Source organism: Homarus americanus, unplaced genomic scaffold (assembly GCF_018991925.1).
Source record: "Homarus americanus isolate GMGI-L3 unplaced genomic scaffold, GMGI_Hamer_2.0 scaffold45737, whole genome shotgun sequence".
Lineage (NCBI taxonomy): Eukaryota > Metazoa > Arthropoda > Malacostraca > Decapoda > Nephropidae > Homarus > Homarus americanus.
In genome coordinates, this window is record NW_024718828.1 from 645,725 (window position 1) to 717,813 (window position 72,089).

General features: G+C 42.6%; 1 protein-coding gene and 1 non-coding gene across 2 annotated transcripts; both read right to left on the reverse strand.

Moving 5' to 3' along the window:
• Positions 1-5,073: 5,073 nt before the first annotated feature.
• Positions 5,074-32,974, reverse strand: LOC121859832 (merozoite surface protein CMZ-8-like). The gene is made up of 2 exons (XM_042356796.1): positions 32,862-32,974; positions 5,074-5,419 (listed from the first exon to the last, which is right to left on the reverse strand). The coding sequence occupies exons 1-2, from the start codon at positions 32,972-32,974 to the stop codon at positions 5,074-5,076; spliced, it is 459 nt and encodes a 152-aa protein (XP_042212730.1).
• Positions 32,975-41,522: 8,548 nt separating this feature from the next.
• Positions 41,523-41,595, reverse strand: Trnam-cau. Its single transcript has one exon. It is a non-coding gene; the product is annotated as a tRNA-Met (tRNA).
• Positions 41,596-72,089: the final 30,494 nt, after the last annotated feature.

Consider the following 72,089-nt stretch of genomic DNA (forward strand, 5'->3'; position numbering starts at 1 on the left):
GCTTCAGTTATGTACACATACTCGCACTAGTTGTGAAAACATACAGGTGTGTGTGTTTTGTGCACAGTTACATCCGTCAGGTACACACACATATGCAGCAGTCATGTACACACACACACACACACACACACACACACACACCGCCATGCACACACAATCAACAGATTTCATGCACACACAACTCCGGCAATCATGTAAACACAAAACTCTGCCGGACCGCCGACACAACAACATGTTTCCCTGTTTGGTAGCTTGTAAACACTGCCATCCTTGTCACAGCCGCCAGAGTAAACAAACCCTGTTGAATTTTAACTCAGAATTTGCCTTTGAGTGCCTTGATGGGTGTAAGTGCATGTGCTGAGCGCGTTTGAATAGTGTTTCTGAGTGTTGACCAAGTTCCGGGGTACAGCGGTGGGAGATACAGAAGGGAACTTTGTATTATTCGTCGATATTCAGATTTTATGAATTTGGTTTCGTGTGTGTGTGTGTGTGTGTGTGTGTGTGTGTGTGTGTGTGTGTGTGTGTGTGTGTCAGGCGTTATTCAAGGGGCAGGGGGGGGATGCACTTAAGGCTGGACTATCCCTCGTGGTGAGAGTGTGTGGCGTAACTCAGTTTTATGGGAGCTTGTGGCCTGGGTTCTAACTGTACGTATACTGTATATAAAACTGGCCATGTAATATGCTAGGTGAACTCCTTATATGTAAATACTGTATACCTGTATAGCCTTACTTATGACCTGAGTGCTTTTGACTTCTAAATCCACGGAAACACATGCACTCACGGGCGCATACACTTGCACACCTAAAAGATGCACTTAGGAGACACACGCTTAAGGAACTAGTTATGATATGCTCTTAGGAAGAAATGGTTATAGCGAGACACTTATGTTTAGGTAGATATATGTTAAGGTAGACTTATGTATGAAGGTGAGGAGAGACATTCTTAAGAGGTGGTGAAATGGTTCAAGAAAAGAGGTGCAATTTAAAGTATCACCTGTAAAACCACCGAAGACACTGACAGGTAGCTAGGGAGACACGGTCATATTTCTATTAAAAAAAAGAGAAAAAGGTCAGGGTTTTTTTTTACTCTCTCTCTCTCTCTCTCTCTCTCTCTCTCTCTCTCTCTCTCTCTCTCTCTCTCTCTCTCACACCAGCCGAGAACATGCGGCGGTTGTTATAATGGCTGAACAACCTCGCAAAGTCAAAATCGTCAGAATGAATTCCAAGTTTGACACAAATATTCCCGCTGCCGGATGGGTGGTGGCGTTCAGAGGCTTTTACAGTAATGGACCTACACGCTGAACCTCTGATACATGGAGCCTTTAAGTCTTAGTTTATTTAGGCCGATTCTAATTTATAAGAGAAGGAAGATTCTAATAATGTTGGTGGAGCTGTTTGGTTTGGTGTGTGTGTGTGTGTGTGTGTGTGTGTGTGTGTGTGTGTGTGTGTGTGTGTGTGTGTGTGTGTGTAAAGAATATGGACTTGTGTTATTTTTTGTATTTGTAGTAGAATAGAGGTAAGTTTTGTTATGGGTTTGTGGGAGTATTTTGTCTTATATGTATATCTACTGTACTCAGTGTCCAGATGTTTGTTTGTCTTGGTGTGTTATTGTCGTGTTTGTTGTTGTTTTCGTTGTTGTTTTCGTTGTTTTTATCTTTGTTCTCCTCACTGTTGTCGTCATCATTGTTTTGGATTCTTTTCATTGACGTCATCGTTGTTGTCTCCGTCATCGTTGTCTTCCTTGTCGTCGCCATCATAATCATCATCATCAGCGAACGAGGTACTTACAGTAGATAGGAACTGAGGGAATGAGTAACCTTGACCCTTTGACATACAGTAGATGTCGAGGTCAGGGATAATTTTGGCAACAGGCACAAAGTTGGTGTCAGCACGGTACAGCTCACATTGTTTTATCTCACGAAAAGTTGGGTGTGGGGTGAAAAGGCCTCAAGGTTTGAAGTTGGTGGGAATAGTGCCAAAGTGAATTGAATGTTGCAATTTTTTTTTTTAGGCTTTCATTTTTTTTTTACTGTTTTTTCACTTATACTTTTTTCCTGCATCCATTATATAGATTTTCATTTTTATTTGTTTAATGTTGACACCTAGATCTGGTGCTTAAAGACCTCCTGTTCCTTTAAGGCCTCTAAGCCTTTAAGACCATAATCCTTTAAGACCCCCTAGCCCTTTAAAACCCCTTGTCCTTTAAGTCCCGAAACGGTTTAAGATTTCTTAAAGTCGCCTAGACCTTTAAGACCTTTAGTTCTTAAAGACCCCTAGCCATTATAAAATTCCCTACCCTACCTCACCCCTTTAAAACCCATAGCCCTTTAAAAGATCTATCCCTTTAAGACTTCTATCCCTTAGATACCTATATATATATATTACAAACTCGTTACTATAAAACGCTCGCCAAATAACACTCGCCAAATTATATTCGCTAAACAGTAGTAAATTATATGATCTATACCCAGAATTTATGAATAATTATTGTATGTTAGTCTGTCACATAAATTCTAGAGGAATTGAAATGAAAGTAATTTAGAGATTATATTTTGTCATGTCGCTTGTAATGATATTAATAAATGTTTTTCATTAAATTACTCAATACACTAATAACTTTCAGTGTTTTATTTGACTTAATAACACACACACACACACACACACACACACACACACACACACACACACACATTAATGTACTTTACCGCGTATATTAGTATTGAAGTGCTTCCCATCGACAGTTCTAATGTAACCCTTCAGATTGGTTTTCCGAAGAGGAATAAGGTGTGTCGAGCTCGGATCATAGATGGGGTTAGGTTAGGTTAGGTTCGGTCGTAACCTAACTGAGGGCTTCAGAACGACTGTAGCCGACCCAAGTAATTTTAACACAACTGTTACTTCTCAAAGATTATTACGTAAAGTTTTCCTAACCCGAGGATGTTAGAACGCAGCTAATTGATTCACTGAAGCTACGGCTCAGTCATGGTATTGATTGTACCAAAGAAATTGCACTTTAGCTCTTTCTTGAATAGATGCCTTCTCGTAGCCCCGTCAGGAGAAAATAACATTTACCACACGATTGATGAGGACAAGTCCACTGTACTGCCATGAGGACAAGTCAACTGTCCGACCATCACAACACGTCAAGTTCTTTTTAGGATCACCTGAAAAATAAGTGCTGTAAATACTGCCGGTCGTGTGTTCTCTACCCATAAAATCCGGATTCATATTACAGAGTGAATCCTTTACTAAAAACGAATCCGTGGTGTCTGTAGTTAGAATCAGGTACTATCGTGGTTAAATAGAGAGGAAAAAAAGTGGGGGGAGCCTAATAATGTGAGAGAGAGAGAGAGATAGATAGATAGATAGATAGATAGAGAGAGAGAGAGAGAGAGAGAGAGAGAGAGAGAGATAAAGCTGGATCTCTTGTTTCCCTGTCAGAACCTACTTCAAATTATATCTCGTTGTTTTAAACCTGACGATCACTGGTTGACTGTGTAAAAATGCTTGGACCTTGGGAACAACCCCTCGTTTCAATGTTGAGAGAGAGAGAGAGAGAGAGAGAGAGAGAGAGAGAGTCTGTTAGCCTACGTCGACGCCCTGTAACAGTGAAGGCCTTTGTTTACATGCTCGTGTAAACAGCCTCTCAGACATAAAGCAGAGGAGTGATTGAACATTTGTCTCCCAGTTAGCGAGGGCACACAACCTCTTGGCACGCACCTGCCTGCCTCCTTGATTAATAGTCGTTAGGGATCATGTGAAGATTAGGCAGCCCAGCTTATTTCACCTGATGATTAAACACCCTAATGCTATATTGTTAGGTTAGGTTAGTCTTTATCCATCAGGTGACATAATTCGTTTACCTAATCTTCATGTGACCCGTTGTTACTTCAGATGACGGTAGAGTATAGGCCTACCCACGCAGTCCCCTTGTGTGGTCGGGGTTAGTGTTAAGTGTGTTGTATCCGCAGCGCCTCTGATGGGTTGTCAGACAGGCCCTTGGGTGCGTTCAGTGACCTTTAACCCAGAGGCAGAGTTTAATAACCACAAATATATTAATAGTGAAACAACATTGAGGTCTCAATCTGGGTGAGAACTCTCTCTCTCTCTCTCTTTTAGGAGACCAAAAGACAAACAACCATTAACAAAGTTCTTAATGGAAGCTGTGGAAAATTTCCCTACGTGACGTCATTTCAGGAATTCGATTATAACGTGACTGCCCGGCGATAAATTTCCCCGGAAATGAATCATGTTTGACTCATCAAGGCGCGAGGTGTGGCGGGGAGGGGGGAGAGAGGGGTCGGGTAGAAGCTGGGGAGTTGGGGAGCGAGGGGAAGGTGACTGGGGAGCGAGTGGGGAGGGGAGTGTAATTGTATGAATGGGGAGGGGGGACTGGGGAGCAAGTGGGGAGGGACTGGGAAGCGAGTGGGGAGAGAGTGCAGGGGAGAGAGAGAGGGCGGGCGATAGTGATGTTCCAATATAGTTTTTTCTTTCAAAGGACGTCGTGAAAGTTCATTAAACATGGTTGAAAGCTTCTCATTGTTTCATTTAAATTAAGCTTTCACGTGTCCATCCACCTCAGGTGCTGCTGTGAAAATACTCTCTCTCTCTCTCTCTCTTCACTTTATTACGTCGGGGGAAATCATCAAAACAAGAAATATGATCAACAGTATATCTCTGTTGGTAGACCCTGTGTGTGTGTGTGTGTGTGTGTGTGTGTGTGTGTGTGTGTGTGTGTGTGTGTGTGTGTGTGTGTGTGTGTGTGTGTGTTTTATGCCGCTCTAAGGGGTTGCCATCAAAGTGCAGATGGCCTGTAAGTGAGAAGTAATGAATAGATAAGTGCCCTACAAGTAGAACACGGTGAACTAGGAGTAGAACACGGTGAACTAGGAGTAGAACACGGTGAACTAGGAGTAGAACACGGTGAACTAGGAGTAGAACACGGTGAACTAGGAGTAGAACACGGATCAGAGTAGGAAACACTAGAGTAGAACATGGTAAAATTAGGAGAATGTTGTGTACTAGAGTAGAACACGGTACTTAGAGTAGAATGTGAACTAGAGTAGAACACGTACTAGGAGTAGTTTACTAGAGGTAAACATGTACTAGGAGTAGAACACGGTGAACTAGGAGTAGAACACGGTGAACTAGGAGTAGAACACGGTGCACTAGGAGTAGAACACGGTGAACTAGGAGTAGAACACGGTGCACTAGGAGTAGAACACGGTGCACTAGGAGTAGAACACGGTGAACTAGGAGTAGAACACGGTGAACTAGGAGTAGAACACGGTGCACTAGGAGTAGAACACGGTGAACTAGGAGTAGAACACGGTGAACTAGGAGTAGAACACGGTGCACTAGGAGTATAACACGGTGAACTAGGAGTAGAACACGGTGAACTAGGAGTAGAACACGGTGAACTAGGAGTAGAACACGGTGTAAAAAAGACAAGGTAGCGAGTCATTGGTTGGGATCATCACAGGGCTTAAGGGATTAACTCCTAGTCGATCACGGATTCCCAACAGCTGTATCCCGTCCAAATTACATGTGACGTTACAGCATTCTAGCTTTTTCTCGGTCGTAAATGGGACGAATTTTGTCCTCGTTGTACGCTTTGGTTGGGAGGAGAGATTACTTACTTGTTTTATTACCCACACATGATGCTTAAGGGAAGTAGATGGGGGTAAGATGTACGCTAGTGGTTTAGTATGACTCTTCCCCTCAGTACACTAATGCTAGAGGGTAATGCCACGCGAGGGTTTGCATTCTTAGTGTGTGTATGTGTGTGTTAACGTACCGTATCTTATTAAGGTAGGGTTTCGGTGTAAATATAGTGTCATTACCGATAATATTGTTTGGGTTATAACTTTAGTCAGCCATTTAAATGCGTTCTTAAACCTATAAGTTACGAGTAAAATCTTAACCTAAGTTTTTTTTTTTAAGACTCCTTCCCTGGCCGGCAGTTTACGTGCTCTTACTGAGTGAGTAATGCAGAGGTGATGAGGCGAAATATAGCTTTATAATAATTGTCTGTCATTTAATCACTCCTTGCATGTGACCACTCCTTGTTTCCCTGTCTGTTTATTCAATTGTCCATCCTCTAAGTTTCCATCTGTCTAAATTCGTTGTAGTATTTGGGTTTGTACTCCTGTGCGTTAGTGTGTTTATGTATGTCTTTTACACACACACACACACACACACACACACACACACTTTTTATAATATCCTTATCTTCATAAACTTTTTTTTTGGGGGCGAGGAAGGGACCGAGGTTGAGAATGACGTGGCGGCGAGGCCATTATTCGCCTTATAGTCCAAGTTAATTCATCTTCCTTGGACAAATCTTTGTTAAGTGGGTCTTAAAATCTCGGGTCTTGATGGGACAGTGAGCATTTACCTCTCTGGTGATGAGTCTTTGGAGAACTTAAGTTTAATATTAAGTGTTTATGATAATTACCTTCCTTCCTCTTTCCTCCTATTTTCCTATTCTCCTGCCCCTTCCCCTGCACCCTCCCCTTTCCCTTCCCCCCTCCACCCTCCCCTTTCCCTTCCCCCCTTCACCACCTAGTATCTTCCTCCCCTTTCTCAACCCATCCAGATAAGGAGTGTGAGGTACTTTTGAATCATTTGGTCTGTTGTAGGTTAGGTTAAGTTAGTGTTTGACGAAGTACAAGTGGCCTGATGAGCTTAATAGGACTTTAATAAACACAAGGAAGAGCCCCAAGTCGTTACCATATTTGCTATTGTGTGACCAAAATGTTACAAGTCTTATGTTGTTATTATCACTAACACGTTATTATGGCCTCACGTAACAATAGTCTTGCTGTGTGTGTTTTCCTGTACCGTTGTGTGCGTTCAGGACGATATTAATTTAACAAGTGTGACTATCGCTAGAAGAGAGAGAGAGAGAGAGAGAGAGAGAGAGAGAGAGAGAGAGAGAGATATTGCAGTGTGTCATTATGTTTGTTTCCTTGTTCTTCGTGTGTCGTTATTCCCGGTGTGTTCTTGTTCTCTTATGTGTTCTCCAGGACGTCACGAGTCATAATATTGCTGGTTTTTTTGTGATGATTCCACCAAGAAAGCGACTGTGCTGTTTTTCCTTGTGCATCTTTCAGCCGCTTTTGGCCGCCTGACTGGCCAAGTGGAGCACTGTGACACTTCCTTCCTCTTATACTGTACAGCGAGTGTAGGACGCAGGCGAGCATAGAGGAGGAGCCAGATATCAGACTCTTGAAGGACACGGCGCCCGGGATAGATAAAGGCTCGGCTATGTGTCGTATTGTAGCTTCTTGACCGAGTTACCGCACGTGAAGACGATCACTGTCATTGGTTATGGTGGTATTATTTTATTTTATTAATACAGAAATGAAAGTACAGTACAGAGACACTTGCTTGGGATAAGTATACGTTAATCTGTCCTGGTTTCTGCTACATAAAGAAAAGAAAAAAGTATTCTATTCACGTGGAAGATGTGACGGTAACAGTAAATTATCGGAACAATCTGAAGAGCTCATTAGATTTCGAGATAAAATAGTAAGAAATATATGTTAATAGTGTGTTGTGTGTATACAGATGTTGTTAATAATGTTGTGTGTATAGATGACGTTTATAGGGTGTTATGTGTGTATAGTAGGTTAGGTTAGGTTAGGTGTGTGTGTGTGTGTGTGTGTGTGTGTGTGTGTTGAGTTTCTATACAACTTCATTTGTGTCTCCGAGTTCCCCCGCCTTACTTTTATCTCTGGTTTATCCTTTCCCTTTCAACTTCTCTTCACTTCAAACTCTCGCCTCCTTTCTTCTTCTAACCCTCACCCCTTACTCCTAAAGCCCTCTCCCCACCTCCTCTCTACCTGTCACCTCTCCTCATTCAATTTACCTTTCATCCTACCTCGTTCTACATTCTTCACCTATTCCTCCTCCTCTCTCCTTTCTCTCCCTCCACGCCCTTCTCTCCTCCCTCGTGATCTCACCCCCATCACGCCTCACCCCCAACACACCTGCCTCCCCCGTACTCCCCCATGCTCTCCTCCCTACATTCCCCCCCCCCCACGTATCCCCCTCCCACATGTCCCCCACGTACTCCTCACATGCCTCCCCCTCCCCACACATGCCCCCACTCCCCTTATTCCCTTCCCTCTAGTCAAGCGTCTCGCCCCCACCACCCACACCCCTCCTATCACCCTTCTTCTCTCCCCTCAAACACGCTCCCCTCATCCTAATCCTCACGCGTGGGCGTGGGAGTAGGCGTGTCTGACGGTGTAATCTCTGGACGCAGTGTCAGCAGCCGGCAGCCAGAGGACGTAAGCATGACCGAAGGACATGGAAAGGCCACCGCCGCTACTACTACCACCACTACTACTACCGCCACCACCATTACTACTACCACCACTACTACTACTACTACTACTACTACTACTACTACTTTTTTTTTTTAACGTGGCCTCCAGCCTCCCCCAATAGCCACACCTTCGCCACCATTTATTTACCTTAATATTAAATATCCTAATACATAAGAAACTATCCTATCTGTGTTAAATTAGTTGAGCCGCAGATCCATGCGGCATTCAGTGACTGTAGCCTCATAGTTGATATCTGCAGCAGTTGTCGGAGTAGGGGCAGAAGCTCTCGTTCCCCTGAGGCAGAGCAAAGCCGATCGAAGGAGAGAGAAGGACAGTCGACATCTCATCCAGGCTGTGACATAACTTCTGGGCTGCTGCTTCTGTTCGGAGATCAGCTCCGCGAGTCTGGCGTAGAAACATCTTGCACTTGGGCCCATCCCACCCGAGGTTGTGAACACTAGAGGAGTGAAGCTGCCTTGATCAACATTTTGTATTCTCTCCCCATATGCCCTTCTCTTGTCGTTCTCGTTCCTCCTATGCGCAGCATCGAGAGCTAGGTTACGGTGACAAACGGCCATGGGATCAAAAATCCTGATGTCGAAGAAAGCTCGCTGTCCCCGCGTCCAGAATCCTCGAGCACTGACGTCCACACGGGCTTCGTTAGAAGTGTTTGAAGTCCTATGTTGGAAGATCTCGCCATCCAGTGGAAGGAGGGTCGGTTCTACCATGACGTCCCGGCAGATTTCCTTCAACATATTTGCTGTGAGATCCCTTACCTCGTCATGCCTCATGCATATGAAGCCCCCCTTCTTGCAAACCATGGCGTGATCGCCATCATAGGAATAGCCACACACGCATTGGGAGGGCAAACCATCTACTGGCCAACCGTACCTTAGAGCAATGGCATCTGTAAATTCTTGTTTGTTAAGGCTGAAACCATTTGCCCTTATCGGTAACGTAGTTAGCCAGTTCGAGGCGCCCACCTCCTGCGCTATAGCTACTTTTTTTGTCAAATTTTCTGGAACCAGCAGCAAAAGTTGCTGCAACATGTCATTTTGGCAGTGCTGCCGATCTGTTGTAATGGACCACCACCACCACTACTACCACTACTACTACCACCGCCACCACTACCACCGCCACCAATACCACCACCGCCACCACCACTACTACCACCGCTACCACCATCACTACTGCCACCACCACTACTACCACCGCCACCACTACCACCACCGCCACTACTACTACCACCACTACTACCATCGCCACCACTACTACTAATACCACCTCCTCCTCCTCCTCTTCCTCTCGCCACATACCGAGCTCATACGCTGTTGTTGTATTTCTAGGTCATTGTGTAAAGACAGCTAAAATATAATTGGCTTAAAAAAATCAAGCAAAGAAAAAAAAAAAAAACGTCCATAAGTCAGGTCAGGAAAGGCGTATGTTGGCAGAACAATGCACGACTAAAATATAATTTGTAAGAGAATTGAATTTTATGAAGAAATGTTTTAGGGGGAAATGTTTGTTGTGTTTATATTCTCGCCCCTCACTTTCCTCCCCCCTTCTTTCTCCCAACCTTTCCTCCCCTTCCCCCTTTCTCCCAACCATTCCTCCCCTTCCCCCTTTCTCCCAACCACTCCTCCCCTCCCCCCTTCTTTTAACCACGCCTCCCCTTCTCTCAACCATTCCTCCCCCCTCTCCTTTCTCTCAACCATTCCTCCCTTCCCCTTTCCCCAACCCTCCTCCTTCCTGAGCTTCAGCCTCTCCACCCCCCCCCCCTTGAGTGTAAGCTTACAGTCCCTCAACTGGCTGTATCGAATCCTATTATTTACAGCAAGAACTCCCTCACCCTCCTCACCCCATTTCCCTAATCCCCTCCTCTCCCCCCTCCCCTCACCTCCTCCCCTCAAACTCTGTCAAGAAATAACCTCTATTTAGAAAAGGAGATTTGTTCCCCCAAATAAATTTTTATTTTTATGTATTTTTTATTTTTTTTTCAGGCACGCAAAAGTACTGCTGTAGGATGTTGGTTTTTGTCCTTTTTTCTGGTGCCCAAAAAAGCATATATATATATATATTTTTTTTTTACCGAATGCCTAAGTGTCGGACGTTTAGCTTTATATTTTTGCGTCCTGAAAAAAAAAATGTCTGTTTTAGGTTTTTTTTTCTCGTCTAAAATATATGTCGGTTTTGGGGAGCTATTCACACACAGTCTGTTCTCATCGTATTTTCCCCTCATGGAGAAATAAATGTATATTGAAAATTCAGATTCGACAGTTGCCGCTCCCGACCTGTAAGTGTTGTGGAGGTTGTGTTGGGTGGGTGGCCGTCGTGGAGGTTGTGTTGGGTGGGCGGCCGTCGTGGAGGTTGTGTTGGGTGGGTGGCCGTCTTGGTGGTTGTGTTGGGTGGGCGGCCGTCGTGGTTGTGTTGGGTGGGTGTCGTGTTGTGTTGGGTGGGTGGCCGTCGTGGAGGTTGTGTTGGGTGGGCGGCCGTCGTGGTAGTTGTGTTGGGTGGGTGGCCGTCGTCGTGGTAGTTGTGTTGGGTGGGTGGCCGTCGTGGTTGTGTTGGGTGGGTGGCCGTCGTGGAGGTTGTGTTGGGTGGGTGGCCGTCTTGGTGGGTGTGTTGGGTGGGCGGCCGTCTTGGTGGTTGTGTTGGGTGGGTGGCCGTCGTGGAGGTTCAGTTAAGTTGCAAAATTTTAGTAGAACACATAAAAAACTCGTGAAAAGGCGAAATTTAGCCAGTCAAAAAAAATGGTTATAAAATATCACTCGAACCGTAATATTTCGTAAACTGCCAAAATTTTCTCCCTAACCACGAATGTTTAGTGAAGCAGTTCGTGGAGTGACCATCACCACAATCGGTTAGGTTAGGTTAGTACACGTGGTCAACACCCAATACTAACTCTGTACGAAACATTTCCCCGAGAATTCTGGCTCAGGTTTGGCTATCACATAAACTGAAGCAGTCGCCAGTTACTTGTCGTAGAGGAAAGGGAAGGAAAGGTGTGTGTGTGTACGCGCGTGTGTGTAAAGAGCCGAGATTCTCCTCTCCTGGTAGCGTGTACACCAAGGAAGGGGAATTACATGTAAGAAAACGGAAAAGGAATTAAATAATAGAGGGATAGGAAGAGATAGGGATAATAGAAGTATGAAAATAAAGATTGTAGATAACTATCGACGTAAAGGAAGATTAAGGATGTAAGGAAACAGTCACAGATTGAAGAGAATTAGAAGTAAAGGATAATAAAGTAGAGATGAAAACAGTTAAATTAGACATGGAGGGTAATAAAAGAGGAACAGTATAAGGAAAATTAGCAAAATAAATGGAGGAGATGAGAACACGAAATATATCCCACCAAAATATTACATTGAGTTTTATAATTTAATTTGTTTTGATGTTTATAGGTGGTAAATAAACTAAGATAAATGTGCCGTTTGGTTTATATCTAAAGAAAAGGAGATAAATCTACCTCACTTCCTTCCCTCTTGGATAACTGTTGTCGGATTAATGGATGAACACGACCACTCAAGACTGTAAAAGTAAAAATGTTTGGAGGTGATGTAATTGGAATTGTATATTTATCTTTTGTTGTGAGTGATTGATTTCTAGATTAAGTGGATCTTGATTTTCTAGCAAGATATATATCCGTTTGCGATAGACTTGTGTTAATAAATATCTTCGTTGTATTTTGCCTTGGTCGTTGATGTCACTAAACCTCGAGATATTGTTGTATGGAAGGAGTAGAGCAGTGAAGTGTGTTGTCCTGTCACTGTGTGTGTTGGTGGTGTGTTTTCCAGGATTTAGGTAAACTATAATTGGTCGAAGTCTCTGTTTCCGTTAACTATTGTGTTCCATCATTGCTGTCTGTCTTACGATACAAATGACATGACTCGCTGAAGGTCATAACGAACTCTCTATATTTTTTTGAATTGTAGTGGGAGATAATGATGCGTTTCTCTTCTTGATAAAGTTGTTGTTCAGTGTGTGTGTGTGTCAGTCAGTCAGTCACATAGGTCTATTAGTAATACATACGAGGACCGTCATATTGAGTTACAACTTAAAATAATAAACAGTGTACATGTTCTGTTTCTTGATGCTCGAGTTTTACTGAATTTAGTAATATTGGCTTTGGTAGGTAAGGGATTTCTCGTTCATGTTATATTACTAACTAGTGCATGGCCAGGCAACTTTCTCCCATTCTTAATTCATGGAAAGTCTGTAGAAAGTGAGGTGCATGCAACAGAGGGTATTGCAAAATGTTGAATTCACTTTGCAAGGGGGACATTTATTACTTCCTGGTTGAGACACGAGTTGAGAAGTGTGTTTTATTTTTTCTCAATGTTTTGCTGCAATTGCTCGACCTGTAGTTACCTGTAATCAAAGAGAATTGTTAAGGGATAGAATCTTTATGTAAAAATCGATTTGTGCTGAAATTCTGCATGATTGAGTTATGTTTTGGGATTATTGCAACTGAACAAAGATCTCAGTGTATTTCTGACGATTTATTTCAATAATTCGGTTTGTTGTTCACGTAGGAGCAATCATGTAGTTATCAATCTACAAACGAATATCATCAGTTAGCCACAAATTTAACTATCTAGCCTAACCTAACCTAACCAAACCTAATCTGAGTGAAAAGATAATTTTTTTGCATAAATTTGTATCGTTCATTTGTTTTTTTTAACACATTGAAAATAGTTAATCGTGAAGTTAATATCTCCATAGGGTAGCTGGAGGTAACTCGTTATTAAGTTAACCAGTCCTCAAGTCAGTTGGATTAATCCTACTCTGGGTTAACTTGTGTTAACTCTCCTCTAAGTTAACCTATCCTTGGTTTAACTAGATTATTTCGTGTCTTAAAGCTAACTCATCTCGGGATTATATCGACTCCGGGTAGACCATGTTAACTCTTCTCTGGGTTAACACGGTTTAACTTGACAAAGATTAATTGGACTCTTAACATGCGCCATCTCCGGGGGATAACCGTGTTAACTCTGGGGTGAAACGCATGACGCTCGGTGCCGTGATTTAAAGCGCTCATCCCCCATCTGTAAAACGGAGGGAAGCGTCGGGTTAATCTTTTCAACACTTGTTTTATTGTCCTCTGGCGAAGCATTAAAAGATAGATCACTGGCCAGGGGGAGAGAGTGAGAGACGAGAGAGAGGCGGGAAGGAGAATGGCAAAAAGAGAAGTGTGTCAAGGAGAGAGAGAGAGAGAGAGAGAGAGAGAGAGAGAGAGAGAGAGAGGTGTTGGTGAGCAAGGAGAAATGAAGAAAGAGTGAGTGAGAAGATAGACAGACGGTCAGATATTTAGACACTGATTGAGGGAGAGTGTATATATATATATATATATATATATATATATATATATATATATATATATATATATATATATATATATATATATATATATATATATATATATATATATATATATATATATATATATATATATATATATATATATATATATATATACAGAAAGAGAGAAAGTCTCTCTCTCTCTCTCTCTCTCTCTCGTTAAATGCTCTTGAAATTTCGATATCGGCAGGAGAAGGGAAGCTCTTCGTCCACGTTGTAAGGGTCAATATTCCAACAGCATCTGGCCCGGGGCGACAATACGCCTTGTCAGGAGAGCAAGAGCTGTATTCCTCCCCCACGTCTCGACAATATAATAATACCTTTCCTTTCCTCAGTAAATAAATGGGTGTGAATAGGGGAAAATATGGAGTCGTGTATAATCTCTAGTTTTAACGCCATTAGGTTAGGTTATAATACAAGAATATTCAAGTCAGAGAATTACTTACCCGAAGCTAATATTGTAAATGTACTAAATGTGATTTTTATTCAAGTCTTCGCTATATATCAACAATGGTTCAAGTTCAAGTATATTCAAGAACCTAAGCATGCTCAGTACAGTTAATGATGTATGATTGGATATGTTCAAGAGCCCGTGTATACCCAGTACCTGCATTAGCACATATTGACGTACTTTAGAGAGTCGGTAAATGTCCAGTACCTGTATTGAAAACATCACCAGGTACATTGAAGATCCGGGGTATACTTAGCACCTGTATAAGAAGCGTATACAGGTAGTGCCAAGACCATATACGCACCTAATACCTGTCAACAAGGAAACAAAAGAAAGTCGACTGTCTAGTGGTGAAGAAGATTGACTAATTAATGTGAGAGTGTGAACCCAGAAGTTACATACCTCCTCTAGTCTTGTCATCCATCACCTCTGCTGCCGGAAAACGACTCCTTTATGAATCGGGAATCGGAACAAGTCGGTGGGGGGTTGTGAGGTGTGGTGTTAAGGCAGCCGATGGAGTATGTCTTGCCTTCCAGTGTGCTGTGTCTTTGGTGAAGGGGGAGATTCTGGAAAGATTTTGAGCGTTGCTGTGAGGGTTTTCATTCAGCTGGGTTTCTTAACTCATATGTGAGGGTACAGGAGTGTGAATTATTTGCTGTGATTGTTGGCTTCAGCTGTGAGGATCCTGAAGGGGGTGAATTTTTAGCTGTGAGGGTAGAAAAGGTGCGATTTTTTAGCTGTAAGGGTAGAAACGGTACGATTTTTTTAGCTCTGAGGGTAGAAAAGGTGTGAATTTTTAGCTGTGACTATAAGATCAGCTGTGAAGATCCAAAAAGCGTGGATGTTTTAGCTGTGATTACAGAACCAACTATGAGGATCCAGAAAGCGTGATATTTTTTGCTGTGACGGCAGGATCAGCTTATGAGGATACAACAGGTACGTGTCCACCTCTGTATAGCCAGGATCACCTCTGTTGATATTATTGGGCTATGTTAGGGGTGGGTAGGTTGAGGGAGTAATACTCTCTCTCTCTCTCTCTCTCTCTCTCTCTCTCTCTCTCTCTCTCTCTCTCTCTCTCTCTCTCTCTCTCTCTCTCTCTCTCTCTCTCTCTCTCTCTCTCTCTCTCTCTCTCTCTCAACTGGAAAAAAACAATATTGTCTTTTCTCATTATGCTGGAAAATTAGTTAAACCCAGAGACTAAAAGCTGTCGTGTTTTTCTCCTCTGAACTTTGAATTTCTTTAAGTCTGACTGACAAGGCTGTCTTGCTTACTCTGGTCGAGGTCTTATGAGACGCCTGTGTGCTGTGCTAATTGTCACAACACTTAACCAGAGCAGAATTTATGGCTTTGTTACGTTGACCTTTGACTTCTGTGAGATTCTAGGTAAAGGATGCCTTGATGATGATGATGAAAGTATAGTGACATTGAAGGGGAGTCCTCGTCGCCCCCATCCTCTTACCTTCTTCTCAGTTTTCTTCCTCCCCTAGTTTCTTCTTCCATTTCTCTCCCCTTCCCTTTCCATAAGTTTTATTTCTCTCTCCTCTCCCTCTCCTAAGTTCTCCTCTTTATCCTCCCTCCATCCCTCATAATTTCTGCTTCTACTTTCACCTACACTTCTACCTCTCCCCCTTTCTCTCTCACTTTTCTCTTCCTTTCTACTTTTCCTTCTTTATTCTCTTCCCCTCTCCTAAGTTTTCATCATTCTCTCCCTTTTCCTTCTTCACTCTCTCCTTTCCCCATTCAGTCCCACTCTCCACTTTCTTCCCAGTCACCCGTCACCCCCCACTCCTTTCTCTGCCCCCCCCTTTCCCTCCCAGGAGAAAGCGAGAGAACTCTGTATCTAAGTTTAGGGAGGCAACGTCACATTGTGCAGACTTTATGCCCTTGTGTGCCAGTATGGGAAGCCGTCCATTGTTTATTGTGCGTTATATGTGCCACCTCCCCTCCCCAAACACCCTTCCAACTCCTCCCCCACCCACCACCTCTCCCTCCCCAAACACCCTTCCAACTCCTCCCCCCACCCAACACCACCTCTCCCTCCCCAAACACCTTCCAACTCCTCCCCACCCAACACCACCTCTCCCTCCCCAAACACCCTTCCAACTCCTCCCCCCACCCAACACCACCTCCCCCTCCCAAACACCCTTCCAACTCCTCCCCACCCAACACCACCTCTCCTCCCCAAACACCCTTCCAACTCCTCCCCCACACAACACCACCTCTCCCTCCCAAACACCCTTCAACTCCTTCCCCCACCCACACCACCTCTCCCTCCCCCAAACACCCTTCCAACTCCTCCCCCACCCAACACCACCTCTCCCCCCCCCAAACACCCTTCCAACTCCTCCCCCCACCCAACACCACCTCTCCCTCCCCAAACACCCTTCCAACTCCTCCCCCCCACCCAACACCACCTCTCCCCTCCCCAAACACCCTTCCAACATCTCCCTCCTCTCTCCTAATACCTCCTCCTCCTTCCCCAAACACCCCCCCATCACCTCCTCCCACACAACCCCCAAAAAACACACATACACGCACTCTTCTCCAAACAACCACCCTTTACACTTACTCCCCTAACACACACACACACACACCAACATTTCCCAACACACACACACACACACACACACACACACACCCTAAACATTTCCCAACACACACACACACACACACACACACACCCTAAACATTTCCCAACACACCCACACCCACACCCACACACACACACACACACACACACACACACACACACCTCTGACTTAGTGTCCGCCGAAAATATACTGTATCCACATGGTTTTTTCTTTATAAATCGTCGTAAGATATAGAAGGAAGAGGGAGCATCCATTTCCTTCTAAGACTTTGCGTGGCGTAAGGCTCCTCGTGGGTAGAACTGATGTTTGTAAACAATTAGATAGAAAGTCAACCAGTCCGTTCGAGGGTAAAGCTGAATGTATTGGGTCACCGTCAACCTGTGTCTTGTTGGGTCTCTTCTAACCTAACCTAACCTAACCTAACCTAACCTAACCTAACCTAACCTAACCTAACCTTCAGCCATTTATAAGTTTGTTTTCTATTTTTTTAAGTACTGTTGTGTAGCTTTTGTATTTTCCTTGTATTTGTTTTTATCTTTTTGCGTGAATTTTGGAGTTACTCTTTGTTTATTTTTATGCTGTTTTCTTTGTTCTTTGTTATTTAGTGATTCTTTCATTAAATTATATATATATTTTATGTCATTGTTTTATGGACTACTTTCTTTATACTTGATATGATGCTATGTAGTTATGTGGGGGGGGGGGGTTGTTATTAGTTTTGTATGTACTTTCTTAGATTTTCCCTCATATTGTATTGTTTACTTTCTTAGATTTTTCCTTGTTTTATTATTTGTGTTTACTTCCTTGATTGTCCTTATTGTATTAGTTTTATGTTTATTTTCCATTATTTCACTATTTTTTTCCTATACTCCGTTATTTGTCGTGTTGTTGTGGCGTCAGTCCGGCTGTTTGTCATGTAGGAATCGCTGCCGCCACCGGATTCCTGCCGCTGTATTTTCTGTCACTGGGTCCGGACTCTGTGTTCCTCCCTCTCCAGCCCCCTCTCTCACCCCACCCTCTCCCCACCCTCGCCTCCACCTTACCCTTTCCCTACACCCCCACCCAACCAACCGCTCACCACCTTTCTCATTTATTTATTTATTTATTTATTTATTTATTTGGATGTTTTTTGTTGAATTAGTTTATGTATCAATGATTTGTATATTGTTAAGTATGTATACTGATGTATTATATATTATTACTTGGCCTCCTGTCAGAAGATGTTTTGTTATAATAAAAAAAAATAGCAGCAACAACAAAAACGACGACAACATTGAAGTAAAATGGAAATATTAATATAATAACGACAACGACAACACAAGAGAGACTCTACTATAGACACACCAGACCCTCATCATAAACCTGAAAATGAACCCATTTATTTTCACTTCACGTTAAGTGTCTTTCATACAGAACCCAATAGTAGTTTCAGTCATGCCGCGGAGCTGTAGACTTTCTTTTACTCTTTCTATTGTGAAAATAAAAAAATAGAAATAAGGGTAATATACTTTTCTGTCAAAATCCTGAACCCAATTTTCCCATGACGCGAATTTTTGACTGTGTGTGTGTGTGTGTGTGTGTGTGCGCGCGCGTGCGTGCGCGTGCGTGCGTGCGTGTGTGTGTGTGTGTGTGTGTGTGTGTGTGTGTGTGTGTGTGTGTGATTTAAATACGGACTCAATAATTTCATAGTTTAAGCAGCGTGGGACTATTATTTTATTTTACAACATGCTATACTAAGGCACAAAATTTTACTTAATGTTACAACTTAATTTAGAAATACAGCGAGCGCTTATAGCCTGGGGGGTAATATGTTGTATAATGTTAAAATACTGCCACCTAGTATATTTAACACGCTCCATTAATACAGTGAGCTGCCATATTGTATTATCCTCCACTCCAATATGTTAAAAGGGCCGTAATGGGAACCTCATAATAAATACAGCTATCGACGATATTGTATTTCATTGTATTGCATTAGCGAGATATTGTATTACATTGTATTAAAATTTACCCATGCCTGTTATTGTAACTAGTCAAATACAGCGAGCGGCTATATTGTATTACAGTATTGTTATTTGAGAGGGATATTGTATTAAACTGTATTATGTTGAAAAAAATACACCTGGCTGTAAGAGGAGGATCATAAATACAGCGACTGGCCATATTGTATTAAACTGTATTGTGTTATGTAAGGTCACAAATTGGACACAGATCCCCCGTTGTATCCCTACAGTGTGTGTGAGGGTGACTGATGACCGCCGCGTGTAATGAATGAGGGTGGTCGCTGTTATCGCCTGATGGATATTATCAATAAAAATCACTATATTCACGGCTATAAAGTTGACGGAAATGGTATCAACATGATGCTAATTGGTGATATATGCTGGTGGTGGTGATGATGGTGATAATGGTGGTGGTGATGATAATGGTGGTGGTGGTGGTGATGATAATGGTGAGTGTATGTGTGTGTTGATTGTATGATGATTGTGTGACGATGACAATATGATGGTGATGATGATGATGATGGTGCTGATGATGATGGTGGTGGTGATGATAATGGTGGTGATGATGATAATGGTGGTGGTGATGATAATGGTGGTGGTGATGATAATGGTGGTGGTGATGATAATGGTGGTGGTGATGATGATAATGGTGGTGATGATGATAATGGTGGTGATGATGATAATGGTGGTGATGATGGTGGTGGTGATGGTGATGGTGATGATAATGGTGGTGGTGATGGTGATGATGGTGTATTGATGACTGTGGCGCTACATGATGGTAGTATTTTGTGTATATATATATATATACTTGTATTTTTACCTGTGGTTGTGTATATATACCTGTATTTATGTGTTTGTAGTGTTTATAAGTGGTTGTGCTTGCATATGTATCCAGTGCTTGCATATGTATCCAGTGCTTGTTTAGACACACACTCAAAAAAGTATCTTCACGGAGCGGGTCGATGAATTTCAGAATGAACACTGTGACTCCTGCTGCCTCGGTAGGGTTGTCAAAATCCTTCGTCCTTGTGTCGTAATATGTAGTAGGTCTCTTTGTGTATGACCCTGTACTTGTACCTACACCTGTACTTGTATATCTACCTGTTCTAGTATTGTTGTTTCTGAAGTAATTGATTGAGAAACTCACTAGGGATTTTCGTCTAGAGTATTTCCACTCCCCCCTAAATATGACGTTTTTTTCTTTTTACAATTTCTCCCCCACCCGGCTATTCCATTTACCATCCTGGGGGAAAAATAAAATATCTATGGCCACTGTATATTATGGCCTAATTTTCTGGTAAAGAAATTCGCCCTATCGAATAGAGGTTTCCGGGGATAATTTGCTGTGCTGTTTCCCCTGCGTTCTACTTTCTTTTCTATAATATTTCCCTCCTTACGAGCAATTTTTTCCCTGCTCCATGGATTTCTCTGCCTTTATACTTTGTTTATTTAACTTTCCTTGCCAGATTTTTCCGGTCTTCTTACTGACTTTTCCATAATTTTCTTTATTTTGTTTATAACCAGTTCCGAAAAATTTCCCTATTGTTTCCTGCCTTCTGAGTTCCCTAAATTAATCTACTGTCTAATACCTCCTCAAATTTTCCCCAGTTTCCCCTACATAACTCTTTCTTTCCTTCTACTTTCCCATTCTTTAACCCATTATCTGTCCTTTTACACCCCAATTTTTTCCCCACTCCCAAAATTTTCCCCCATTCTCTCCCACAATTTTCGCTTCATTTAACCCCCAATTTCAACATGGACTTGAATGATTGGTTCCACACTATTAACATTCCTATTTCATCCTCCAGTTTATCACTTCTCTCCCCAAGTCCCTTAGGTCAGTTTATCTGCACCTCTTACCCAGTGGCCACAACATTTCGTACCCAAACCTTTCCTTCCTCTTCCCCAAATTCCCCAGCGTTCTCCTCTGTTCCCAGCCTCTCCCCTCATGACAGGAACACGATAGGGAATCCTTAACATTATTTACAGAAGAGAAAACTTTTATAAGCATTTTTAGCTGAGGTGGCCAACTCAATGAATGCCTTTTCATGACGGACTTGAGAGAAAAATTTTCCTTGAGTTCCTGGCTCACTAATTCCATTGGGCTCTCACTGCACCTCCGGCCCACTTATTCCATTGGGCTCTCACTGTGCCTCAGGCCCGCTTATACCATGGGCTCCTCACTGCACCCCCGGCCCGCTTAACACCATGGGCTCCTCACTGCACCCCCGGCCCGCTTAACACCATGGGCTCCTCACTGCACCCCCTGCCTGCTTAACACCATGGGCTCCTCACTGCACCCCCGGCCCGCTTAACACCGTGGGCTCCTCACTGCACCCCTGGTTTCTGTGCTAGAGATCACTCCATCTTTCTTCTCGTTTAGTAAAGTAATTATTCCTATTCACTGCATCAGTTTCAAGTCACAGTATAAAGGACTAATTTTCGAAACATTGTGTTAAGGTTTGTCGTACAGAGGTAATTAAACGTGTATGGGGTTGCTGTCTTATATTCTGTTATATTTAGAAAATAATCATACATACATACATACATACATACATACATACTGTACATTCATACATACATACATACATACATACATACATACATACATACTGAAACGACCAGTTCCCAATGGCTCTTAAATTTACAACCCTCGGGACAAGTATTATCCTTGAATAAAGGGAACATATTACCCCAGACTTATTACATCTGCTGCCATCTTTATTCTCTGTTTTACAAGGATAAATATTCCTAGGGAAGTATTATATCCTCGGTACTCTTTTCATGTTAATTTGTACTCGTAGAAAGATGAGTATTTCCTGCATATATATATGGACTAAATGAGATGGGAAATATTCCTCCCAAATATTATACCTTCCACGTTCTAATCAGGTTCTAATGACGGGCGAAGTATTTCTTTGTATTAGTTTAGTCGTAATATTAACTTCGGGTTGAAAAGTAAGATGAGAAATATTCCCCGGGAAATATTACATATCCTTATTATCATCTTGAGGCGCTAGAGACGTGCCGGGAATATTTTAGTGGGAGAGAAATATTGTAGAGAATTTCAATTATGTAGAGAGGCTGATGGGCGTCCAAGTCTCTTATGTTATGAAGACCTTCTTAGGCTAGACGCATTTAATTTATATATACTGCTGAGCTTGTTTCTACCCCACTCACCCCTCTAGCTTTACTCGGTTAATTTTTGAAGTGCTGTTTCCTCGTCCCATCCCCTCAGTTAGTTTTTAAAGTGCTGTGTTCCTTTCCCTCTTCTTCATAGTTATGGTTAACTTATTTAAAAACTATTGTGCCTATTCACCCTCTCTCCCCCTTTAACAGGATTTAACTAATTTAGAAAAGGTGAGCCCAACTAATTTAGAAAATGATTCACTATCTCCCCACCCCCAAATTTCCCTCTGGATAAGCTCGACTAATTTATAAGCCTGGATAAATACGACTCTTCATTTGATATATTATAGTTGATAAGGCTCAACTCATCTAAGAAACTCTTGTGAATGGGCGCAGAAGTACGTGATTAGTTGTGTTTGACGTGAGTGATATGGGAAAAGTCCCGTGTCTTTGTCAGCCTATCCTGCTAAACCTGTTACAACGCAACTTGTACTCTCTCTCTCTCTCTCTCTCTCTCTCTCTCTCTCTCTCTCTCTCTCTCTCTCTCTCTCTCTCTCTCTCTCTCTCTCTCTCTCTCTCTCTCTCTTCTACTACTACTACTACTACTACTACTACTACTACTATTACCACTACTACTACTACTTTTTTTTTTTTAACGTGGCCTCCAGCCTCCCCCAATAGCCACACCTTCGCCGCCATTTATTTACCTTAATATTAAATATCCTAATACATAAGAAGCTATCCTAACTGTGTTAGATTAGTTGAGCCGCAGATCTATGCGGCATTCAGTGACTGTAGCCTCATAGTCAATATCTGCAGCAGTTGTCGGCGTAGGGGCAGAAGCTCTCGTTCCCCTGAGGCAGAGCAAAGCCGACCGAAGGAGAGAGAAGGACAGTCGACATCTCATCCAGGCTGTAACATAACTTCTGGGCTGCTGCTTCTGTTCGGAGATCAACTCCGCGAGTCTGGCGTAGAAACATCTTGCACTTGGGCCCATCCCACCAGAGGTTGTGAACACTAGAGGAGTGAAGCTGCCTTGATCAACATTTTGAATTCTCTCCCCATATGCCCGTCTCTTGTCGTTCTCGTTCCTCCTATGTGCAGCATCGAGAGCTACAGTAGGTTACGGTGACAAGCGGCCATGGGATCAAAAATCCTGATGTCGAAGAAAGCTCGCTGTCCCCGCGTCCAGAATCCTCGAGCACTGACTACTACTACTACTACTACTTTGCTGTCACTCGGAATCAAGTATGACGATCATCCAGCTATGATACAATGATATGAGTTATTAGGAATGTCACCTAGGTTGGTGAGTTTTGAGGTGACTAAAGAGGCCGATATGGGACCCGCAGGATCGTCCACATTCGTTGCACATGTGGAGGGCTGCATCTTGCGCGGGAGGGGCTGTGGCAGCGTCTTCCCCGCCTCAGCGCTTATCTGCCTCAATTTGCAGTCGGATTAACTCGAAAGTATTGACACCTTCTCGTGTGGTGCTTCTCCAAGCGTTACGATGTGGAGTAATCGACTCCCAGGTGAGGGGGTCGATTTGGCACTTTTTCAGGTTTGTCTTAAGACTCTCCTTATACCTTTTCAATTGCCCGCAAGGTATTGGTGATAGTGAGGTTGTGTGCAGCACACTTGCTGAGGAGGAGTAGGCCGTTGGCATTACACTTACCTAGTACATTTCTCCCTATGGTTCCCTGCCAAATACTAGCATCTCTGCCAACACTGGCATTGAACTCGCCAAGGAGCACAACCTTGTCTTCTCTGGGGATAGAGGTTAGCACTCTGTCAAAGTCGGCGTAAAAGGCCTCCTTGATGTCATCCTCTGCATCCAATGTTGGGGCGTATGCACTGATGGAAAAGGCATGACGTGAGTGATTCAATGGGACTCGAAGCGTCATGAGGCGCTCATTGATCCCAATAGGCATTTCAGTTAGCCTGTGTAGGATGCGTTGGCGGATGGCAAAGCCAACTCCATAAATGCGGTTTCTCTCCACAGCAGGATTATCCTTCCAGAAGAAGGTATAGCTAGACCCCTGTTCTGTGAGCTGGCCCTCATCTGGGATCCGGGACTCACTGAACCAGTGGTGCAAGTGTTGCAACGACTGGGGAGAGGGAGAGTTCCAATGGACTGCCGATCGCCCAGTTTGTTGGGTTTTGCCTTAGTAGCCTGTCCATCAGGCATTGCCTTCGTCCGCCGGTGTAGTCGTTGGGTTTCCATGGTGGTCACCTCTTCCACCTACACCACCTTTGGGGTCTTGTTGGAGCTCTGTAAGCATGTCTGCCTTATGTGGGGCTCCACCGCAGATTTTTCGTTCGGGGTTTACTCCCGTAGCCTTATACCTACCAAGGTTAATCCGCAAGGCAGCGGGGCAATGGCTGGTAGGCGCCAGAACGTGTCTACATGCCAGTGGGCCTATGCGCCGTCCCTTTGGGGCCCACTGCTACTCCGAGATCCCCTGCTGTTCTAGCCTGGGCCCACGAGGCACCCAGTTACCGTGTGTTGCCGCGAGGAGGCACAGCAGGAGTCTTGATGGTGAAGAGGCTGTGTACTGGCAGGGGAAGACTTATGCAAGTTGCTTCCCTGTTCGCCACGAGGCTAGCCAGCGGCGGCAGGTGAAAGCGAGAGGGAGCAAGCAGTGCTTGCTCCTTAACACTAACATAGTGCTGCCATGCTAGACGCATTTGACCACCCTGTGTGCGACACACACACACACACACACGCGCACGCATACACACACACACACACACATTAAACTTAAGAGAATGTCACTGAAGCATCAGGGCTCATACCCTGCAAATCACATTACGGCCACTTGGACCATGCTAATGCTCAAGATCAAATCAAGATGTGTTAAGTCTTGCGCGCTTGTGCTTGGTGTGTGTCTGTGTGCACGTGTGTGTTTGTGCGTGTGTGTGTGTGTAGGTGAGAGAGTGCGACTGTGTGTGTGATATTTGCTTTGTGTGAGGGAAAGTGAGAAAAACAGAGAGAGTGCATGGAAATGAGATAAATGTATACTGTATGTGATACGTATTTCATGTGAGAGAGAGAGAGAGAGAGAGAGAGAGAGAGAGAGAGAGAGAGAATATAAAACAGCGTGATATATGCTTCGCGTGTGTAGTATGGAGGGAGAAAGTGAGAGAAGAGAAATTGCGCTTAGAATGCAATATTTGACTAAATTTGCATGTGTGTGTGTGTTTATGTATGAGAGAGAGAGTATATTGTGAGATATACTGATGTACTCTGCCTTTCTCCTTAAATAGGTCATTGTGTCATAACCATTACATATTCAGAAGCTTCGACTCAATTGTATTAAGATAACCATTCCATATTTTCTGAGTACAGTCATGAAAAAAAAAAATTCTTATATACGTCTGGTTGAAACTATACTGAAGTGAGGTACATTACTATAGTGGTTATCTCTGGGTATAGTCTAAATTGTGGCGTGTACAGGGAGTTTTGCCCGTTGCTGTACATCCAGACAATTTACAATATTGACAGTGGAAGATTAACGAGGATCTCATTTTGACAGACCCCCGCAAGCTTATGCAAAGTCGCTACATGATAATTTGACTTGTATATTGCAAGTGTCAGGGGGGAAAGGGTGTGTATTGTATTCATAATAATTCCGCGTTGATATCTAGACTACACGAATTTCCCTGATACTGAGATATCCGAAGTTGCTTATTAATTACACCATCTTATCTTATTAATTACGCTATTTTATCTTCCATCAGTAATTATAATGTGACCCAGATAGGTAATTAAGCTTACAGAGTTCTTTAGTGGCATAATCATGGACTCAGGCTCGACTGTGTTATACATAGTATCACGTTCAGCCGCACATGGTTGAGGGGTATTAATTAGCTGGTGTGATGCCGGGGCAGACACACAGCACGTAGCTCCGTGTCCTCTGTATGGCTTAAGGTATTAAAACAGGTGTTGGCTACATAACACTCATACTTTACCTTACTTACCATTGCTGTTAATTCATCAGTTTAACATTTGTATTAGTATAATGTGAGGATGCGAGCTGTATGTGTAGGTGTGTATATCTGTGTATGTTTGAATTATTATTGCATTTACCTGTATTGCTGGACATTTGCATCATGCATCATTACTTCACTCTAATATATTAATTTTTTTACCTGATATTCTATGTATATATTACATAGAAGCATATGCAACATATTAAGAATAACTCTTAAGATTATTTAAATTCACCTAAAAAATTATATATACACGTAAAAAATGTAAAATAAAATAGAACGATACTAGGAAGCCGTTCTGGGTAAATTGCTCGTATGAATATGTAAATTTATTTTTAGCGAAAAATTTTGGCCAAAAATCCGCTCTTCTGTTCTGGCGTGAATAAGAATGTAATTTTAGTTTGCGGCCACAACACGTTCATACCTCAGAGACACACGGGTACAGACACTCAGTGAAGTAGATACGAACACCTACTTTCAACACCTAATTACTCACACCTACACTCGCATATACACTACCTATACACACCCTCAGTATTTCCTTAATAACTGACACACTCCACAGCATCCCCATCTTTAACACTCAAAATCAGCCACCTCAACACTCCCCACACCACCCAAAATCTAAACATCACACTACACGCCCACCACCCCACCCACTAACTCCCCACCCTCAGCTACCCCTTATCCACGACAAAAAAAATTCCACCCAAATTCTCAACACCCACCCAATCCACTACCCTCCATCTACAACACACCCACCACCCTCAACACCCCACCACCCTCCACCCACAACACTTCACCACCCTCCACCCACAACACTTCACCACCCTCCACCCACAACACCTCACCACCCTCCACCCACAACACCTCACCACCCTCCACCCACAACACCTCACTACCCTCCACCCACAACACCTCACCACCCTCCACCCACAACACCTCAACCATGTATATATCAACGCCATAGAAAAAACAACACAACAACAAAAAAATTAAATAATTCTCCAGTTAATATAATATTCATGTGTTCCTTACAGTAGTAAATTTGGTTACGGGTTCTCCCCAGAGAGAACTTCTCCCGGCGTCTCCTCACAGCTGTTTAATTAATACTGAGAGACGCTGAGGCTTGCGGCTTATACTTGTCACTTGAGTAGAGTTTCTCTCTTGTGCGTCTTGGCTTGACTGTCTCGTGTTCACTGTTGTGGAGAGAGAGAGAGAGAGAGAGAGAGAGAGAGAGAGAGAGAGAGACTCTAAAATGTTACCTTTATGTATTTCAGGTAAGTGGATGAGGAACAGTGACAGACGTACACAAAGGTAACGTGGCTGAGGAGCTTGAATTGCGGTAAGGAAGTGTTGTGAACTTGAAGTGATTTTTATAATTACTTTTAGTCAATGAAACTTTTAATATCACTTTATGGTTAAATGTAAATTCTTGGTTGTGTTAGTCACCTCATTGGTCGCCTTTCCTGACTGACTGACTGAATGTTTTATCAATGTTAAGGAAAATTCTTCAAACCCGTCTCATTTTACTGCCAGACGCACTACCAGCTACACGTTAACGCAGCTTTGATTCTTTTGTATGCAAGTTGGGATGCATGTAGCGATGTTATTGCACAATTCTCTAGACAGCTGGTACGAGTCTTGTCAATATTACTATCACCATCACCACTATATCACCATTAAAACTACCGTCACCATTATTAGTATTACCCCTTATCACCATCATCCAAAGCCACCACACTCACTGCCATTAATTGCTATCCATCATTAATTACCACCCACTATTATCTCCCATCACATGGCCTCGTGAGCACTATACCACCACCACCTACAACTAAAAACAACTACCATCCTTCACCACCACTATCTACCACTATTAACAACTACCATCGTTCGCCACCACTATCACCCACCATCCATCACTACGCCACCAAACTCAAACCACTCTCTACGCACTCCAAACAAACACCAAAGTTTAAACAAACACCAGATTCCAAACACCTCCACACCCTCTTGCAACGAATCATAGCTGGGTTCTCCTCACTAGACCCAGAGTCGAGAATTCTCCAAGACTCTTACGTTATTTTAGATTTTCGCTTAAGTGGGGGATAAGATAAAGCCTCTCGTTAAGGTAGAATCTCACCGCAATTCCGATGTTTATTGCACCCTTCGTCTGTAAAAAAAGGCCAGTTTAGGTGTACAGTAGTCTCGCATCTCCAGCTGAGAAGATGTTTTAACTTACGAGCGATTGAGAATTCGTAGCCTGGTGAGCGCGCCAGTCGGTTCTTGTTTAGCTTTGCGCGCCAGTGGTAATGAATTTGGCGGGAGATTACGAGGGCCGTTGATTGGACGGTTCGAATTTCCCGCGCTTCCTGAACATCTGGAGGGAAAATTCTTCGGCATCAACAGTGAGACTCCAGAAGGAATTACTTTCACCCGCCATTGATCAGCACCCATGCCACTGTTGACGCTGTTGCTGTTGTTTTAGTAAGTTGATAGAATTCGAGTTTCCACGTATTGTACTAGTGAACTTGATCCTGTATCAGTACCGTGACCGAGGGAGAAGGAAGGTCGCTATTGATTGTGGGGTTACGGGGTCAAGGTCGTTGCTACTACTGCTGCTGCTGTTGTGTGTGTGTGTGTGTGTGTGTGTGTGTGTGTGTGTGTGTGGCATAGCTATCAGTTTGACCGTCTGCCTTGATGTGTCTGTGTGTGCCATTCTGTCTCTCTGTCGGTCTGTCTTCCTGTATGTCAGTTTGTCCTTCAAGAAGTTTGTATAATTGACTCTTGTTAAACTTCCCAGGAGACTCACGAAACTTTGTAGATGTGACTTAAGTTCATAGTATACTTATGACTATGTTAGATTACTTGGATGGATTATCCCAGGGGTACCAACTGTCCCTTTGTCTGTTTGTCTTATATTATCGGTTATTATAGTAATTTATCGGAAAATCTGGAAGCATATAAACAATATTGGTCTATATAGAGAGAGATGGTGTGCATACGATTAGGTGGTTCTAATTGGTGAAACTTTTCCAGAATCATTGTCTATCTGTGGACGCCTTAGTGCTTTAAGACAGACAAACAGACAGACAGACATAAACAGGAAGAAGTGTACTAATGTTGTTCCTTTTGCCTGGGTGATGTAAGAACCTGTCTCTACGTAATGTTATACTAATGGTAAATTTCACTCGGTAATAATTATATAAACAGAGAGTAAGGAGAAAGAGGAAGTGTCATTGTTATTTGACCTTTTTGGGAGGTGTTTTAGAAATTGACAAGTAATGCAGGTAAAAAATATAGGAGATTCAGAGTAAAGGACTGGCGTAGTTGCTCCTCCTGTGGATCCCGTAGGTAGTTAACAGAATAGTAGATAAAGTTAGAGAGTAAGAAGGAGGAGGTGCCGTAGTTGTATCTCCTCTTAACTGGGTCACATAAGATCCAGAGAGTGTACGTAATTCATCTCTGGGCTGATAAGGAGTCGAGATGCCAGTCTGGGAAAATAGTGAGACAATTCCTCAAGCAGAGATGTTATCGCGGCAGGGCAATTTGAGTTCGTCATTGCTGTGTCCTGCGGTCTTGTCCTTCTCCCCTGAGATACCGTTGGCCAAAGTTGTTATAAATTTACCGTTTTTTATGCTTTTATTTATTTGATGTAATATTTTTTGTTTCCGATAGGACGAACAAAAGAAAGGGGAAATGAGGCAATAGGTATAGATGCCTTTTGTAGGTCTGTTAGTGTTAATCACGGCAGATCCCGGAGTGAGGCACTGTACGTATTTTGAAATTTAAAGAAACGTACAATTAAGGTAGAAATAGGCTAATATTGGACCTGCACACCTATTTCTAGTATTAGTTGTAGCAGAGGATTAAGTAAAGAGGTTAAGTGCTGATAGTTTGCTAATCTGATTCAGTCGTTTTATGTTATTATTATTATTATTATTATTATTATTATTATTATTATTATTACCAAGGAAATATATCAGAATCCTGTATCTCGTGTATATATATATATATATATATATATATATATATATATATATATATATATATATATATATATATATATATATATATATATTATATATATATATATATATATAGGGTGGAGGTACATATAGGTGTTGAAGAACATCTTCTATAGTGTTGGTAACACAAAGGTTCTGTCAGTGCCGACACAGCTGACAAGTGAGCATCGGCCTGGTGGGTACGGAGCCGGTGTCGGACGGAAAAGGGGTTTTGATGGACACCAGGCGCCCAACACAAAGAATCTAATCCTTTGGGATGTTGACATGTGAGACGCTTATGTTTTCCCAATAGGGAGTGCAGCAGGGTGTGGTGCTTCTCGTCTTTTAGGGGGAAATTCATGGGACGTGAGTTATATTTAGCTCCCATAACTCTCCGTGCACCTTACGGGAGGAGACGCGGCTGGTGAACACTTGTACCCTGCAGAGGGTGTCAAGATAATTATATTCTTTCATGTGGACGATGTCCATGTTTCTTAAACCCCAAATATCATTAAATTAAAGAAATAAATCGATCCAGAAGTAGACAACAGACGGCCTATAACGCCTGTCAAGTACTTACCTGCGTTAGCCTTGCTTAGTGAGCCCGGGTTGTTGTCTCCATTCATTAGCAATTAGAAGGAATATGAACTCATACTGTACACACACGCTGAGCTGGATGGTTAGGTTATTATATTCCACGCCTTGTTCTTCACCTGTCCTGACCAATGGGAACCTATTACGAACAATGAATTGATGTGAAGCTTTGTGAATCAAAATAATGTTAGGATTTACTTTATATACTCTGTACAAGGAGAGAGAGAGAGAGAGAGAGAGAGAGAGAGAGAGAGTGTAGTTAATTTAGTGTTTCTCTAGACAAGCTAATATGGAGGCTTCAGTAGAGGTAGTCATAAAGAGTAAACATAGAGAGCTCACACCCTCACACCCGCTGGGAGGATGTTAATACAAACGTACACAGATATACACGGATTTCATGGGGTGGTTCTCACGTACACATGAACGGATCGTTAACTTCCGTTCATAAGTCAGGTACACATGGGTGGGTTTGATGACACGTATACACACCATACACGTTCACAAGAGCGGCGAGCCTGAAAGACGTGCACACGACACACACTCATATACACGATGGGCCAGCTTACACACCACGCGTTCATAAGTATCCAATTCTCCAAAATAAACCGTAAATTATTGTATGACAAAGACTTACACACAAGTAGGCCATTGAGAGACACAACATCGTTCCCTCCCACCCACCTCACCCAACCCCACTCCACCCAACCCCACCCCACTCAACCCAACCCCACCCCACCCCCACCCACCCCACCCACCCCACCCCACCCAACCACCCCACCCGAAAATCAGGCCACTAAAAAGTGCACACCACCTTCTCCTCAGCCACACAACCCACGCACACAAGGAGTCTTCACGCGCACACGGGCAGGCCATTGAGAGGCGCACATAAGTTGCACACACACGTTTGGCCACATTCACAAAGGCACATTCCTATGCACTCCAGCGTCGACGGCAGCCAGCGAGGACCACACGTCACGCCGGGGGATGAGCAAGGCTTCCGCTGCCTCGCTCCCTTCGTGTGTGTGTGTGTGTGTGTGTGTGTGCGGAGGGTGCTTGTGTGTGTGTGGGGATGTGAAGGTAGTGTGTGTGTGTGTGTGTGTGTGGAGGTGGTGTGTGTGTGGAAAGGTGTGTGCGTGTGGGGAGGTGGGTGTTTGAGGGATAAATGAAAGTAGGGTGTGTGTGTGCGTGTGCGTCGGGGGATGGCGGTATGGGTGAGTAACTGAGTATGCTGGGGTGTAAGACTGTATGATGTGTGTGTATGTGTGTGTGTGTGTGTGTGTGAAGCAACATGTCACAGTCAGGATGAGGATGGTTTCATTTGCCTTCACTATGTCCTTCAGATGAGCTTCTCTCCTCTCCTCACTTGACGGAGGAGGAGGAGGAGGAGGAGGAAGATGAATAGGGAGGGAGGAAAAAGGAAGAAATGGGAGGCATAGGAGAGAAAGAAGGAAGCTACACAGGTTGGAAAAGAAAGCAGCAAAATTGGATTGAGAATGGGGAGGGCGAGGAAGGGAAGGAGAAAAGTCAGAGGAAGAAGAATAAGATAGAATAAACAGAGGAGAGAATGGAAACAAGAGACGGAGAGTGAGGTGAGACAGAAGAAGAGGAATGTAACAAATATAAGGGGAAGAGGAGAGATAGAGGTACAGAATGGAAGAGAGGAGATAAAAGAGGTAGAGAGGGAGAGAATGGAAGAGAGGAGGTTAGAGGTAGAGGAAGAGCATGGAGGAAATTAGAGAGGTAGAGCGAGGAAGAGAGGAAGATTATGGAAGAGGAGACTAGAGCGGTAAAGAAAGAGGAGATATAAAAGGGAAGGGAAGGAATTATATAGTATGTCTTTCCTCTTCCTATATCACAAACCTTCAAGTGTTGGAACAGTTACCTGAACACTTAACACTTTTCGGTGGCTTCATTGAGTTTGAAATCCACTTCAATTAAGAACTAAAAGTGGTATTCCCTTAAAAGCTTCGAGTCTCTGAGCCTCTTGGGATGAAATAACGCCCATGAGTAAGTGGGGTATATTTTAGATGTCTCTTTTAGGACACCTTCAAGTTAGCTACACCTCCTCCTATGGCTGTGTTCTGGGGAAGATTGGATACAACCTGGGGAGAAGCTCGTGTGCAATCTTTCTATGGTAACACAGTGAGTCCGTTGTGTCTCAGGGAGTTGGGTTCTCCTTCTTTTATATAATGAAGAGTGACTTGTGTTCCTCTTGGTGGTACTTGTGACTTTGGTTGCTATTTCTCGAAGGTACTACAGTTGAGGGCTACACCGACAAGGAGGACTAGTAACTAACAGCAAGGAGCTAAGGGATAGCTTGTAGTGACCATTAAAAACTCTCCAGCGTGAGGGGCAGTCGCCGTTTGGAGGTGGACTCTCTCCACTGCGGATTACGTTTGCTCACGCATGGCAGCGCCAATCCTCTCCACGATGGTCTCGCCCTTGTAGGCTTCCTTGTAACCCTTATGGGCGCGTCTCTGGCTGTTTGGACTGTGAGTGTATCCCATTTGGCTCCTTCAGTGAACATGGGTTCGTGAACCCTCACAGGGTTGCTCATGTCCACGATATATATATATATATATATATATATATATATATATATATATATATATATATATATATATATATATATATATATATATATATATATATATATATATATATATATATATATATATATATATATATATATATATATATATATATATATATATATATATATATATATATATATATATATATGAGAGAGAGAGTATGTGTGTTATGAAGGCATCCTAAGAGTGGAGTTTGTTAATGTTACCATACGGCTAAAAAAAAACTCGTAGTGACAGACTATAAACATTAGAGGCAGGGGAGACGATGGCCCCTCTCAACACATCAGCTGTTAAGGTCTACAGCTATGTTTGTTTACTTGTCTTTTTTTTCATTCGCATTAATGTAAATATTGTGGACAACAGAATGTTACTAAATTATACCCAAGTTTTGTTTTCATAATTCTTTTTAGTAGTACTATTAATATTATTGTTGTTGTTGTTTTTGTCAAAATTTGTATGCCTATTATTATTGTAATTATTCGCTTTATTATTATTACTTATACAACTGTTACTACAATTAATAATTATTATACAACGCGTAAGCAAATAACACCAAACATTAAGACATACACACACAACATTTTTACCACCAAACAAACAAACAAAGTACAAACAAACACTCTCAACAACAGGGTACAGAGAACTTAAGAGAAACATAATCGTTTTGGATTTATAAACTTCAATACGAATTTCGGACAGTAAATAGTTGGAGGAGATTTGAGATTTTTTTAAACGTATGTCGGACTTATTGAGACAGTGAATTTTGGACCGTAAATGGCTGAAGGACTTTTAAGACTTCTGGATGACGTATTAAGACGCGTTTCGGGCTAGTAAATGCCTGATGACGTATTAAACGCGTTCGGGGCCGTAGTAATGGTGATGACACTAAGACGGTTCGGGCGTAGTAAATGCCTGGATGACGTTTGAGACGACGACGGGTAGTAAATGCCTGATGACGTATTAAGACGACGCATTTCGGGGCCAGTAAATCCTGATGACGTATTAAGACGACGTATTTCGGGGCCGTAATAAATGCCTGGATGACATATTGAGACGACGTATTTCGGGGCCGTAATAAATGCCTGGATGACGTATTAAGACGACGTATTTCGGGGCCGTAGGTGGTGGTTGGCGTATTTCGGGGCGAGTAAATGCCTGGATGACGTATTAAGACGACGTATTTCGGGGTCGTAGTAAATGGCTGGATGACGTTTAGAAGCAACGTATTTCGGGGCCGTAGTAAATGGCTGGAGGTCCACAACACTGAAGCTGCAGAGTGGCATAAAATTTTTACTGGCTATAAATACAATAGAGATCCATGAAATTGGTTATAGGATATTTCACCCACGTAGGAAGAGGTTGGAGAATTTTTTAATACATTTACAAAACAATGGGAAGACGAGGGAGGATTGAGATAGAGTGGATAGAGGAAGGAGGAGGAGGAGGTGGTAGAGAGGATTGGGATAGAGTGGATAGAAGAAGGAGGAGGAGGAGGTGGTAGGGGGATTGGGATAGAGTGGATAGAAGAAGAAGGAGGAGGAGGAGGTGGTAGAGAGGATTGGGATAGCGTGGATAGGAGGAGGGAAGAGAGGAAGGGAGATAGAGAATGAGTGAATAGAGAGGAAAGGCATGGGAGGAAGAGAGGAAGGGAATAAGAAGAATATAATGACAAGGAACACGTGAAAAAAACAGATAGGATGAATAGGAGTACGAGGAAAGGGAAACGGAGAAAAGAGAGATAAATGGCATGAATAAAGAGAAGGAAGGGAGAAAAGGAAAGATTAGGATAATTTTCATGGCTTAAGACAAAATTGTATGTTGGTTCATGATCAAAGTATTAATTAAAGAAGAAAAAAAAGTTGAAAAGTATTTGATATATTTTTTCCAGAATTCATGATTAAAGTTGTAGAAGTTTTTGATGTTAAAGTATTGGTTATATTAAAGAAGTGATGACTGTATAATGAAAAGTTTAATTTGAGTGTTCTTAATTTTTTATGATAGGAATTTACATTTTCTCTTTCTTCTTGTTGTTTCTTCTATCCCATTTTCCTTTCCTTCGTTTTCTTTCGTTTTTATCCTCCTTTCTTGGTCTTTTATTTCCCACTACCTCCCTCTCTTCTTCGTCCTCTATTCTTCCTTCCTTCTTTCCTTCTACACTCACATTTTTCCCTCCATGAGTCTGTTCCCCTTTTATCCCCTCCTCCTCCTGAACTTCTTCCCCTTCCTCTTCTTTTTTATCCTCCTCTTCCCCCTCCTCATCTTCCCCCTCCTCTTCCCCCTCCTCCTCTTCCCCTCCTCCTCTTCCCTCCTCCTCTTCTTCTCCTGCTTCTTGTTCCTCCTCTTTCTCTGCCCATTCCTTATCCTTCCTCCCTCCGTGCCGTATCTACGGTAGTTGTACTTTCACTGTTTACGCCCTTTCTTTTTAATTAGGAAGCTAATTACCTAATCCATAACTTCCCCTTTCCTTAATGAGGCCTCAGTTATTAGGCGTTACTAAGGAGATGATTACATTAGGTACATCGATGGGTCTCTTCCCCCTTCTCCTTCCCCTCCACCTCTTTTTCCCCCTCCCTCTCCTACACTACTCTATCCTCCGCTCTCCCCTACACTACTCTATCCCCCCCTCTCCCCACACTACTCTACCAGCCTCTCCCCCACCCTCCCTCTCCCCCTCTACACAACGCCGTCCCCTCTCCCCTACACTACTCCATCCCCCCCCCTCTCACCTCCCCCACTACCCCAACTTCTTACCCATTCCCTTCCAATTACCCATTTACCATATTTTTCCAGTTCTCCATTAACCTTCCCATTAACTACGCCCCCATTATCCTTCCTATTAACCACGTCCTCATTAACCTTCATATTAACCGCCCTATAAACCTTCCTATTAACCACGTCCCCATTAACCTTCCTATTAACCACGCCCCTATAAACCTTCATATTAACCACGCCCCATTAACCTTCCTATTAACCACGTCCCCATTAACCTTCCTATTAACCACGTCCCCATTAACCTTCCTATTAACCACATCCCCATTAACCTTCCCATTAACCACGTCCTCATTAACCTCGTGATATTTCCCCAACATTTCCAATTCCCTAACTTCTCTTTATTATCAAGTATTATTTTTGTTCAGTCCACCCTTAACTTCCCACCATCCATTGCCCTTTATTTCCTTCCCCCCCTGATCCCACCCCATTACTTTCCCATTTATTTCCTAGAGCCCCTTTTTTCTTATTTACCTCAACCACACTCTTAATTTTTATTTTCATACCTTAAACCATTATATTCCCATTAACCTTTAATTCCATCTTATCTTTCTCCTGTTGTTTTTCTTCGTTTCAATCTATTTATTTTTTCCAACCTTGAACAACGCCCAACAGCTCTCTCTCTCTCTCTCTCTCTCTCTCTCTCTCTCTCTTTCTCTCTCTCTCTCTCTCTCTCTCTCTCTCTCTCTCTCTCTCTCTCTCTCTCTCTCTCTCTCTCTCTCTCTCTCTCTCTCTCTCTCTCTCTCTCTCTCCACCCAGGTTATTTATGTTAATTAACCATAACAATAAACTCACGTCACTGCAGTTGGTTCCTTAACACAGGCGAGGTCAGGACGGGTCATCGCTCACCCGTGACCCAGTTATTGACCTATCTATCACAGTCTTGTAAAGAAGAGGATGGTCGTTCATCTTTGTAATCGTGATTGTATTCTCTTAACTCTCTGGGGTATATTTTGGATCTGATTACTGCATTTGTTTTTAATTCTCGTGTGTGTGTGTGTGTGTGTGTGTGTGTGTGTGTGTGTGTGTGTGTGTGTGTGTGTGTGATACCTCCACAACAAAAACTAATCTGACTTTTATCCCTCAGAGCTTTATTACGTGGTTAGGGTCAAGGTCAAATTAGGTCAGGTTCTAAGACCTCTGTTACCTCCCTTAAATGCTGGCCGTGTATCTTAATGAGACCTGATGACGTCGTGTTTCATTTTGGTATTAATTTCGTCGGAATATTAACAATGAAATGGGAATTTATATGAAGCGCTGCAATGTAACCCGGATTAGGCTAAAGATTAGATTCCTTTCACTGTTGATGCTTTAATATAACCCTGATTAAGTAAAAGGTTAATTTCTTGCAGTTGTAACGTAACCCGGGATTATTATTTTTTTTTAAGAGGTGATTCTTACGCCAGGTTGCATGTAGACGGGATGCCATAATTTCACATGGAACTGTCAGTAGGTTATGGACAGGACGACGTAACGTAATCCGGAACTGTCAGTATATCATAAGACAGGAGGACGTTAAAGTGACCCGGAACACGGTACTAAAACCCGCGGAAGAATTTTACGGTCAGAATTTAGTCTACGTCCGCTTCACGTGTTCAGTCTTCTTCGTTATCCAGTTATTTCTCCTCCTTCTCTCCTCTCTCTTCTCTTTTCTCTCTTCTTATTTCCACTCCGTTGTCCTTCTCATTCTTCTATTCCTCAGCCTTCCCCATCTTTCTCTATCCTCTTTCTCTCCCTCTCCACTTCGCTCACCCCTCTCCCTCCTGCTCTTTCCTCTCCCTTCTGCTCTTTCCTCTGCCCTCTCCCCTCGCCATTCATCCCTGGCCTCTCCATCCTTTCTCATTCACCTCTTCCCTCCCCATCATCCTCCCCTCTATTGCCTTCTCCGCCCCCTCTTCTCCCATCCACTCATTCTTAGCCTCTACTTATTTCCCTCCCTCCCTCCTTCCCTTCCTTCCTTCCTTCCTTCCTTCCACCCCTTCCCCTATCACCCCCTTTCCTCCCCTTTCCTTCCACCCCTTTCCCTTATCTCCCCTCTCCCTAACCTCACCCTAATCCAAAATTACCCCACGAGCGGTCAGTGTAATCCCATAATTTAAATCCTAGACCTAAATTCCCGTGTTTAGTGTCATCTGGTGGCTAATTTAAGAAACTGGAGATAAGGTCTGGGTCGTAACAGAAGGCTGGCGGAGGTCTTCTTGTGTCGTGATGATGACGTGTTGGTGGTTAGGTGAAAAGATGTTTTGGGGCAGAGGCGTTGATTATTATTATTATTATTATTATTATTATTATTATTATTATTTTTTGTTGTTGTTGGGGAACGGGTGTAAAATAGTTTTCCACAACTTTGATGATCAGCTGCTTCCCCCAAATGGCTTTCATTAGTCACACTATGAAATGTCCACTACTAATGGATCTCCCCATATAATAATAATATATTAAACCCTCTAAAATGTGTGGGTTTTTTTTAGGGCTATATAGTACCGTATAGAGTGCACATAGCTTAGTTTATGGCTATTTCACAACTGTTTAAAGTGAGTGGGTGAATGTGAGTGAAAGAGTTGTGTTTTCCAGCCAGATACATACAGGAATAACAATAGAAAAAGAAATAGATTGAAATTTTTAAAGAATAACGCAATAAAATGAAATACTGTGGGAATAGACGTACAATAATAAGATAAAAAATAAAGGGTGTGGAGAGATGAAAGAGGAATCCTATCTTTGAATTTTTTTTATAATACACACAAGAAAATGTGTAGGTCAATTAGTGAATCTCATTAGTAATTAGTATTATGGATTTACCTATATATATAATGGTCATCTGATGTCAACCTTTTGTGTGCTCCAGTATGCAGTAAATTACATACCTGGGACCTCTTTAATATGAGACACCCTGTATGTACATTAATATATATATATGTACAGAGTCCCAGAAAAAATATTTCCATTTTTATATACAGGGAATTAAAGTTTATTTTCTGATACTTAAGTAATTGCAATTAATTTAATAGCTAGTTTTTTTTCCATAAGTGCAAGTGGGTCATCATAATAATTACCTGAATTACCTGAGTATTAAATGATATATAATTTTGATGTTTTATTTAAAAGTGGTAATATTGTTTTTCAGGTGGGAGGGTTATGTTATATTACCACTATATAACCTTGACTTGTGACGAGGACATTTAAATGGAGATAAACACCTCTAGATAATGACCTACACGTATATAATGACTTTACACTTATGACTAATGATCGACGTTAATAAATGATGACCACTACTTATAAATAATGACAAACACTGTATAAATGATGACCAACATGATGACCAAATAATGACAGACACTTTTACACAAGGACCAACACGCGAAAATATTAACCAGTGCTTGTAAACAGTGACCAGCACTTGTAAACAAAGAATGACCGGCACTTGTAAACAAAGACTGACCAGCACGTGTAAACAAAGGCCAGTACTCGTAAATGATGATAAAAAAACCGTGTAGAAAATGACCAAATTGAACAAGGAATGACATCAGACAAATAACGAACAAGAGGAGAGCTGCTACCAATAACCCAACACGGATATAATGACGGCGCAAAGTGTTAAAGGGAGGTCATATAGGACGCTTAAATTACATCCAGAGATAAATGTGTAAAACTTGACGGAGATAATTGCATATTAAACCTCCATAATCCCTCGAAATGTGAGACAAACGAGTGTACTTTGTATTTCTAGTTTTATTGTGTTGTTGTGCCAGAGAGAGAGGGAGAGAGAGAGAGAGAGAGAGAGAGAGAGAGAGAGAGAGAGAGGTCTAATGCCACGTCAATTTCGGTAAAGCATTCAACTGGAAATTTCATTGCCAGATCGAACCATTTTACGGTTTAATGGAAAAAAAGATCCGATATTTCCGGCGATTATTTAAAAAAAAAAATGAGAGAGAGAGAGAGAGAAAGGAGATGCGCCTTCAATGGACTGGATAATATTGCTCTAAAGTCCGCCATATTGGATCACGGTGACGGGGAGATTTTTCATATATTCTATTTTTTCTTATATTAATGTTTTTTTTTTCGTTTTTGCTTTAATTTTCGTTCCATTTTCATTTTCTATTATGCAATATTGATTTTCTCGTTATTATTATATATTATTTTTGTGTATTTGTTATTTTTGTTTGTACTGTTTTAATTGCTGTTGTTTATTTTGTTATTATTATTATTATTTTTTATTATTATTATTATTATTATTATTATTATTATTATTATTTTGAAATAATTGTGTGGGGTTGCCAGTTATGTTATTATCGCTACCATTTGTTTGCCTGTTTTCTTCCTCCTACCGAATTTCCTCTTCTTTCCTCCTCCATCACCAAGACTTCCTTCACCTACCCCTCTTTGTCCCTTCCTCCCCTTCTCATGCTATTCTTCTTTTTTCCCCTTCCTCTTCCTCCCTCCCTTCCTCTTCCTCCTCCCCTTCCTCCTCCTTCCTCCTCCTTCCTCCCCATCCTCTTACTCCTCCCCTACCTCCTCCTCCCCTCTTCGGGACAACACAGACTACAAGTGTTTGCCTGTCACTTACCACCAGCAATGAGAGAGAGAGAGAGAGAGAGAGAGAGAGAGATGCTTGTTATAATCTTTGAGAACGTTTTGATTGATAATGTGGATGGTAGAGAGATTGATTGATTGATTGATTGACCGCTTGTTTAGTTAAGTGATACTTGATTTAATGATCCATTGATTGACAAACATTGATAAATTATACTACTACTACTTTACTACTACTACTACTACGATTTTCTATTGAAGCGACTATAGTACAAAGAAACTAAACGATAAATAAATATACAAGTGTGTGTGTGTGTGTGTGTGTGTGTGTGTGTGTGTGTGTTAGTGTAAGTTTGTGGTACATGTATATAAACATCGTTATCTGTGTATTTGAACGTGTACAAGTGCGCATCTGTATTCGTTTCTGAGAGAAGAGAGAGAGAGAGAGAGAGAGAGAGAGAGAGAGAGAGAGAGAGAGAATGTGTGTGTGTGTGTGCTGCCTGAACGTGAAAGTGACTGAGAGAGAGAAAGAGAGACGATGCAAGACCAGCTGAGGCAACAGAACCACATGTAAAGTGTAGTTGACCATGACTCACTGTGTTGGTGAATCATGTACAGCATCTTAGTGCATCATGGTCTCTCTCTCTCTCTCTCTCTCTCTCTCTCTCTCTCTCTCTCTCGTCCGTCATCCTGTTTATACTGCCCATTTTTTTTACGGTTGTTATCTATGTTTTCGTGTTCTCATTTGCCCTGTTGATATCACTTCCTGGTATATCATTCCGCCTCTCTTGGGTCGTCATTTTGTTTTCATTGATTTTTTGTATTTATTTTATTTTATGTTTTCATTGATTCGTTATGTTTGTTAACGTGACTTTAAAATCCTTCTTTCCTTTCCTATCCTGTTATCATGTCTTCCCTTTCTTTCTATTTTCATAATCACGTTCTTTACTGCTTCCAAGTTTGATTTATTTTAATTTTTCACCAAATTTTCATCAGTTTATTTAATTTTTCATAAAATATTTTTCTTCATCTTTTTGTAAGTAATCTCAATGTACCTATTCTCTTATCTTCTCAGAACATCAGCTTCCTGTTTGTTTCTCATTTTTTAAGTTTTCAGATCGCTTTAAGTTTTTTTAGGAGAGTGGAAAAAATATCTTGCCCCTAGTGAGGATCGAACTCACGACCTTGAGATTATGAGACTCACGCGCTGCCTACTGCGCCATCGAGGCTATATACTCTCTCTCTCTCTCTCTCTCTCTCTCTCTCTCTCTCTCTCTCTCTCTCTCTCACCTACTCTCTCTCTCTCTCTCTCTCTCTCTCTCTCTCTCTCTCTCTCTCTCTCTCTCTCTCTCTCTCTCTCTCTCATATTTTAATCATATTCAAATTATCTAATTTCAGAAAGATTATTTAATCCGTTATGTAAATAAACTACGGGGAATTAATTAACATTAAAATACCACAACAAAAAATTTGAGATTAAAAATATTGTTTAATGCTCAGAGGAAAAATTACGAACTGATATTTTGTTAAAGGAAACCGAAAAAAAAGAATAATCTTTTTTGTTTAATGTAGATCAAGCGGAGGCGGGGATGTCGAGGTCTAGTTACTGCGTCTGTCAGTCTGTACGTTGTTTGTACAGTATATAATAACAACTAACATTTATATTAATTTAATGTGGTGTTTGAGAATTGGGCACTTTTATGATTTGATTTCAGTGTCGTGTGTGTCGTGTGTGTGTGTGTGTGTGTGTGTGTGTGTGTGTGTGTGTGTTTTACAAATACCCGTAGTAAGTAGGGATACGCTTATATAACGCCACGACCAAAATCTTCCTTCACTCGCCTGTTTGGAACTGTACCAAACCCAGATGAATTAATACAACGTTCTACAAATTCAGACTCAGGCGTGTAAAGCGACGTTTGTTTACGCGTTTGGGTCGGTAAATAAGTACCCCACGTGTGTTTGGGTCGGTAAATAAGTACCCCACGTGTGTTTGGGTCGGTAAATAAGTACCCCACGTGTGTTTGGGTCGGTAAATAAGTACTTACTGTATGTTTAAGATCTGTAAATAAAGTACTACGTGTGTTTGGGTCGGTAATAAAGTACCCCACGTGTGTTTGGGTCTGTAAATCATTTACGTGTGTTTGGGTCTGTAAATAAGTACCCCACGTGTTGGGTCCTGCCATCATTACGATGTGTTTGGGTCGGTAAATAAGTACCCCACGTGTGTTTGGGTCGGTAAATAAGTACCCCACGTGTGTTTGGGTCGGTAAATAAGTACCCCACGTGTGTTTGGGTCGGTAAATAAGTACCCCACGTGTGTTAATTACTAATTGTGGGAGGTGTGGAAGCTCCTTAATACCTGGCAAGTTAAAGGCTTCGAAAAATGAGAACTGCTCAAAAAAAATGAAAGTAGTTATTTTAGGTTTTTATGTCTATATATTTTTAGGTAATTTGATTTGATATTTTTGAGAAATTTAATTCCTCGCCCTGAGAGACTTCCAACAGTCAGGTCGGGAAAGGTTGGTATTGGAGTGACTAAACAAATTAATTTTGAATCATGTTTTGTTCTCTTTTATCCTCTATTTCTTTCTTCCAGTCTTTTTCTCCTCTTCCTCGCTCCCTCCTCCCTTTACCATTTTCAATACATATTCCACTCTCTATCCTTCAATCTTCCCTCCTCTCCTTCCCATCACGACCATTTCCTCCTCCCTCTCTCACTCCCTCCCAAGAGAGAGTTACAACTTACAAAATCCTAGTTGCATCATCCTCTCTCTCTCTCGCTCTCTCTCTCTCTCTCTCTCTCTCTCACATAATTTAGATAAATAGAAATAGAAATGCATTTTTATAACGTCAATTACATTTGTTTTACGTATTTTCAGGTAAGTGGCAGAGGATGTTTGACAGAGACACAGACGGTAGTAGCAGGAGACACTCACCTGGTGGTAAGTGATTAAATACATTGTTTATGTTTGTCGTTGTTGATTGGTGTAATTTGTGTACGTTGGAAGCATTTTGTTCCATTGTATATATTTGTAGAGTTTATATTACTGTTTAAATTATATATCAAACAGTTGTATCTTGGGAGTTATACTGGGTCGGGTAGTTTACTTGGGGTGAGTTAGCCGATACAGTCTTCCACAGTAGAGCTTTTGTTTACAGAGTTTGAAGGAGTTATTAATGAGGGTGTTGTGTAGGAGGAAAGTATGAGTGTAAGGTAAAGATAAGTATGGAAGACTATCAGTGTCGGGTATGTCATTTTGTGTTTATAAAAAATCACATAAGTCACTCAAAAACAAAAATAACGCTACTCGGGGTGATCGATGATTTTCATGATGAACACTGCGACTCCTGTTGTCTCGGTAGGGTTGTCAAAATCCTTCGTCCGTTGTGTCATATTTTCTCAACACAATTTTGTATAGAATGTTTTTTGAGTGACTGTATTTATGTGTTTTTAAGGTGATGACTCGATGTTTATTGATGGATACAGTCGTTTACCTCTGCCTTGTTTCTTTTAGTGTTGTTTGGGGGTGGATTTGTGTTTTTATTTTAATTTTCGTTTATTTTTCTTTCTTTCGTTATTACCCGTTTCTCTTTATTGTTCATTCGTGTTTGGTTATTTTTTTTTCGTTTCTTCTCTCCTTCGTTATCCTGTTTAGCCCCATGTCTGCACTATCCTCTTCATTCTTCATATTTTCATTCCTTCCCTACTCTCCTCCCCTTACTCTTCTCCTCCACTACACCTGTCTGTTGTGTAAACCTCGTCAAAGGTGTAATTTACTATGAGCGAGGGACATTCACTCACCTGCTTGCAATAAACAAAACCACACCTTGTCTCGTACGCGGTGTCCTTCCTTCCCCTTCCTTCTTTATGTGTGTGTACTTGGGATGTATGTGGTCCCTATGTATATGTGTGTGTATGTTTAGAATATGAATGTATGTTTGTATGTAGGTTTCTGTTTATGTATGTCGACCTGCTTACATGTCACCTTGTGTTGGTAGATGGGTGGATCATCAGACACTCACTTATCGCAGTTTAAGACCGTGGCCTCTCTGACCTACAACTCATTGACTATGCATGTATGTTTAATGGGATTTTAACCACATGTTCTTTATGATGTAGATTATATGTGCTTCTTATTTGATTGGGAGTGCCGTAAACTATATGATGGGATCCTATTTCATTTTGAGGCTAATGGGAGTTACTATGTAATTCTGAGGCTGATGGGGATTTTTTTTTTAAATTTGAAGCAATTTGATGGTTTCTATTTAATTCTGAGACGAGAAAAATCAGGGTTTCTATTTAATTTTGGAGTTAAATGGGATTCCTACTTAATTTTGAGACTAATGGGAATTCCTATTAATTTTGGAGGTAATTGGGAATCCTCCTTTACTCTGAGACTAATCGAAGGGTCCTATTTAATTCAGTAGTTCATAAAGGTTCGTATTTATATATCTATTGGGGACATAATCCTAAAACTAATGGAGATCCTACCTAATCCTGAGACCAAGGGGAATCCTACGTAAACATGGGAGTAGGATGTAAGGAGAGAGAGATAAACAAAAGGAAGATAAATCAGCATAACAAGAAGATAAGATATTTTCTGATCCAATCATCAATAATTTGTTGGTGATTGTAATTATTTTGGGACCATATTTTAGGTGTGTGTGTGTGTGTGTGTGTGTGTGTATGTATGTGTGTGTGTGTGTGTGTGTGTGTGTGTGTATGTGTGTGTGTGTGTGTGTGTGTGTGTGCAAGTGTCTCTCTGTAGATGTGTGCAGAGTTTCTGTTTGCCGTGTGTCTGTGTGTCTGAAATTGGTTCCACAAACTTAGCACTCAGGACAACTCGTTGCTTCTCAATATATAATAATAGTTGGGGGGGATGAAGCCAGGTTACCAATAACAATAAGTCATGGTTATCAATGAGCCAGACATAGTTATGTATTCAAGCAGTGACCCTAGCGAGGAAGGAGATGGGGAAGGAGGGTGGAGTGCGTGGGGGATGGGGGAGGGTGGAAGGAGGAGGGTGGTGTGTGGGGGAATGGGGAAGGTCGAGGAGGGGTGGAGTACGTGGGGGAGAAAGAGGACGGGTAGGGGAATTGTGAAGATAAGGAGGAACGGGATAGGGATGAATTATGTGGGGCGAGGAGGATGAAGAGGGGAGAAGGGATGAATGAGTAGGGGAAAATGATGCGGAAGAGAAGCAAAGGAGGGGGAAGAGGAGGGAGAAGGAATGAAGGGAGGAAGGGAAGAATTGGGTGGGGGAGAAGGAAGAGATGGAGAAAATATAAAGGACAAGAATGGGGAAGATCTTTTGGTAAGAGAGAAAGAAGGGTAAATATTGTGTTGAGAAAAAGGAAAGGAGAAGAGGATGAGTAAGGGATAAGTGGAAGAGTAATGGAAAAGAGAAGTAAGGGGGAGACACACATTAGGGGGTAGTAACTGGTATCGAGCATAAAGGGTCGAGTCATTCCATTTAATATAGTGAAAATACATTCAGGTGAAGACTCTCTCTCTCTCTCTCTCTCTCTCTCTCTCTCTCTCTCTCTCTCTCTCTCTCTCTCTCTCTCTCTCTCTCTCCGATTTTCCTCCTTTACTTCCCTCCCCTCCATCCATTTTCCTCCTTCACGTCTTTCCTCCCTCCTTTCCTCTCCCCATTCACTTTCTGACTACCTACCTCCTTCCACCCCTCTCCCCCTCCCTCCTCCCCCCCCTCCCCTCCCTCCCCTCCCTCTCTCCCCTCCCCTTCCCTCTCTAGTGAGTGTGAGGAGGAGCACTAAACGAAGTGATGAGTGAACCAAGATTACCATTTGTCTATTATCTAAATGAATTGCAGTTTTACGCCATTACTGATATCCTTCAGTGAAAAACCAGGAGTCGAGTTGTAGCGGCTGGGCCCATTACGTACCTGACCGAGCGTGTTAGTGTTGGAATGACGGGAGGTGGGAGTGATGGTTGACGATGGAAGGAGGAGAGGGAATAGAATGAGGGAGACAGGAGTGATGGAGGAGAATGGGAAATAGAATGAGGGAGACAGGAATGGTGGTGATGATGGAAGGAGAATGGGGAATAGAATGATAGGATAATGGAAAGAGTACTAAATTGAAGGACATAGGAACGTCAATAAGAAGCAGTGTATGTAGCAAGAGGGTAGCAGTGGTTCTCTTCCTCTTCCTCCTATTTCTTCTCTTCCTCCTCCTCTTCTTCCTCCTCTTCGGCACTGTGGCCCAACTCGACCTTGGCCAGCCACCACCAACACCTCGCCCCAGCAAGAAATAGATGTGGTCGTAGCTAACACGTACTGTCTCGTAAGTAACCACACCACCACCACCACAACAACAACCACCCGCCACCACAACCACCACCCAGCACCCTACACACCACCACCCGCCACCACAACAACCACCCAGCACCATACACACCACCCACACCACCACCACAACCACCCCGCCACCACAACAACAACCACCCGCCACCACAACCACCACCCAGCACCAGCACACACCACCACACCACAACCACCCGCCACCACAACAACAACCACCCCGCCACCACAACCACCACCCAGCACCATACACACCCACCACACCACAGCCACCCGCCACCACAACAGCAACCACCCGCCACCACAACAAGCAGCCACCCACCTCCACAACCACCACCCTACACACACACCACCACAACCACCACCCTCCAAACACAACCACCACCATAACACATCACCACCACCACAACAACAACCACCACCCACCACCACAACCACCACCCACCACCACCGACACCACCCACCACCACCACAACCACCACCCACCACCACAGCCTATCACCGCCACCCACAATACCACCCTACACACCACCACAACCACCACCCTACAAACACAACCACCACCATAACACACACCACCACTACAACAACAACAGCCGCGCCACCACAACAGCAACCACCCACCACCACAACAACCACCCCACCACCACAACAACCACCCCACCACCACAACAACCCACACCTCCCACAGCCACCCACCTCCACAACCACCCACACCTCCACAACCACCCCACCTCCCACAACAACCACCCCACCTCCCCAGCCACCCCACCTCCCACAACCACCCACCTCCACAACCACCACCCACCACCACAGCAACCACCCCACCACCACAACCTCTCTCCACCCACCACCGCAACAACCACCCACCACCACAACAACCACCCACCCACCACAACAACCACCCACCACCACCACAACAACCACCACCACAGCCAACCACCACCACAGCACCAGCCACCACCACAACCACCACCCTCACCCACCACCACTCACTTACCACCACAACAACCACCCACCACCACAACAACCACCCACCACCACAACAACCACCCACCACCACAACAACCACCCACCACCACAACAACCACCCACCACCACAACCACCGCCCACCACCACCACCGTCACCACCACAAAAAACACACACCACACACCCCCACAACCACTACCCACCTCCCTACACACACACACACACACCTCCAGCAACAACATTATTATTCATTAAAGGAGTATGTTTGAGACGGTAGTAACAGGAGAGGAACTAGTCTAGGGCTGTGTTTGTGTCGTGTGTATGTTAATGTAAACACAAACACAGCCACAAACTGCAGCACATTAGTAAACATTAGTTGAAAATGTCTCTTGAGATCATAGGATTGGAGACTTAGTTAATTTACAAGTTTCTTTGATGATAAACAAACTTAATTCTGAATTTCTGTTAAGTGTGTATTTTAATAAGACAAACAGTACTGCTACAGTCGCTCGGGGCCTTATACAACAGTGTCTGAAACTATAGACTTGAGGATTTAACCCAACCGAGGAGTTTGTCTGTGAATAATTCGGACAACACTTTTATTTGTGGTGGGGTTTTGTGTGTGTGTGTGGGGGTGGGTTGTGTATATGGGGGGTTGTGTGTGGGGCTTGTGTGTATGTGGGGAAGGTTGCGTGTGTGGGGGTTTCTGTGTTTTTGTGTTAGGATTGCGTGTGTGTGTGTGTAGGGGGGCGTTGTGTGAACGAAGACATTTGAGACCATAGACTTGTGCACTAAAACATTGAGGAGTCTCTGTGAAGGAAAGCGGACATAACCCCTGTTTGTGTGTTTGTCTTCTCACAAACTTAGACAAAACAACAACATTATAAATGAAATAATGTTGTTGATAATAGAAGTGTGTGTGTGTGTGTGTGTGTGTGTGTGTGTGTGTGTGTGTGTGTGTGTGTGTGTGTGTGTGTGTGTGTGTGTGTGTGTGTGTGTGTGTGTGTGTGTGTGTGTGCGTGTGTGTGTGTGTGTATGTGTGTGTGTGTGTATGTGTGTGTGTGTGTGTGTGTGTGTGTGTCGCATACCTCGTCAGTGGTGTATTGTTCGCCAGTAAAATATTGGGTTCACATTCGCGGTGTCATTAAATGTTGAGTAATATTCAGTTTATCTTATTATTAAATTATTATTATTATTATTATTAGTGGTAGTAGTAGTAGAAAAAATAAATAATGACAATTTATTTTATTATTTTTTGTTTTTATTACTTTTTAATTACTTTTTTTGCTGGACAACTCTTACTCCATATTAAAAGCAAGCCAGTTTGGTCTTCACCTCCCCCCCCTCCCTCTCTCCCACACCCTTCCCCTCACCCCTTCCCCCTCCCTCCCTGTCCTCCAGCCTCCAATAATCACACTATTTAATCGCAGGTAATTAAACTCAGGTGTGTGTTGAATGCCTCTGAAGTAGTTTCTTAACAGGAGGGGTCGAGAAAAACTCCTGCCTCTTGGTGATTAAATGCTTGTTTTGGTTGAATCTAAATGCGTGTTTGTGTTGGATGCATTTATACCTGGGCCGCCTATCTGGGTATTTACCAAACGGCAGCGGGCCCAGCAGCTCACCATGCAGGGAATTGCAATATTAAACCCTCCTGGTGATTGCCTAACGTGCTGCAGACAATGGTTCTCTTTAGAGGGTTTTGTTTTTTGTTTACCTTCGTAGTTTATCCGGGTCTCTCTCTCTCTCTCTCTCTCTCTCTCTCTCTCTCTCTCTCTCTCTCTCTCTACACAAGATAGTTTTCGGCAGCGTGGGGCTACACTCGGGACAATGGAATTTTAACGAACGAACACGCGTATCGGAGAAATCTCAAATATTCTGATACATTGCGTTTGTTATATTGACTCCGGCAAGCTGTAGGGGCGAAAATGTTGAAGGCGGAGTATCTTGTGTATGCCACTCCGCAGTGTATATTCATCAGTGCCTTCGGTATTGCAAGTCACAGTTGATACCTCCTGTGATTGAGATGCATCCGTGTGTGTGTGTGTGTGTGTGTGTGTGTGTGTGTGTGTGTGTGTGTGGTCTAGAGCTGTTTTGGGTATTGCATCAGTGTGTATGTTTGTGTGAGAGAGTACCACTGTTCTTAAGAGCTACTGTGTATATGTGTAAACCAATGGTATATTTATTTTATATTTAATTATTTTGTTCGTTGTTTTTTTTGTGTGTTGCTTTGTTTTATCAGAAGTCATAACCTAACAGGGTCGTATCAGGAGTTAATAATAATGAGTAATATATTGATTTGGGATTATGTTTGTTTGTTGGTAAAGTTGTTGTTGATAATGTGTATATGGGATTAAAAAAATAAATAAACAGTGTCATACCAACTCCATCCTCTACCAATGACCGATAAACGTCTTCTGTACGCTGACCAATCATCGTTCAAAGTCTTAGTGTTCACGAACCAATCAACCACGCGAGGCTATCTACACTCTTGACTAATCACCGCCAAGGAATTATTCTGAATCCGACCAATCTCCTCTCACAGCCACAAACGTTCCCTTCACCCTACCCTCTACCTCACCCTCTCTCACCTCTTCCTCCCTTCACCCTTCTCTCCCCTCACCCCTCTCCCCTCCTCACCCCTTCCCCCTTTTCTCTCTCTCCCCTCCTCCCTCCTCACCCCTTCCCCCCTATTCTCCCCCTCCCCTCTCCCCATCACCCCTCCCAGTATCTGACCACTCACCGACCAGATAATGCTTGTGCACTAACCAATCACCACCCAGAAACCAGCCTCACTACGTGCCTTCACCACTTTCCTCCTCATCGTCCCCCAGACACAATTCCCTCCGTCAGCACTTACAAGGCGTGGAGTGGAGCGGCCATTACCTTCGTCAGTAGCGACTCAGCACCTCCACCTGCCCTCCACACGCTTCAAGAAGGACCCCGGGGAGCTGGAAGGGGGAAATAAAAAGCGCTCACTTCTTCAGGAGGAGGAGGAGAAGGACGTGTCAAAACTGGTGGGGTGAAGTTTGTCGTCAATAGGTTCCTGAAGGTGCAGGTGTAGGGTCTCTTATTTAGGTGGTGAGATAGAGAGACAGATAGAGAAAGAGACAAGAGAAAAATGAAAAAAAAATACAATAGAAAAGAGAGTTATAGTGACAGAAGGAGACAATGGAAAAGAGAGATAGTGACAGGCAGAGAAATTGAGAAAGACAGATGGAGGGAGAGAGAAAGAGAGAGAGAGCAGTCTTATATACTGTACATATTTTTCGATATGTGACTTTTCTTATTTTTCGTCGACCAGATTATATTTCCAGAAGAACATATAACTGCCAAAATTTGCATAAACTCTCTCTCTCTCTCTCTCTCTCTCTCTCTCCTCTCTCTCTCTCTCCTCTCTCTCTCTCTCTCTCCAGAGCAGGTAATTGCCACACCTCAATTTATTGCCTTCCTACCGGGATGGTTATAAATAAATGATTAATTGATTTTTGTTTGATTATAGCGCCCCCCAGCCCTGGCCTACCCGGCCCCCTCCCAGCCCCTCAAACCACATCTCTCTCCAGTCCTCTCCCAGCCCTTTCTCTCAGCCCTCACTCTCACTCAGCCCTCTCTTCAGCCTTTCCCCCTTAGGTCGTACTTTCAGCTCTTAACCCCCAGCCATTTTCACAAACCCCTCCCCTAGCCCTCGTCTCTTGCCTCTTCGAGCCCTCTCTGGTAACTCCCCTCTAGCCCTTATCCCTCTTCTTTAACCCTCTCCCTCAGCCCTTTTCTCTCGCAATTCAGCCCCTTTATCTAGCTCTTTTATCTAGTCCTTTTCTTTAGTTCTTTTCTTCAGTCCTTTTCTTCAGCCCTTATCCCCAGCCCCCTTCTCTAGCCATCTGCCTCAGCCCTCTCCTTGTCTACCCCTTTTATCTACCCCTTTTCTTCAACCCCTTTTTAGCCCTTTTTTCTAACCCTCTTCCTGAGCCCCGTTCTCTGCCCTCTCCTCAGAAAACATAATTTAACATCACACAAAGTTATTTCCCAAGTGACCGAAACTCTTATTTATTTTTATTTGCTTACTAGTGATTTTTGTTCCCATCTTGACGTTTAGGCTTTGATAACCTATTTATGTATATCTGTTTATTTATTAATCTGTTATTCATTTATTCATTCATTTATTTGATAATTTAATTTATAGTATATTTATTTATGACTTAATGAATGCCTTAATTATGCATCCAATAATGTGTTCGTGTTGTGTTTGATTATTTAACAGAGGAAAGTGTTACGATATTGGACACTAAATTAATTTAATCTAACTTAAAATAACCTAACCTAACTTCAGCTAACCCAGCCTAACTTAAAGTAACTTAGGCTAATCTAATCTAACATAACCTGACTTAACCTCACCCCACCCCACCTCACCCCACCCCACACTACCCCACCCCACACCACCCCATCCCACCACACACTACCCCACCTCACCACCCTACACCACACATCATCATCACATATCCCACCAGTTTTAGCCAACAATTCCTCGATCACTTCGCTAATGAACTTTTAATCTCTCAGTTTATAGCCGAAACATGATACACTTTTTTTACCACTTTCATGTGCAAGGTGTAAGTTGATTATTGGATTTAGGTGGGGAAAAAATAGAGTAATTCTTTCCCCTGGAGTTCAAAAGGGAAAATATTGTAACGTGTTATTGGGTACTGATAGGAATGAACGGGGGAAAAAATTATTATTAGCCCCAGCAATACATGTGTACTTTCGTTGGCTGTGTGTGTGTGGGTTATATGACCCTTAGCTGGTGTGTTTGATGCTTGATTAATTACAGGTTGGATCTCTCTCTCTCTCTCTCTCTCTCTCTCTCTCTCTCTCTCTCTCTCTCTCTCTCTCTCTCTCTCTCTCTCTCTCTCTCTCTCTCTCTCTCTTCTCTTTTTATTTCTTTCGCTCTCTCTCTTTTTCTCTCTCTCTCTCTGAAATAATGAGGGTAATCACCATGGTTTGTTTACTCGTGAAAAGTGGACACAGGAAAGTACCACCAGAGGGAAGTACACAGTTGAGGTAATGTGTTCCTACTCCCCCCGAGGTAACCCGTGTCTCCAAACGGCCAACCTATATGACCTACAACAAACCTATCCACCAATCACGTCCGTCGTTACACAACCAATACCCATTCATTCATAGTCATACTACTACTGTGACGTTGCCGTTTTTAGCTACAATAGGGAAGTGACAAAGGAAAGTGTACACAGGGAAGTACCGCTAGAGGGAAGTGCCCATGTAAAGATTATCTAGAGATTTAGCTACAAGAGGAAAGTGTACACAGGGAAGTGCCGCTAGAGGGAAGTGCCCATGTAAAGATTATCTAGAGATTTAGCTACAAGAGGAAAGTGTACACAGGGAAGTGCCGCTAGAGGGAAGTGCCCATGTAAAGATTATCTAGAGATTTAGCTACAAGAGGAAAGTGTACACAGGGAAGTGCCGCTAGATGGAAGTGCCCATGTAAAGATTATCTAGAGATTTAGCTACAAGAGGAAAGTGTACACAGGGAAGTGCCGCTAGAGGGAAGTGCCCATGTAAAGATTATCTAGAGATTTATGCAAGAGAAGCATGCAGGGAAGTGCCGCCAGAGAAGTGCCCGTAAAGATTATCTAGGGTGCTTCTGAAGAGAGAAAGTGTACACAAGGAAGTGCCGCCAGAGATGCCCATGTAAGGTATCTGAGATTTGGCTACAAGAGAGAAAGCGTACACAGGGAAGTGCCCATGTAAAGATTATCTAGAGATTTAGCTACAAGAGGAAAGTGTACACAGGGAAGTGCCGCTAGAGGGAAGTGCCCATGTAAAGATTATCTAGAGATTTAGCTACAAGAGGAAAGTGTACACAGGGAAGTGCCGCCAGGGGGAAATGACATACCGTCCCAGGAGGGTGCCTAGGAGCCAAGACACAAGACGGATGCTGTTCACAACCTCATCTCACTCTGGATGATGAATTGCCCTGAGTTCCAGCATCCTGTTCTGTGTGTGTGTTTGTGTGTGTGTGTGTGTGTGTGTGTGTGTTTGTGTGTGTGTGTGTGTTTATTTATTCATGACTACCTGTTAGCTGCTTCTCATTATCCGTTTTCTGTCAGGGTCAGTTTGTGTACCTGTGTTTATAGTTGGTTGTGACTTCGATAGGTGAATGGTCTGTGTTTTGTTGCGTATGGTCACTGTATGTGTGTTGATAATTTTTTTAATATGTATAGTTCTTGTTAACAGCCTTTATCGTTACTCTTTCCTCCTTCTCCTTCTTCCTTTTCTTCTTCCTCCTCCTCTTCTTACTCCTCCTCTTCCCCCTCCTCTTACTCCTCCTCTTCCCCCTCCTCTTAGCACCACGTTCTCCTACTGTCACCCTTTATTTGTCTACCCCACACCCCTTTTTATCTCACTTGTCCATTCCATAATCCACTCTCCTTTTATTCACTACATTTTTCCACTGTTCCACATCTTCATTCCTCTTCCATCTCTCTCCATCCACACCATTGCCTCCCTTCGCCCCTACGTTCACCCCCATCCACCGTATTCTCCCCCTCCACTTCCCTTTTCTTGTCTCCTCTCCTTATCCATTTCTCTTTTGCCCTATCTCCAACCTCCTCATCCTCCCCCACCTCCCTCCTCCCACCTTCCTCCCCACCCCCCCTTCCTCCCACCCCCCTTCCCATCTCCCTTCTCCCCACCACCTCCCCTCCTTCCCTTCTCCTCCCTCCTCTCCACCTCACTCCTCCCCCAACTCCCTCTCACCTCTCCCCACCTCCTCCTCCGTCTCCCTACTTCCCTTACCTCCTTCCCCTCCTCCTCCACCTCATACTCCTCCCTCACCTCCTTCTCCTCCCTCTCCTCCGCCTCCCGACCCTCTCCCTCCTCCCACCACCTCATCCCTAGGGGGAAGAGGTCATTCCAATTAATCAAATCCTTAATTGAAACTTCAGGCAGGTGAGAAGGTGTCGGACACTCAGGTAGTAGTGAACCGGGGAGCATCTCATCTCCGGGATGCTGCTGAGGAGGATCTTGTAGAATCTTGGGTGTGATTGTCTCTGGATGAAGGGGAGAGATAATGAGAGGTTGCCTTAAGATGGTGAGATAATCTGATGGTGTTGAGAGATTAGGGTGAGATAAAATTAAGTTGTTTGGTTGTGAAGGTGATATATTCAGAGGTTATCTTAAGTTGGTGAGATACTGAGATTGTTTAGAGATACAGGTGAGATATACTGAGATTGTTTAGAGATACAGGTGAGATATACTGAGATTGTTTAGAGATACAGGTGAGATATACTGAGACTGTTTAGAGATACAGGTGAGATATACTGAGATTGTTTAGAGATACAGGTGAGATATACTGAGACTGTTTAGAGATACAGGTGAGATATACTGAGACTGTTTAGAGATACAGGTGAGATATACTGAGACTGTTTAGAGATACAGGTGAGATATACTGAGACTGTTTAGAGATACAGGTGAGATATACTGAGACTGTTTAGAGATACAGGTTAGAGATAATAAGAATTCGTCTTAAGAAGGTGAGATAATCTTAGGTTATATTAACATGGAGGCGAAAGAATCAGGAGAAATTAAACAGAGAGAGACCTTATTAATTGTCATAAGCCAAGATGGATGGTAAGATATTTTGAGCATACGAGAGAAACTTAAAGTAAACCTCAGGTAATGCAACTGTGTTAAGGCAAATGTTAGATGACGTAAGGTTGTCTAGGGAGGAAAGTAAGGTTGTCTAGGGAGGAAAGTAAGGTTGTCTAGGGAGGAAAGTAAGGTTGTCGAGGGAGGAAAGTAAGGTTGTCTAAGAAGGAAAGTAAGGTTGTCTAGGGAGGAAAGTAAGGTTGTCTAGGGAGGAAAGTAAGGTTGTCTAGGGAGGAAAGTAAGGTTGTCTAAGAAGGAAAGTAAGGTTGTCTAGGGAGGAAAGTAAGGTTGTCTAGGGAGGAAAGTAAGGTTGTCTAGGGAGGAAAGTAAGGTTGTCTAGGGAGGAAAGTAAGGTTGTCTAGGGAGGAAAGTAAGGTTGTCTGAGTTTGTTGTAAGTTGTTATATAAGGGTAATCGTATGGCAGGAAGGAAGGTTAGAATTAGTATGGAATAATTGTAAGGTTTTTGGAATTGGAGGAAGGGGAGGAGGGGAAGAAAGAGAGAAAATAATGGAGGATGGGAAAGGAGGGAAGAAGCAATGGGGGAGGTAGGGGGGGGAGAAAGAAGAGAAGATGGAGATAGGGAGGAGAATGTAGGAGGAGAGGAAGGCACATATACTGTATACGTATGTGTGTTTGTGTCTGTCTTTGTCATGATCTATTTACGCCTGTGTGTGTGTGTGTGTGTGTGTGTGTGTGTGTGTGTGTGTGGTGTAATGGTCAGCATGCTCGCCTCGCAAGCGAGCGGACCTGGGTTCGATCCCCGGGCAGGGTGAAGCTATGGGCAAGTTTCTTTACGCCATTTGCCGCTGTCTACCCAGCAGTAATTGGGAACCTGGATGTTAATGGATTTGCGAATCGTGTTCCGGGGTAATGGTTAGCCAGTGCAGTTGGCGAGTTGTCCGGTCTTCTCGGATTATTCCTTGACACTGGGTCATGCAGCTCGTTAACTTAAGTTGAGGTTCTTGTGTTGGCGACAGCTTCTACACCTTAAACAAATTCACGGTTAGGTGGCCCTTAGGCCAGCCATGCTCGTTACACGAAGGGCAACCATTCTGTATGTATGTATGTATGTATGTATCTTGATAAAATCACACGGGAAATGGAAACAACGGAGTATCTAGCTTTTGTCTTTATTCAAGACATCTTCAGAGGATTTACATGAAATATGTATGTATGTATAACTACCGCCCTTATCCACGTAAGTCATTAATACCTTTCAAGAACGCTTTGGATTCCACCTACGGATTTTCCTCTTAGTTTTCACAGACACCCCCCCTCTCCTGCCTCCCTCCCAGGTTATCACCCCTCTAAAGCCACTAACAATTTAGATATAAAGTTATTATTATTATTATTATTATTATTATTATTATTATTGTTATTATTATTATTGTTATTATTATTATTATAGTTATTATTATTATTATAACATCCACCTTCTATCCACCCACTCCACCCTCCACTCTACCTTTACCTCCACCTTCACCCTCCAACGCACCCCACCCTCCACCCTCTCCACACCATACATCACCCACCCACCCCATCTTCCATCCTCCCCTCTTTCCACCCTCCCCTATACCCTACACCCTCCACCCACACTCCACCCCGCCCTCCACCCACCCCACCCTCCACCCACTCCACCCTCAGCCCACCTCTCCCTCAGCCCACCCTACCCTCCACAGCTTCCCCTGGACCAAGCAGCCACCAAGTCTTTGAGTTAATCAATAGCCTGACTATCTCTTCCCCTGATGGTCTTCTGATGGGCACCGCGCCACTGTCACCCCGCCTGATGGGGTCGTTAAGGCCACGTTTAAGGTGCAGGAGGTGGAGGTGTGAGGCTGGGGAGGGAGGGAAGCTGGAGGAAAAGGAAGGGAGTCGGAGGTAGTTGCTGGGATGGTTTGGTAGGAGGAAGATGGCAAGGGAAGACGGGGGCAGGCTGAAGGGGAGGAGGAGGAGGAGGTTGGAAGGATGGGTTTGGAGAGGGAAGGGGACTGGAGAGGAGGAGGATTCGGTGATCATTGGAGGGATGGTTTGGTAGGAAGAGGTTGGAAGGAGGAAGTGTTGGTGATTAGCGGGACGAAGGAAGGAGAGGGAGAGGTGATGGTTACAAGGGGGGGTTGTGGAGGGAGACAAGTTGGAGGAGGAGGAGGAGGTGTAGAGAGTCTGGTTTGAGGAGTAGTAGGAGGAGGAGGAGTGTATAGATGTTGGAGTGAGTTGGTGAGAGAAAAATATTGTTTTGACGAGAAGAAAAAGAGAGGAAGGAAGGGAACGGGACGGAAGGAAGGGGAGGCGGTGGGTAAGGAATTGTGTATAGAAGACATGGATCATTGTGATAAAGGAGAGAGAGAGAGAGAGAGAGAGGTAACAGTAGCTGACATAGACGTGACTCCTCAACAGCGCCTGGCTTTCCGTCTCTGCTCCCGTAATACTACCTTCTTGAGTGTTACGCCTGACGAACGTTCGCCCGTCTTTTGTGAACATTAGGGCTGGAATTGTTTTTATGATGGGACAAAATCAAACAAAATATAATAGTGTCCCATAACTTTAGCTGTTGTAGATTATAATACTGTATACAGTATATCATTGTTGCTCTATTAATGAACAAATGATAAATAGGTAACAATATTGAAGTTAATAATGATAATAATACCTGTAGTAATAGTAAGAATTATATCTAATTACGTAATATATAGTAATAACGGTAATAGTAACTATGATTAAATTAAGGTAATATTACTACTACTAATAATAACGTGATTAATGATAAGATACGGCAGACTCTCTCTACACATCAAGCAGGGACGAGGCTGATGATCTAACAATGGAATTTTATTTTGTGTATCTGATTTTCCCGTTGAAGTCAATTTATATTTGTTGATTGTGTGATGGACTTTATTGGGATGAACCCTGTCTAATGTCTGTCCGTCTACTCTACCCGTCCAATTTTCATGAGCCTGTTAAATTTTGTGATTGGCGTGTCTGTTTTTGTTGTGGGGACAAGGGGATGAGAGGGAGTATTTCTTTTTTAATGAGAGGGGCAAATGTATAATAATACTCTCCCTCGATGCCTTGTACACACTATTCTCACCCTGGCCACGTACTCGTCCAGGCCTCAGTCACCCTTGCTACCTGGAGAACCTCGAGACATCAAACGCTCCTGTGTATTTGTTGGTGTATGTTCTTTGCGTGTACGTATAATTGTTGGTATGTAAGTATTTTTTTGGTTTTCTCTGTATGTTTTGTGTGTATGGATGTGGACCTACCCTCTTCCTACGTGGTCCTCCTCTTCTCTTCTGCCTTTTACCTCTTTCCCTCAATTTGAATCGGAAAAAGAAGTTACCAATTTCCAGCATTTCGTCTCTTGAATAGGTAAAATTAACCCCCATTCAACTAGGAAATATTTATGACGTCACATTTCTCAGTGTTGTCAGTGTCCCATTTGAATAGAAGAGTTTAAGGAACTTTTACCCCCCTAGTGTTTCAGTTCCTCACGTTTACCCTCCGCAAGTGTCATAATATTCCAGCACTGGTACTGCCCGCCTTTACCCCCTTTGACTCAGTTCGAAGTTGAAAAGTTTTGATTTAAGGAACTTTCACCCCAAAAGACTTGAGGTTAATGGTATCAACCCTTCCTTAAAAAAGTTCAATATTTCGCCCTTGCTCTCTGGTTTCCTTACCCCCTTTGATACAGTATAAAATTGGGAAGTTTTAATTTAAGGTCTAGCCGCTGGTGTTTGAGGATCTCGCGTCTGCTCGCCTTCATAGAGTGAAAATTTACCCCCAGCGATTTAGTTTTTGGATCTAATCTAAATCACAAAGTTTTAATTTAAGACGTTCCAGCCAGTGGTTTTCGGTGTCTCGTGTCTACCATCGCCAGTAAAAAATAATATATAGTGCCTGCTGTCTCGTGTCATTCTCTCTCTCTGACATAATATAAATGGAAAAGTTTTTAAAAGATGATTCATTTTGTAGTCTTCCGTCCGTCTGTCTTCCATAATATTGTGAAATGTAGCGAATGTCGTACTTTTCTAACCCAATTTAAGTTGAAAAAGTTTTAATATATTGTAATGTCATCCGGTGGTCTCGCCTCTACACACTATTAGATAGGGTGCCGTGGTGGAGTGGCTATATCACTGGCCTGGCACTCCCGTGGTTCCTGGTTTGAGCCTCTGTTGAAGTGATTGTTGGTGATGATGTCTGGTGTGAGTCAGTACTAGCAGTATACAAGCTTTAACACCATTGGCTTATCGCGAACTCCCCAGATAGATTACAAATGGCCAGACCACAGAGAGATTCATGTATCTTATATCACCTTGTGTGTGTGTTACGTGACGCGTGGCTGACTCTGTGGGTTGACTCCTTAATGCCCCCCGGTGTATTAAGTCACAGTAGTTTGTGTGTAGGTAACAGTATCAGGGAACACCTTTTTTTTTTACCTTCCGGTTCTCCATCCAGGTAAGCTGAGCCTTGGGGTATTAATCCATCTCCTGTAAGTACGGAGATTGAACCTTTTCTTCAGTGCACAAGGAGGCACTGTACTTGACCACTTTCACTACCTAAACTTTAATATGAGGCATCGATTCAGATCTGGGATGGGGGTGGGACTCGGAGTTCCCCTGGCGTGAAAAAATAAACTCCACCATTTACGATAGCAGGTGAGCTATGAATCCACTCGGCCACCGCACCACTAGACAAAGGAAATACTAAAATATGCAGCGCTACACACCTGTCTTTCCTGCCATTCCACCTTGACCTGTTGTAAATTGAAAAAGTTTTTAATTCAAGGCGATCCATCCAGTGGTCCTACAGTTTCCCCTCACTCCCTTAAAACTTTGAATTTTTTATACCAACGTTGAAAGTTTCCCGTCTCTCTCGTGTGTGTGTGTGTGTGTGTGTGTGTGTGTGTGTGTGTGTGTGTGTGTGTGTGTGTGTGTGTGTGATCCTGTTTCTTTATCCTGTATATTTTTCTTTTGTTATCTCTCTCTCTCTCTCTCTCTCACAAGGGTATTCATTTTACCGCCTCAAGGTTGTTTAGGGGACGTTTTCGTCGGCACCAAATTCGTCAGTTTTTCTTGTGATGTGTTTAGCGTTTTTAAGGGAAGTTAGTGTTCAAACTTTCTTTGTCGAGTTAGTGTACACACACACACACACACACTCTTTTGTTGTCATAGCTGTTTTATCAGTGCGTTTCTTCTGTTCTTGTCTTCATGGATGATAATAATAATAATAATGAATGATAGTAATAATCATAATAGTAATAATGATAGTAAACGCAAACAATACCAATAACAATGATGATGATGATGATGATGATGATGATGATGATGATAATTTTGGACTTGTCTTTATATGTTTGTGATAATGATAATAATAAATCAAGAATTGCGCTAGTAACAACTGATAATAACTGTGATTAAGCCTTTGTGGAGACGTTCAACTTGTGACATCCGACAGTACAGTAGACCCCTCTCCACAGTACAGGTGAGCGAGGCTGAGTTGATCACCTGTGTTGTATCGGGGCTTCCGCTTTAAGGTCGGCGGGAAGAGTTTTAAGAGATAAACGAAAGGTTTGTCGTCGCGTCGCAAACAACTGTTGTGACTTGGGCAAACTTTTAAAGTCTTTTTAGCAAACTTAACACTGGATGATCGTCGAGTTACTGAAACAGGGATTACTGTCGGCAATGTTGAGACAGATGTTTACCTACTTGTTCCTTTACCTGTCAGGTGTGTGTGTGTGTGTGTGTGTGTGTGTGTGTGTGTGTGTGTGTGTGTGAACAATCTTGATCACCAACACCCAAGACATCTCGAATGGTCTTGTGTCTTGGGATCAGAAAAAGTGAATTACGTGAATAATCTTAATTAACCGATAAGTAATACTGACAATAGCCAACAGCACCATTGATTGTAAACCTTATGTAGGCAGCCAGTCGGAAGAAACATCCCAGACTAATGGTTCAAATTAGTCTAATGATCATCTTCACACGACCCAGAACTGCACCTAACAGCCCAATCCATCCCTTCCCCCCAAAATTTAATAACCTTGGTATTATTATCTGCTCGGGCTACTGTAGGAGGAGGAGCATGTTGGCGGGTAGTGATTCCCGTTATATACTCAGACTGTGTATCTTGAGCCCACTGATATCACGTGTGAGTCTCGATACGTAGGGCAATATTCCATCATGGTGTGGCATGATTTAGTGCTTTCTTCTTCACACACACAACCTTGACCGAGATATATAAGGAGGGGCGTGTGAGAGAGAGGGGGGAGAGGGGCTATGGAATGGGTGTGTGGAGAATGGATAGAGTGAGGGGAGAGTGTGCGTGAGGCAGACAGGTGGAAAAGACGATGTATCCCGCAGGTGCGTGAAAGGCAGAAGGGTGAAAAAAAAGCTGAACAAAAAGAGGGAGTCAGTGGTGAAAAATTACACCACCTTGATGATACATGCAACCCAGCTGACCAAAACCCATAACGTGAAATATAACGTATTGACCGTGAACCCGTGAAGGGGAGGGGAGAGGGGGGAGGGTATTATTGGGTAAGATGGATTGGGGGAGGGAGGGAGAGCATCATTAGTTGGGAGGCAGGGAGGGATAGTAAGAGAGAGAGGGAGGAATAGTACTTTAGGGAGGGAAAGGTGAAGAAGAGGAGATATATACCAACTGAGAACGAAAAAGACAAGAAAAATAGGGAGAAGGAGAAAGAGAAGGCAGGGAGAAAGAGACAAAATAGAAGGGAGAGGAGGTGAGATAGGAAGGAAGACAGACATTCAAACACAATTAGATACATAAACAGACAGACAGACGGAGACAAAAAAAAATTATCATAACAAAGGAGTAAAAAAATGATGAGTTTGATAACATGTGTGTACATTAGCCTCCTGGTGTAATGAACATATTTATCGCGCTAATATAAGCTACTCGACCCGTGTCCATTAATGCAGCAATGTGTGTGTGTGTGTGTTTATAGATGGTTAAAATTATGCATCGAGTGCGTAACTTAACCTAAACTAACTTATACTTAATCTATAATTATCCTCACCTAAACCTAACCTAACCTAAACTCACCTAACATAAACTCACCTAACCTAAACCTAATCTAATTTAACCTCACCTCACCTCACCAACCAAACCCCCAACTTAGTCAATAACCCAACCAAAACAATAATCTTTAATAAATCATAAACCAAACCAATTACCCAGAAAATATGAACAAATAAAATGATGGATCGAGTCGCTTTTGTTGATGTGTTTGTTTGGCGTGAGTTTATTTTACCAGGTGATGCAGTTATGATGACGATGGGTATTTTATATATATTTAATGTTTTTTGTTATGGATACTTTAGTTATATGGTGTGTGTGTGTGTGTGTGTGTGTGTGTGTGTGTGTGTGTGTGTGTGTGTGTGTGTGTGTGTGTGTGTGTGGAGAGAGGGGGGATAATATAAATAGTAATACATCTAATCATAACAAATACTAGGTAAGGCTCAGGGGTCCTACTTTGAGATTTCATTTCACGTTTCTTTTGATCCTTCCATGTCCTCCCTCTCTCCTCTTCTTTATTTCCTTCTTAAGTCTTCTTTAATTCACTTCAGCCTTACTCCTTAGTCTGCTGGTCGCCCTCATCTGCTGATCGAGGTCGTGTGGCAGGGTCGTGGCAGGGCCGTATGGGTTCTGTGGCAGTGATCTTGTGTCGGGGTCGGCGGGTCGGCGGGGTCAAGGGGTCGTGGCAGGGTCAGGCGGCAGGTTCTTGTGGCAGGATCTTGTGTCGGGGTCGTGGCGGGTCGTGTCCGGGTCGTGTGGTAGGGTCGTTTTGGTGCTTACAAACAGGGAAACTTTTGAGAGGCTGTCCGGCGTCCACGAGAGAAAGAGAGAGAGAGAGGGGGGAGGGGAGGAGGGACGAGGGGGGTGTCTCTGCTCGCGTGTTGAAGGTGAGAGTTGGGTCGGTAGTCGTTAGCTGCGGGTCACCTCTTTGGCATTCAATAGTAGCAGTAGTAGTAGTAGTTTTAGTAGTAGTGGAAGAGGAGTAGTGGTAGAAGAGGAGTAGTGGTAGAAGAAGAGGAGTAGTCGTAGTAGTAGAAGAGTAGTAGTTGTAGTACCGAACATCATTGGTAAACACAGCAACAGCATCTACAGTACAGCAAAATAAGAAGCAACAGCAAAAACACAAACAGCAACAAAAACAATAACAGAAGCAGTAAAATCAGTAACAAAAATGGCCGCAACAAAAACACCAGCAAAAAATACAGAAAAAACAAACAGCAGCAGCAAAGATATTAACAATAGCTGTAGGAACAATCGTCTTTTTTTTTAATCCAGAGGGATGTTGTCAATGCCAACGCTATTATTATTATTATTATTATTATTATTATTATTATTATTATTATTATTATTATTATTATTATTATTATTATTATTATTATTATTATTATTATTATTATTATTATTATTGTTATTGTTATTATTGTTCGGTTCTTCTTCTTGTTCTCTCTTTGTTTTTTCTTCTTTGTTCTTTCTTTCTTCTTGTTCTGTTCTTGCTTGTTGTTCTTGTTCTTCTTCTTGTTCTTCTCTTGTTCTTCTCTGTTGTTGTTCTTCTTCTTCTTCGAGTCTTATTATAAATGTCTTAAGTTACGATAAACTTAACATATGATAACTTTGCCTTCTGTACACCAGATGTTATTGGTTGTTTACATTGGGGTTTGATTTCTCTGTATGGTATAGGTCTTGCAGTTTATACCTCAGATGCGTAGTTTGCGTAGTTTTGAGGTAATTAACTCGTGGTTCATTAGTGCCAGGTGAAGTGGTTGGTGGAGGAGTTTGTGGTTAAGTGGGTGAGTCTTGACACTAAATACACCCGCGTATCAGATAACTTTGTTGTTATTTGCTGATATTCGGTGTTATTGTTATTTGTTCTTATTTGGTGTTATTTGCTGTTATTTGTTGTTCGGTGTTATTGTTATTTGGTGTTATTTGTTGTTATTCGGTGTTATTTGTTTTTGTTTGTTGTTACTCGTCGTTATTTGCAGGGTTTCCACAGTCATTGAAAATCCTGAAAACGTCATGGACATAAAAGCAATCGTGGAAAAGTCACAGGAATGTCATGGAAATTTTTGAAAGACTTACCAATCATGAGAAAGTAGGAAAAAATCATGGGTATCTTTCCAACATTTATTATCTCTGCCTTCTACATATTTCTCTCCTGGGTTCAAGTCGTTCATATTATGTGTGTGTGTGTGAGTTAAGAACCTATGAGAACAATATCTTTTTAGGTGAGGGATATTGGTGAGAATATTCCTAGTTACTACACCACTGCCTTCTGTTTCAGGGTCAACCATATATAATACATAATGTAGTATCTTTAACAATATTTACCCTAGGATTTCAGTTACTCTACACAATCATAACTACAATAAGATCAATCCTGTAGACTTTGAAGACACATATGGTAGTGATACACCGCCTTACATCTTCAGGCATTAAACAGAAAATATCCCCAAGTGTCAACAAAATGAAACAATTAGAGAAAAGAAAACTAAAGTGCATTAACATTACTATAAACTGTAGACTCTCAATTAGACATGAGATTTTTGGTTTCACTAGCAAGTTCGCATTGACGCCTTACAAGCGAATCTGGTCATGGAGAAGTAATGGGAAATATAATTCTGATTTGTGTGGAAACCTTCTATTTGGTGGTGTTCGGTTCTATTCAGTGCTAAGACTTACGCGGTCCGGGGTGTATTGTGGACTGATCCTCGTGACTGTCGCTGGCCAAATGGATCGTTGTCGTAGCTGGATGACGGATGGCGAGCAACAGAAGAGGGTCGCCAGAGTTGATATCCCAAGGGGGGTGGTCTGCCTCTCCATTGGCCATTAGTATTGTTATATGTTTGGTCGTATTTGTGAGGTATTTTCCCGAATGATCTGACGTCACAGCAGTTTTTCGTTGTTTAGTACAAATTTTAAGAGTAAATAAATAATCACATCTCAAAAATTTAGTGTGAAAACGACAATAAATTTATAAACCAAACCAGAATTGTTTATTTTACTTTGGCCATTTATTTAATACAGAAAATAGTGATACTGGTTGATACATTTGGTGATTGCTTCTCTACACGCTTACACACAGTCCCTGTTTTTGCTTCAAGTAAAAACAATGCGACACTGTAATGAAAATGCGCTCGGCGTCGTATTGTTGTCTTTGCCTCTGTCTGTAATGCCTGTACTGTATGTCCGTTTGAAGGGCGCTTGGCATAGTTTGTATGTTTGTTTGTTGGTACAGTATAATGTCCATTAGTAAATTGCTCTTTGTTTTGTATTTAGTGTTGATGAAGCGTGTTGTTGTAAATATATTTGGTTGGCGTTATTATGTGAGCGGCCAGTACCGTGTGTGTGTGTGTGTGTGTGTGTGCTTGTTTGTTTGTGTGTCTGTGTCTGTTTGTTTGTTTTTGCTTGCTTGTTTTGTTTTTTGTACAACTAGCCAAACTTAATCCCGGAATCACTTCAAACGGCAAAACCGAACCCTATCTGGACCTCTTCGGCAATAACGAACCCCACATCACGTTCCCCTCGGCAATAACGAACCCCAAAATCAGATCCCCCCCCCCGTCGGCAATAACGAACCTCGAATCACGTTCCCGAGATTGTCCTCCCACTTAGCGGAACAAGATCTGGCTCAGAATTACTCTCTCCTCCAGGTCTTACAACACGTCTTTCGGGGAATTTAGAATTTGTCTTCGCTAATTTCGTTTTAGGCTCACCTGGTCTGGACGCTGCTAATGAGATATTTTTTTGTTTAGAAATTATTATTATTTTTATTATTATTATTATTATTATTATTATTATTATTATTATTAGTAGTAGTAGTAGTAGTAGTAGTAGTAGTAGTAGTAGTAGTAGTATTGTTATTCAGTTTTAACTTATTAATATGATTTGTTATACATTTAGGGTAAAAGTATATATATATATTTTTCTAGCACTTTTTTTTCTCGTTCTTTTTTTCTTTTTCATCGACCGTAAAAGCATTTCTCTCACATCTGTTGACCAGTTTTCATTCTTTCCTCTGTTGGTTATTCTTGACCCAGAAGCCATCAAGAAATTATTACGAAACTTTAGGAGTAAAAAGAAAATAGAAAAAATTCACTGCCCCCTCCAACAAGCCTCACAGTAACTTTCTCCTCCTGGCTGACTGCCTCTCCTCCCTGGTTGGACTGTCTCCTCCTCCTGGTTGACTGTTTTCCTGGGTTGACTTTCTCCTCCTCCTCCTGGTTGACTGTTCTCTCCTCCCTGGTTGACTGCTTCTCCTGGTTGACTTTCCTCCTCCTCCTCCCCCTGGTTGGGACTGTTCTCCTCCTTGGTTGACTGTTCCCTCTCCTCCCCTGGTTGACTGTTCTCTCCTCCTTGGGTTGACTGTTCTCCTCCTGGGTCAACTGTCCCTCCCTCCCTCCCCTGGTTGACTGTCCTCCTCCTCCCTCCTCCCTGGTCGACTGGTCCTACCCTCCTCACTTGTTGACTGCTCTCCTCTCTAGACCACATCATCCTACTCTGGTCGATTATCCACTCTTTTGTCGACCTTCCTCCTCGACCTGTAAGAGAGAGAGAGAGAGAGAGAGAGAGAGAGAGAGAGAGAGAGAGAGAGAGAGTTCATAAATAACGAAATAGCTGCGAAAATTTAGGTAGCACTTATTCACAGAGGACTGCTGTAACCAACCCGACTATGCTGACTTGTGTAATAATAAGTCATGGTAGTTGAATTACACACACACACACACACACACACACACACACACACACACACACACACACACACACACACACACACACACACAACAGCACCATCACACACACACACCCACACCATCACACACACCCACACTATCACACACACCATCACACACACACACCCACGCCATCACACACGCCCACACCATCACACACGCCCACACCATCGTACACGCCCACAATCACGTCTTCAGTCTCCTGCAGAAGAGACACGGGCACTCTGCGGGATTGGCTTCAGTGTACTGATGGGAATTCAACATACGCTTCTAGATGGGCTTCTGTTTTGGGTGAAGCAACTATGGCAATGGGAGGGAGAGGCAGTGGAGGAAGAAGCGGAAGGGAGGGGATGGGAAGGAGTGTTAGTGAGAGGAAAAGTAGAGGTTGAATGTGAGAGAGATGATGTTGGTGAAGGGGAGGCACTGGGAGGGTTGAGGGGAAAGGAGGGAATAGGGTGATGGGGTATGGAGGCAGTGAGGGATAGAGAGACAAGGGAGAGGCTAGGTGAGGGAGGGAGATGCCGTGGACTTACGAGAGGTTTAATTATACTTGTGAGATACATCAATAGTGTACTTAGATAACACCTGTCTCCATTAAATTAACAGGTGCTCAGGTGATGTCTGTGATAGTTTGCTTAAATAACACCTGTATACAGTGAATTATCAGGTGTTAAGCAGATGTTTATTGATGACACACAGTACAGTTTCCTCGCTTTTGTAAAATAAGCCGACGTGACAAAGGCCCCTCTCGTGTTGAGGTCCAGGTTTGTTGTGGGTTTTGACAGGCAGCTTGTCCTCGGCCAACCCTTAAACGGTATGGACTTCCTGTTGGTCTATTGTGCTTCTGACTGACACAGGAAGGACGCAGCTTTGTGGGTTAATACCGACCCTGTCAGCGACTTCAATCCGGAGCGTCTGTTTCCGTCCGCCAGCTGAAACTCAAAATCCACCACGCGCAAAACAGGCAGAGTGTACACTGATTTGTCCCAACCCCCCGCCCCCTCCGTGGCCTTCAATAGAGCCTACACCAGTGTATGTCAAGTGAGGAACTACAATGGACAGCTTATGGTGTGAATTTTGAGCAGAGAGAGAGAGAGAGAGAGAGAGAGAGAGAGAGAGAGAGAGAGAGAGAGAGAGACTGGGCAGCAGCAGGGATATATAACCCAGCTTTCCTCGGGCGAGTTTAATGAACTGGTAAGACACTTCATATTTCTGGAGATCTCATGTAATCTGCCCAAGCTGTATCTTCACAATCTTTCTCCGTTATTTTCGTCGTTCCCATTTACCTCTTTCAGTGCTGAGTAAATATACTCCTTCACCTCACACCTCGAAACTGTGAGCTATTGGGAGACCCGTTCCTAACTTGGGTGTATAAAAATAGTGGTTTGGAGATGTGTATCACGTAGAATTTTTTGTCTTAAAGTATACTTAAGCTTCATAAATATAGCTGTCATGTTTAGCTGTGTGTGTTTTTGTCATGCTTCTTCCTGCCCTTGATTCAGTACAGAAAATAACTATCAAGATAAACAACAATACTGTTCAGAAAACATACACCATTAACACGAATACATCGTTGTTTCCCCAAGTCTTTAAATTCTTCCTGTACACAGTAAATGTTTTTGACGTACTTGATAATGTCATCACTTCTTGATCTCACCATCGGTCGACGAGAACACTCTGCCAGGATTCATGGTTCTCTGTAAAGTTAAATCTAACAGAATGTCTCCCTCTCAAAATTCCTCAATACCCAGCACTCTGGATCTCCCCACCATAGTATTTTCTCTGTATCATATAACTCGCTAACAATTCAAAACATCCTGCTTCAAATATCTTCAGTCTTAGGCAGCAGGCAAAATCCCTTAAGACCCTGGGGATTACCTTAGGATAAAAGCTCACCTTCGGGCAGTATTTGCGCGCCGTTTCCTCCTCTTGTCTTCCGAAAGCTTGGCATTGTCCGCCTCACAACATTTTTCAAGACGGTTTAATTAGCAAGAATTTTTATTTCTTTTGTTCTTACCGAAGTTAGAATATTGTGTTCATACTTGGCTTTCTGCTGAAGATCCTCGTGTAAAAACTAGTGAATAAGATAATGAATGTAGTCAAATTCCTCAAAACTAACATTTTCCTTTTGTATTAAATATTTGCCATCGTCTTTCTGTTAGTGCGCTGGTCATTCTCTAAACAATTATCAATACAATATTCAGTTATCCTGAACATCCGCTTCACTGAGTACTTCTGGAGCCACACCACCCAGTTCGTGTCTCCCTACAAACGTTTGGGGTGCACCTACATGCTCTTCCCCCCATAAGCTGTCACATAACGTACTTCTCCAGGTGTTTCCTTCCCGCAGTAGTGGGATGCCTTACCGGGCAGTGTATGGGAAGGTGGTACTGTGAGACATTTTAAAGTGAAACCCAATGCCTTTTTATCGACCTTGGTATTCTGAGTCCATTTTTAGTCTTCAATTTGTTTTGTATTTTTTTATGTTGTAGTATTTATGTCTTTTTCCTCTTTTCTCTTTATCGCCGTGTTCTGTGTATACCTTGTTGGTGCCTTCTTTGGTTGGTTTTTTAAACTATGACTTTTCCACGTGAGTGTTTTGTAACAATAACACACACACACACACACACACACACACCTCCCTGAAGTGCATACTAAAGAATAAATTTTTTTAAGGAAAAATAATCAAGCTCCGTTAACATGAGTAGCAGTAGCAGTATGAGGAGAAGTAACAGCTGTCAGAGTGGAAATAACAGCAGCAGGAGTGGTAGCTACAAAAGTTAGGGGTATGAGTAGCAGTAAAATTAGCAGCAACAAACAGTAGTGCCGGCAGTAAAACATCACTTGTGGTAAAACAGCACCACCAGCAACGTCCGCGGCGGCATTAGCCAAAAAAAACAAAAACAAAAAACACTAATAACAGCTGTAGTGAAGACCGTCTTTTCATAACTTGTGTGTAACAGTGTGTACCTTGAGGAGAGAGAGCTGACTGTAGGTGACTCTGGACACCATCCCTCTCCTCTCCAGGCCAGGTCAACATCTAGAACGAGGCCAAATATCACCCAAAATGTTCCTTCATTGAATATCCTATTTCATTCACCTCCTGTATCCCAGACAATACACCTATATGATATTTTATAGTGTATTCAAACATTATTCACCTTTACAGATTTTGTGAGTTACGAGGAGACAAGATACTATTATTTTATTATTTTTATTATTTTTTAAGAAGGATTGTTGCAAAGGGAAGAATACCCAGATTTGTAGATTGCAGGAAGAAATTAGATTTATTTTTTTTTTATTCCGGAAATGTATCTCACTTCTGTGTTGACGTGGTGGGTGTCACCTTCCTCAGCCACGCCGTCAGGAGATATCCCTTCTTCTTCTCCTCTATCTGATTTTTTTGTTTTTGTTTTAGGTGATTCTTTCTTTCTTTTCAACACCGTGACTTGATTTGTTAAAAGCGGTGGGGGAGGGACGGATAGGAGGAGGGAGAAGGGGATAGCAGGGAGGCTGAAATTCAATAATCCTCAAAAGGGAATCCAGTAAAAGACAGAATTCATTTGTGAGTTGCAATAAGTCGAATGTCACTGATTATTTTTTGTCTTCATCTTCCTTCTGCCTCCTCTGGTTCCCTAACAGAGTGCAATAAAGACTGATGTTCCTCTCCCCGTTTTTTTTTTTGTATATTCTGGTGTTGTCGGTGGAGGAAAGTCGATACCCTGACGGTGCTGGAAACGTCTGACATACGAGTCCTTCCTCGGTACTCGGGTGCTCTTAACCCACGACGGGAGGAAGGCCATATATACAAGGTGGTGCTGTATATAAGGTAGTGAAATCTCGTGTTACAATAAGGATTTCCTAGAAGGTAGGTTTTGGAAGAGTGGTTTTGGTGTTGGTGGTCTATGGGAAGTTGGGTGGTGATGTTATGCAATTTATGGAACCTTTTGAACAAGTGGTTTTGAACTAAGTGGTTTACGGAAAGTGGTTCTTACAGTCATTGAAGTGTTTTTATTTATTTTTACATAGTTGGTTCATTAATTTTATTTTCCTGTGTGTTTTTAATTTCTTTGTTTTATTTTTTATTTATTTTTTTACTTTAGGATTTGGGGATATTTTTCAGTTTTTTCTTTTCTCAAATCTGGGGACTGATTTTTTTTTTTTTTTATACATAAGTAACATTTGCCAACTAATTTTCACTTAAGTACGATAGCTCTTCGGACAGGTATACGGTAGTCTTGCATAAATAGTCTTTTGAAAGGTAAAGTTCACAGCGACAGCCATTGCAAAGGTCACCTCCAAGAAGAAAAACTCTGGGAACTGAATTATTACACGACCTTACTATTCATCAAGTACCTTCTTTTTCCATTTATCACGTACGTTTCCATCAATTCATCACGTACTTTTTCCTTCATCACGTACGTTTCCATCCATTCATCACGTACTTTTTCCTTCATCATGTACGTTTCCATCCATTCATCACGTACTTTTTCCTTCATCATGTACGTTTCCATACATGCATCACGTACTTTTTACTTCAGCGTGTACGTTTCCGTCCTTTCATCACGTACGGTACCTTTCCATTCATGACGCGTGACTTTCCTAAATGACTCGGACACGGTGGTAATTAATCCTGACTCAGTACTGACATGGCCAGTCATGCACACCCCTTAACATAATGGCCATGCACAGCCCTTAACATAATGGCCATGCACAACCTTTAAAATAATGGCCATGCACAGCCCCTTAACATATCGGAACCAGCTGACACTGTTATCGAGCCCCTCGCTGACTAATAACGCGTAATGATGTTATCTTAATGGATATAAATGCGTAATTGCGTTATCTTTATGAATGCAAATGTGGCACCATATATCTGTGAGCGAGCTGGGTAGTGCGATCAGTGGGCCGATTTCTAACCAAACACAGCAATGTTGTTGCCTTTTTGTGTGTTTTTTGCGCTGATGGTATGCATGTATGTATTTATGTATGTATATATGTATG

Excerpts from the sequence above, each read along its gene's own strand:
- LOC121859832 (XM_042356796.1), bottom strand. The coding sequence starts at position 32,974 with ATGGGATACACTCACAGTCCAAACAGCCAGAGACGCGCCCATAAGGGT. Across the intron at positions 5,420-32,861 it reads GCTGCCATGCGTGAGCAAAC|TTCACCGTGTTCTACTCCTA; the intron begins GTAATCCGCAGT and ends TTCTACTCCTAG.